Consider the following 72,089-nt stretch of genomic DNA (forward strand, 5'->3'; position numbering starts at 1 on the left):
ATTAAGTCGTCTCGGTTGCTGGGGTATCTTCTAACGCGGTGTCCCTACTGAATGACGAGTATGGTAACCGAGAGTCTATCTCTGATCCCGAATCCAGACGGTTAAGAAATTTCAACAAAGATTTATTAAACCGTTATATAAGAAGTGTCACCCCCGAGAAATGGAACTCCGCTGAACCCTACCCACAGTCACGCCCACAAACCACCCTGCTATTACGCAACTATATTAACACAGATCTTTATCAGAATCGCCACCGAATAAAATACACTTAAACCTTTCAAATCCGTTCCCTGGAATAGCGCAATCCTTGATATAATCTACAACCATTGCTTAAAACATTTGTTTTCATTTGTGCCAATATTTATTCAATCATCCACGCCATTACGAAAATCCGCAGTAATAAAGGTTTACAAAACAAGGAGATTTAAAAAACTTTCAATCGACGTCACAACGCAGGTTTCGCAATACAGTTTTGACGCACGCGGGCTACTAATGGTAGTGGGTTACAGCACAGCTCCACAACCTCCTCACGTGGTTCACGTGGTGCTGTACTGTGTCTGTTTGCAACACACAACATTACTGTTTAAACATGTGGTCGGCTAAATGATAGCAGTACGTAGTACGAGCGAAGGTTACTTAGCGCAATGGCGCGCTTTCGCTTGTCACTTGTATTTATCGATCGGTTATTAATCAATATTTATATGTATGGCTTTCGGAGCAGTGACAATGCCCGGAGACAAGATAGCAGCAAATAGGAAATAAAAAGGACTACTGACATGAAAACATTGTCTTATCACTTGGAACAATCAAAGGAGGCATAATGCCAACATATCAGTGTCATTTATCATCCAAACCTAGCTTCCACGGGAGATATTGCTTTGGTATCACTGCATCACAATGCTTTGCAGACCATTATGATGTCATCGAATACCACGACGTCACAATAAAAGGACATCTCTACCACAAGGGCTAGTTAGCGGTACTTATTTACACTCAAGACACTGATTGGTACTGTTTACAAACTGAAAAAGTTGGGAGAGTGATTTTGTATGACAAATATATATTTTCACCCTCGCGACTTTCAAATATAATTAACACTATTCGATAAACGCAAGCCTCGGAGTTTTAAACTTACAATCAACCCGTGTAGATATATTTGATATCAAAAGAAACTTTGGTGAGATTCTCTCCATATTATCCGTGTATTTTAATTTTAATTACTGAAGGGACAGTGGGTAGATTCCCCACATGGGTGCAATGCGCGAAGCCTATTTCTGGTGTCCCTCGAACCGCCCGGAGAGCGGAAGGTCCGGGGTTCGATCCGCGGCCGCGTCATACCAAAAGACGTTAAAAGATGGTACTTGTTGTTACCATGTCTGGCGTTCGGCATTAAGGTGCTAAAACAAGGACTGGTCGGCTCGGAGTCAGTATACTGTGTCTGAGTGGGGTTATGTTAAACTGAGGCATGGTATCTCAGTGGGCTAGCACTATAAATCGGCATCAGTCCGGACTAGCACAAGCAGCCACACACACACGTGCATGCACGTCGCTATATAAGTGCAAAAATCTTGGACGCGACATTAAACCCAATTTCACCTGACCTCTGGTGTCCCCCGCAGTGATATTGCTGGAATATGGCCAAAATGGGCGTAAAACCATTCTCACTCACTCCCCCACGTTGATTGGTGAAACAAACACACTTTGGTGTTATGGTTCAGTTTAACGTTCGTAACAAGATCCCATTTTCGTGAGAAACATCAAAGACAGGTCTATGACGCTATCCATCATTGTCCGCAGGGTTGATTCATCCGCTAGCAAGTTGTAGATTTCACGATGAAATGTATAAGCGTGTATAAACACGCCTGCCTGGCGGCCATCTGGGCGCGTTATGTCTTGTATATTGCACAAGGTTAAAGGGTTCACTGGGACTACTTTACTTACGTTTTGTTGATATAACCCTGAGATGATCTTCACATCATTTATTTCGTGTGTCGTGTTGTTGTTTTTGTTTGTAGGTACAAAACTTGCGTACTCTGCGCAAGCCGCTCTCGTGAGTATGGTTTTATGCCGCTTTTAGCAATATTCCACCAATATGACGGCCTCGGACACCAGAAATGGGCTTCACACATTGTACCCATGTCGGGAATCTAACCCGGGTCTTCGGCGTTACGGGCTAACGCTTTAACCACCAGGCTACCCGACCGCCCCTTCTTGTGAAACGAAACAACATTGAACAGTGATTATCAGGGATTGAATGGCATACGGTTTATCTGATGTCTTTGACCACCTCAGATAAAAGATTGCATTATAATTCTTATTATCTTAAGTATACTTTCTGATGTAAAGGTTTTATGAAAGCCGCATAAGGTTAGATGTGGGTTTTATTTGTGTTGTGGTTGAGTGAATGAGTATGTATCTACGCCGGTTTCAACGGGGGAGACAAGGTATGGCTTCAAATGAGGCTCATGTTTGGGATAGAACCCGGGACGTCGGTGTCACAAGCGAACGCTTTAACTACTAGGCCCACCACACAATCGCTGCTTTGAGTGAGTGAGTGAGTGAGTGAGTGAGTTGGGTTTAACGCCGTTTTAACAGTATTCCAGTTATACCACGCCGTGTCAGCCTAATGTGGGAGGAAAGCCCGAAGTGATGCAGGTTCCAGACGTTTACCACTTTGGTGAAACCCACGAGAACGGGTATGGATGCTGACAAACTTAGAAATATAAACGGGGCGAACCGGGATTCGAACCCACAATCATAGGTTTCTGGCGTGCCCAAGGGACGCAATTCTGCATAGCGAATCGCGGCGCCTTAGACGGCTGGGCCACCCATGCCCCCGTCAGTGTGCTGAAGGGCTTCCACATTCGGGAAAGCACGCACATGGTGCTGTTTAACCTAGAAACATCATCACTACAAATCAAAGAGGTAAAAGCATATTTTCATCCGACAAAATCAACTCTTCAGAGATATGCAGACAGCTCTTATCGTCACAGTTTTATTCTGAGAGGCATCTCCGTCACAGATCAAGTTGTTTGTTTCTTTGTTTGTTGTTTATAACGCCGCGCTCAGCAATATTTCAGCGGTCTATAAATAATCGAGTCTGGACCAGACAATCCAGTGATTGATTGTATTATTTAACGATTACCGTTATTTACAATGACCTTGTTACCTTTTTAAAATGAAGACAGAACCACACCTATCCTCGGCTACAAAGTAGTTTTGATTTATTGCTGCAAAGTTGTTTTGATTTATTGCGAAGCATACTAACCTCATTTACTTCCAAGCGCCACCAAGCGTGACGTCACAGGTTTATGCATGATTACCCACACGTCCGTAAAATGGTTTCTGCAAAGACGTTCTTCACATATATATTAGTTCACAGATGAACATACGCTGCGTACCCTTTAAACTGTATTGAGATATAAGTCTTGTAGCAAACTCTTCTAAAAAAATCTGTTTATTGTTTAACCTCCATGTCCTTACAAGTGCATGGGTGGCCCAATTGTCTGAAGTCGCAATTTGCTGTGCAGAGTCCGTAAGGCGTTCCTGAAACGTGTGATCGTGGATTCGAATCCCACATGACTACTCATTCATTAATTTATGCCACAACTCTAGTCTCACCTGTGATGTTTTAATGCAGTTGGGGGTCTACCATTGATGATCTGTTCACGAAAATGATGCAAAAGTTCATTTGCTTCACCGTACACAAAAATATCGAGGTCTAGTGGTAGGGGTCCTTTCTTATCCCTTCCGGAGAGCGGAAGGTCCGTGGGTCGATCCCGGCCGCGTCATACCAAAAGACGTTAAAAGATGGTACTTGTTGTTACCATGTCTGGCGCTCGGCAATAAGGGGCTAAAACAAGGACTGGTCGACTCGGAGACAGTATACTGTGTCTGAGTGGGGTATTCATGTTAAACTGAGGCATGGTATCTCAGTGGGCCAGCACTATAAATCGGCATCAGTCCGGACTAGTACAAGTAGCCACACACACACACACACACACACACGTGGATGCACGTCGCTATATAAGTGCAATAATCTTGGACGAGACGTTAAACCCAATTTCACCTCACCTCACAAAAATATCGGCCACTGGATATACTTGACGTTCTGAAAATATTGTGCTGTGTGTCCTCAATCCTTTCTCACCCTTTCTCAAAATATGTCTTGAAGAAAATATTACGTTGCGGGCCTCAATCTTTTATTATCTCCGTCATATAGCTTGTACATTGCTGAGTGCGGCTATTAACATCAAACAACAATTTTATTGTCTTCTCCTTTCAGAGGAAACACTGCCTGAATCATATCCCAAACAAACTAAGGTCCCCACAAACACTCCTCAATCTCAGAATGAAATGGTCGACCACTTAGCTTCTTGATCCACGAGATGAATCAAATCCCTACGTATAGTGTAGTTTTAAACTTAGCAATAAATATAAACGCCAATTTATCACTCTATTTTGTGTATTTAAGTTGCAGATATGACCGAGGCATTCCAAGGTGTAAAGTACATGTATACCCCATATCCTGCCATGTCTGACCGTAGACTGACCTGTCACCTGTTTAACCAAATGACCCCTGCCCTGCCTTGTCTGAGAACAGGGTTTCTCACAAAGAACATCAGATAGACATCGGACCTTAACAGGTGGAAATACACACAATTAACGCTGTAACGCATATGTAATTAGGATCCATAAAAGGTCCCGATGCAATCACAGGGTCATGACCCGAGGTGTTTAGAAGACACGTGACCTGTTCACACAGTTGCGAGGTCAGTCTGATATGACAACCAAAGTGTTTACATAATTGAATTCGTGATTTGGGGAATTGGTGTTAATTTATCGGACAGATCCTGATAAAATCAAACTAGTATTCACGACACCTGTAATGACCACTATTACAACGTGTCAAGATTACAACCATAACAACGGTATATTACATCATTACATCAGCATTTCGTTTGAGGAGAAGTCCCTGAAAAAAGGACAATTACACCCAAAACACACTCTAGGTAATATAAAGGTTATTCATAACAAAAGATCAAGGAAGAAAAAAAAGAAGTAATTAGCACTGCTTTCTAAAAGTATATTCCCGTCAAGAAGAAATTAAACTGTTTCAATATTTTCAGCAACGTAGAATTGGTCCCGTTGAGTCATTCAATCCAATTGTTTTGAAACTCGATGCTTCATTAATGTAGGTTAGCAAAAGGCGATATATAGAGATGCTTATATATGCATGCTTACATACACTTTCTTACATATGCATGCTTACTTGTCCATGCTTATATATGCATGCTTACATACACTTGCTTACATATGCATGCTAACATATACCCGCTTACATATGCATGCTTGCATGTACCTGCTTACATATGCATGCTTACATGTCTGTGCTTATATATGCATGCTTACATATACGTGCTTACATACGCATGCTTACATATACTTGCTTACATGTGCATACTTACATGTCCCTGCTTATATATGCATGCTTACATATACCTGCTTACATATGCATGTGTACATGTCCTTGCTTAGATATGCATGCTTACATGTAGCTACTTATATATGCATGCTTACATATACTTGCTTACATATGCATGATTGCATGTACCTACTTATATATGCATGCTTACATATTCCCGCTTACGTACGATGCTCTATATGAAGGCATGACAGCTTCTTCAGCAAAGTCAGAAGTGACTGATGTTGTTTTCTTGTTTGTTGTTTAACGCCGCACTCATCTATATTCCAGTATTAAGACGGCAATCTGTAAATAATCGTGTCTGGACAAGAAAATCCAGTGATTGATGGCATGAGCATCGATCCACGCTATTGGAATAGCATGACATGAATCAACCAAGTCAGCAAGCTTGACCACCCGATCCCGTTACGACAAGCATAGTCACCTCTGACAACAGACCAATTCTCAACCGGATCTTCACGGGTCGCAAATCATTCAAAAAGACCCCAGGAGACCCTCCTCCATACTCCATACATATTAAACGTCGCTAAACGATATGCATCAGAAAATATTATCCATAAATTTGCATGTTTTCTTACTTACTAACTTCTAGAATACTAATCAAGCAGGTATTCATGATTGGGACTTAATGAAATAATATTTCAAGCTTAGTGGCTGAACATTGGTAAAATCTTATAGATTGTCTGAAGTCGCAATTATAAGTATCGATTAATTTGGACATTTAAACAAATTATAATTTCAAGAAATGCTTTAGGATAATAAAACATATTTCAATAAGCAAGTATGAACAAAAAACTGATGGCTTGTTTCCTTAAATACAAAATATTAATAAAACAAACAAGCAAATGGAATAAAACCACTGGCAGGGAAGTAAATTGTTGCAAATTCAATACGTATATTATTTTGTGATTTCTTTATTATTTCACGATCTGTGGTGCAGTGGATAGAGCGTCTGCCTGGAGAGCGGAAGATCGGTGGTTCGATTCCTGGCGGCGGGAACCAAAATACGTTAAAAAATGGCATTTGCTATACTCTGCCCGGCGCTCGGATTTAAGGGGATAAAACAAGGACTGGTCGGCTAAACAGTTTATAAACTAGGACAGTTTATGAATTACTTTCAAATAGTGATGATACCAGGTGTTCGCGAAAAGGTGAGCGTATCCTGACACACCGGTGGCACCCATCACAAACACATGCAAAGGCAAGTCAATTGTCCACCTGAAAAAAAGCCCAAAAACTATGAAACGTATGGTACAAATCAAAATAAGGAATTGCATCGGACATCATTTTTGTCACTGATGCGTCAAATTTGGAAATATTCTCCACATGTCTACCATAAAACTTTACGGAGGCTTTACTGAGGCTTTACTGAGGCTTTCAATGTTATAACCTTGATCAAACAAATTCTGAGCAAGAGTCGTACGCACATCAAGTCTTGGTAGAAAGAGCATGCTCGATTGCATCTCAAAAGTTGCCAAATGTAGACACCAAAGGCTGGAGCTGCTGGAATATTGCTCGACATGAAGGGAAAGTTGACTATCGGAGAGTTGAAGTCATCCCTCTTGCCACACAGTCTTGTGGAGAGTGTTTTGTCACACTGAATCTTTATGCACACATCGAAATATGAAACAGACCAGGCGGTCTCTCTGGTCTCCTTTATTTCTGATTCAGGTGTACTCAATGGACAAGCGACCCGTGAAGATCCGGGGTAGAATAGGTCTTCAGCAACCCATACTTGCCGTAAAAGGCGACTATGCTTGTCGTCAAAGGCGACTAACGGGATCGGGTGGTCAGGCTCGCTGACTTGGTTGATACATGTCATCGATCATCGAATCATGACAACGGTATATTACATCATTACATCAGCATTTCGTTTGAGGAGAAGTCCCTGAAAAAGGGTGCACCATAGGACAATTACACCCAAAACACACTCTAGGTAATATAAAGATTATTCATAATAAAAGATCAAGGAAGAAAAAAAGTAATTACCACTGCTTTCTAAAAGTATATTCCCGTCAAGAAGGAATTAAACTGTTTCAATATTTTCAGCAACGTAGAATTGGTCCCGTTGAGTCATTCGAATCCAATTGTTTTAAAACTCGATGCTTCATTAATGTAGGTTAACAAAAGGCGATATATAGAGATGCTTATATATATATGCATGCTTACATTTACCTGCTTACATATGCATGCTTACTTGTCCCTGCTTATGTATGCATGCTAACATACACTTGCTTACATATGCATGCTAACATATACCCGCTTACATATGCATGCTTACATATACCTGCTTACATATGCATGCTTACATACACCCGCTTACATATGCATGCTTACATGTCCCTGCTTATATATGCATGCTTACATATACGTGCTTACATATGCATGCTTACATATACTTGCTTACATATGCATAAAAGGCGACTAACGGGATCGGGTGGTCAGGCTCGCTGACTTGTTGATACATGTCATCGATCCCAATTCCGCGGATCGATGCTCATGATGTCAATCACTGGATTTTCTGGTCCAGCCTCGATTATATACAGACCGCCGTCATATAGCTGGAATATTGCTGAGCGCAGCGTTAAACAAAAAACAAACAAACAAACAATGGACAAGCATGATATAGTCACATGGTTGATATATTTTCATTGTGTCTGCTTTGTCATCATAAATTCTGATAAATGGCTGTAAAACAGTTTTCTGATATGATTTATTAAAGCACGAATCACCATTAATGTATATATCAAGCCTCCTTGTTTGAATTCATTTAATCGTGTTACATATTTCGACATGTATGACATTTCAAAATAACAGATAACCAATGCACAATAGAAAAACGTATACATTCACAAACACCCCCGTTTGGAGATAGAAGGATAAAACGTGAAATGTGGTGAAATCACTCCTTTTGATCAGCTGACGAAGCGCACGTCAGCACGTGCCCCGAGGGACAGCAGAATGCCCCGAGAAACACGTGACATGTCAACATGTTTATTAATACTCCCTCGAGTGGCGGAGTGCTATTCGCTAACGACAATGGCTCAACAAAAGTCAATTATTTTGAAAGTCAAAGCTCGAATGTAATCATGCTATATTTAGCACGTGGCCACAGACGCATGACCTGTTCAACTCGAGACCTGTAGTTTCAGGTCAAGTGACCTTTACGTAACTGGAATGACTCAGAATATCTAGATGTATATTTTAGTCCCCGAATAGCTTGTGAAATAGGTTGACAGCGACACGTATCGTTGGGGACGTCAAAGTGTTGTTCATTTGAGCACCAGGAAGAGATGTTTCAAGTAGATAACACATTCTAATCTCTAATCCATTAAATACATATCCCTGACAGCAGGGGCGAAACTACCATTGTAGCAGAAAAACAATTGCTTACATCAAAGAAAAAAAGCACACTTTTTTACACTAAAAAACCCCACAGTTTTGTTTTATAAGTAAACCTCAATTTACCAACTATACAGTAATTTAATAATTCAAACTCTACACGGTTGAACGTGATATTTATTGTGTGACATGAAAATCGGAATCTTTACGCTCTTTTGGATTTTAGTGGTAGGTGGTTTGTGACGTATGCAAACCGCGCTCTCACAATTATTTTCATTATAATGATAGGTCGGCTAGCGTTAAAATATGAAAATATTGATAAACATCACACACTACGAATGAAACTGTAAAAACACATAAAAGTAATTTTAAAGATTCGTTTTAATGTTTAAATGTCATAGACGTTACTTGAATATATATATATTACCAATATTTGGTACAAATAAACGGTCCCACTTTGCTTACACTTGAAATTAGCCTAGTAACGCCCCTGTACAGTACTGTGAAACAGTTTTAATTCGGACTCATTCATCTCCGAATATCGAGTAATACGGTGTAAACGAAAAACCAAGACAGAATCAATATAATTTTGTTTTTTTGTTTGTTTGTTTTTAACGCCGCATTCAGCAATAATGCAGCTTTATAGTCGCTATATTATCCAGTCTGGACCACACAATCCAGCAATAGATACCATGAGCACCGATCTTCGCAGTGAATGGGTACCCGGTAGGATGAGATGAGAAACATTGTCCCATCGATCCCAAATATGGTGGCTAAACTTGAGTTGCTGGCGATCTATAGCCCGTTTTTATGTTGACAATTATTTCTTCTTCCATGTTTGATTGTTTGCTTTTTCACGCCGCGCTCAGCAATATTCCAACTATTCGATCTTTTAATAATCGAGTATGGACCAGACAATCTAGTGATTGACATCATTAGCATTGATTTACGCAATTGGGATAAAATGATCCGTTAATCGCTTCTTACGACAAGCAGAGTGGCCTTTTACGGCAACCATGGGTTGCTGAAGACCTATTAAATCGCGGATCTTCACGCGTCATTAGTTGCAATGGTTGAAGTGTAAAGTCATGGTGATAGTGGTAGTGGTAGCAGTTGTAGAAGTAGTCGTAGAGGCAGTGTGGATCACAAACAATAATTTCATACGAGGTGTACAGGAATCGCGAAAGGTCACAAGAATGTGTGCTGCACGTGCTACACTGCTTCGGGCATTCGCCTCCACCACCGAGACACGTGATCAAGCTCTGGAGCACATTCACTGATATTGCTGTCGGGATTCCAGGTCAGAATAGGTCCCAAAGTCCCCGTTCTTGTCACATGAGCAGACAGGTGTCAACATGACCAGACTGTCATCTTCAAGTTATTATGGAAGAGCTGGAGTAGATGACAACAGTCACGTGCACATCAGCAGAGACACGTGGTCGATAGTATACTATGTCCTTATATGGTATTGTTAGATATTGAAGTTCCGGTGTAAACCCCAGGATGCATATCTTCGTCGAAACAAGCGTTGTCATTCGCCTGTTTCCGCTTTTCAACGAATGACAGCCATCGCGTTCCAGCAGCTTGATATAATCTCATCGTTAATCCACCAGTTCCGTTGGAATGTTATCAACGTGAAGTGAATAGATATATATATATATATATATATATATATATATATATATGTGTGTGTGTGTGTGTGTGTGTGTGTGTGTGTGTGTGTATATATATATATACTACTCAAAAGAAGCTAAGGATCACCTGATTCTTTCATATTACTATATTTAATCGCTCATGTCATGACCGATTAACTTTACCATTATGAAAGAATCGGGTGATCCTTAACTTCTTTTGAGTAGTATATATATATATTTTTAGGGGTAGCCTAGTGGTTTGAGATAACAGAGTGGTTTGATGCACAAACGACCATCCTGGTATGTTTTGGGAACCGACGCTCATGAACGCATCACATGTGACGCAGTAGATCCATGACTCGAGATGCACCTTTTGTTTTGCGCAGGATAAGCGTTGAAAAGTCTAGAAATTACGTGCACCTTATCGTGATAAGAATACTAGTAAATCACCGTGATTACACTTGACTGATTATTAGTTTTGTCATTAAGTGGTACACATTGGAAACATCTCTTCTTAACGTACATACTTCTCTATATGTTTCTATGGTTCGCGTTTCTATTGGCGGTAAGTATATGTTATATAAACACATGTATACAATGTATGTCTTATTAAAATTATGACATAACACAAGAACATAAACAGAATATATCCCCAGAAATGTGTGGGGGCACGGGTGGCTCAGTCGTCTAAGGCACCGCGGTTCGCTGTGCAGTGTTGCGTCCTTTGGGCACGCCAGAAACCTATGATTGTGGGTTCGAATCCCGGCTCGCCCCGATCATGTTTCTAGGTTTGTCAGCACCATACCTGTGCTCGTGGGTTTCACCGAAGTGGTAAACGTCTGAGACCTGCATCACTTCGGGCTTTCCTCCCACATTAAGCTGACACGCCCTGATATGACTGTAATACTGTTATAAGCGGCGTTAAACCCAACTCACTCACTCACCCCAGTTGTGACCTTCGACTAAAACGGAGTCGGGTGGTTGGGAGGAGTGACTTCTAGTTTCCGAGTGTGCGCATGCCAGCGCGTGAGAATATCACAGTTTATTTGCGTGACTCTCCTTTCAACTTAAGATGCCATAAAATATTGAATCGCGTAAAGAAGCACAAATACCTCTCCAGGACGCTCTTGTTGGAGGAATGTATATCATCCATATTAACCTCGTTCCTTCTAATTATTTGTAAAGAACGCCGACATACCGCGCATTGTTTAAATTTACGTTGATACATGGTTGTCAGTGTTAAACCTCTTTAAGTGTATGTAAATAAGCATGTTAACAGTAATTTAACATCATGACATTCGATTATTAAATTAACCGAATTAATTATCAACTGTCTGCCGGGTATCCCAGCCGACTCATCTCCACGTATACGACATGAATGTCTTCAATGTTTGCGATTATAAACAAGAATACAATATCAACAAACCGTGGGAAATATGCAAATCTTGTTTTGAACAATAACAGAAACCATTGCCATATTGCCTTGACCTTAGAACTATGGCCGCGTTGACCTTTGATATGAATCTCCTCAAACTGCGCATCTTCGAAATCGTCTCGACTCGCGGTTGTCAAGGCTGCAAGATTTTGTCACTTTGCCAAAAGCACGAACTGCACGTGGAAACCATCTGCGCGATGTACACACGGCGTGGAAAATGAGATTTTATACAATGATAAACAACACCTTAGACGTTGGGTCTGTTTCACATCAATGTGAGATACGTATTACTATAATTTTTAAGTTGGCTTAAATGTGATCAGATTCGCTCGAGGCGTTGTTTAAGGTTTGTTTGTTTCTTGTTTAACGCCGGACTCAGCGATATTCCAGCCACATGAAGGCGGTCCGTAAACAATCGAGTCTGGACCAGACAATCCAGTGATCGATATCATGAGCATCAATCCATGCAATTGGGATCGATGACATGCATCAACAAAGTCAGCGAGTCTGACCACCCGATCCCGTTAGTCGCCTCTTACGACAAGTATAGTCGCCTTTTACGGCAAGTATGGGTTGCTGAAGACCTATTCTACCCCGGATCTTCGCGGGTCACAATATCTTTGTATTACGTATATAACTCTGCACATACTTGTTTTTAAAAAAATATTATCTTGTTCCGGTTAATCCCCATTTCCATTAAATATCAGGTTAAGATCAGTTGGTGTATTTTCGAGAATACTACTCATTTTTCTATGAATAACGTCTACTTCTTTTAGGGGCGGTCGGGTAGCCTGGTGGTTAAAGCGTTCGCTCGTCAAGCCGAAGACCCAGGTTCGATTCCCGACATGGGTACAATGTGTGAAGCCCATTTCTGGTGTCCCCCGCCGTGACATTGCTGGAATATTGCTAAAAGCGGCGTAAAACCATACTCACTCACTCACTCTACTTCTTTTAACAAGTTACAATCAAAGAAAAATAATTATATGCATTTTCACATTTACTGCCACGCGAAAATTCTGCTCTGTCTTTATTTCCTATCCTACGTAAATCATAATTTAACTGATTAACCTAAGTCTTAGATTAGTCTCCTAACGATCGATGTCATAGCTTAATTACCGTTCAGTTAACAACACTGCAGGACAACAAGGTGGAGCCTTGCATTTCACCCCACACGCCAATTAACCCATAATCATCAAAGCTGCAGAACCATCCTCACCGGATACATACACATTGCTTTTATTGACCCAGTTTTGTTTGAGAAATGGTCTTGTCTTTCTAACTATAGTTATATCAGCATGAGGTATGTTACTTTTCTTGGGAAACGGCCTTAACACGAACGAAAACGACTCGCTTTTTACGTCGGACCTAATCGGACACGTGGCCGCACATTCTGCATGGAACGTGGATTCTGTTTTAGACGACGATTGAGATTGAAGAAGACAGCAGCACTTTGTCGGCCACAGAATATGGCAAAAGAACGACACACATTCCAAAATTAACATCGTACCGTTTTGTTATGGTAATTGCATTTTCGATTCGATTGACTAAGATCATATATTCGTTTTCAGGAAATTTCGTAAATCTAAACTGTTCAGGTGGGTCATGTTTCAGATTGAGAGTATACCAGAAAAATACCAGGTACGCTATGTGAAAACAAGAGTTTACTGTAACTAAATGTTGTTTGCCCACCTGTCAGGAATGACGTAACGGTACATATTGCACGAGTACCTGTTGGTAAGGGGTTAGATCAGATCAATGGTTGACAGCATGAGCAACATTCAATGCTGTAACCAGCCCATCCCCATTTTAATCCGCATCACGACAAAGATGTCGTCCCGGGGACCTACATCACCCTGTTGTGTTTTATGCAAGTTCTTAATTCAGTGATGCATATACAACATATTGTTTACGTTTCACTGTACAAAACAACACGCTGTGATATAAGAGTCAGAAGCAACAAAGACAACATACTGTCGTTACTGCGTTTTGGGGTTAACAGGACCCTACTACCGTTACCTAACATATTGTTCCACGCCGTCATTGTCAAGGTAAGCCATGACTCAACGACTCGCCTGGTCAGCCAAGGGTCAAGGAAGTCACGGCATGATTGGTCTGTCGGCCCTCACGTCGAGCTGTCTCCATCAGCAATCATTTACTGTTCCCTTCTCTCATTGATCAACACGACACAAGGGTTATAGACACATCTATCATTTTAAGGGGCACGGGTGGCCCAGTCGTCAAAGACGCCGCGATTCGCTGTGCAGAGTTGCGTCCCTTGGACACACCAGAAACCTATCACTGTGGGTTCGATTCCCGGTTCGCCCCGATTATGTTTCTAGGTTTGTCAGCACCATACCCGTGCTTGTGGGTTTCACCGAAGTGGTAAACGCATCTCTTTCCTCCCACATTAAGCTGACACACCGCGATATAACTGTATTACTGTTAAAAGCGGCGTTAAACCAAACTCACTCACTATCTTTTTAATAACGCTTATAAGCAATACAACTTCTAAACAAGACGACCCGTGACGATCTGGGTAGAATAGGTCCTCAGCAATCCATTCTTGCCGTAAAAGGCGACTAACGGGATCGGGTGTTCAGGCTCGGTGACTTGGTTGAAGCATGTCATCGATCCCAAATGCGTAGATCGATGCTCATGATATCAATCACTGGATTGTCTGGTCCAGGCTCGATTATTTACAGACCGCCGTCGTTAAGCAAGAATATTGCTGAGTGCGGCGTAAAACAACGAACAGATTACACCAATCTGAACAAGACAGGTTAGACTCGCCACATAGTGTGAAAACGGGGTAGTATCGATTTTCTTCAGTTGCTGATAAAGCCCGCTTCTCTCAATTACATCTTCCCGAGGAAAGGGCGTTAACTGACTGTAAAAAGACAGTTCCCACCCTTGCCGAACTACGCTGGAATGTCCAGGCTCGATCGTAGGGCAACCATTGGATATTATGAGTTATGTCCCCTCTATGTCCCTCGTATTCAACAATCAGATTCCATCACTCATATCACTTGCATTTGCTTCAAACAAAATGGCAGCGCCCTGTCAAGACGATCTGATCTATAATCAAGATCTATATTGTAAAACAACTGGTCTTACTCCACGAAGTGCATCAAATCACTTGAGCACCTTGATTAAAAACCTGAAAAGATTTGCAAAATATCTGACGACGCCAAGTTGGCGGTACACATGCTTTGCAAATCCTGCAGTCGACCGAAATCTGCATGTTGAAATCCATGTTGTTTACGAACCTCATGTCTAGTTCGTTACGCGATTTTGATTGGACCATGCATAGACTCGTTAGTTCAGCCAAAATATAACTCCGGAATTCCAGCCTAGTTCGGCGAGGCTGGAAACTGAACTTTCATAGTCAGTTAACTCCCTTGCCTCGGGAAAATGCTCAGTTAGTGCTAAACGTATTTTAAAGGTAATCGAACCTTGACCTTTCTTTGTCACATGCAATAATACCTCAATGTGATTCGTTAATTCTGACCATGAAATCGTGTGTCGTAATCTGAATAAATACCGGAGCTTACGTGACCATTTGAGCATCTCTCTATTGATTTTCTTACTCACTCAGGATTCGACAAATGAAAACGTGTTATACCTCTCTGCTGACTCATGAACCAATCGACGACAATGTGGAAACATTACGATGATAAATATGAAAGTTCCGATTCCCTTCTAACCCAAAGTTTCTTGTCACGAACTTTATGTACAATACAACTACATCCTTGAAGCTATCCAAGGTGTAATTTGTCACAATTATCTTAAGTCTTTGAGCAGTGTTAACGCTGGCTTTTGAAACTGCCAGTCCTTGTGGACTGGCAACTCTTAAAATAGCCAGTGCCCCCTATTTTTTGCCAGTTCCAACTTTCAACAAATGAAAAAAAGTATCAAAATTATTTGGTTTTAATTCTTAAAATAGCAACTCTTAAAATAGCCAGTGCCCCCTAATTTTTGCCAGTCCCAACTTTCAACAAATGAAAAAACGTATCAAAATTATTTGGTTTTAATTCTATAATTCTATACGTCATTCATACAAACTTCAGTCACAACTGTCTCTTCTTTTTTTTAATATTTCGAGACGAAGTCGCAACAAATGGATATTTAACCTAGAAATAGCCTAGTAATAGACAAGGGGAATCCCTGATGGTAAGTCAGATAAAATGACTTTGTTCGAAAAATGTACTTATATGAATATCACCGATGTTTTGTTCGACAACAAAAATGTATAAGGTACTGGGACTGGCAGTCACCTGAATTACCGGTCCAAGCCTAATTTTACCAGTAAAAAACTGGTAAACGGGAACGTTTGAGATGCATTTTTACCTTATAACAAACTCCGTGAATAGTCCTGTTCTTGTACATTCGCATCTGACCGCCTCTGTGGTCTAGTGGACAAGCGTCTGTCTGAAGAACGGAAAGTCGGTGTTTCGATCCCCTAGCCGCGTCATACCAAATGACTTTAAAAGAAGGTACTTGTTGTTACGCTGCTGCCGCTTGGCATTAAAGGGATAAATCAAGGATTTGTCGGCTCGGAGTCAGTATGGGGTATCCATGTTAATCTGTGGCATGGTATCCCTGTTTGCTAGCACTATTCGACCGGCACCAGGCCCAGTCGTCAAAGGTCTGGAGGCGCTGCGATTCACTGTGCAGAGTTGCAGAGTGCCTTGGGCGCGCCAGAAACCTATGATCGTGGGTTCGAATCCCGGTTTGCCCCGATCATGTTTCTAGGTTTGACAGCACCATACCCGTACTCGTGGGTTTCACCAAAGTGGTAAACATCTGAGACCTGCATCACTTTCCTCCCACATTAAGCTGACACGCCGTGATATAACTGGAATAAGGTTAAAAGCGCCGTTAAACCCAACTCACTCACTCTAACCAGTAGGCTACTTCACATCCCTGCATGAATCACGTGTACATATTACGTGTACGTACTGAATATGTACGGACCATATATGGATGATTCGTGGATATTTCTTGCTTTCTGTTTAAAAATCGAAATTCCAGTCAGCAAGACCTGCGGTTTAACAGTTGACACAAATGGCGTAACCCGGATGTGGCAAACATGATGTCACATTATGCCCGGTGCAAACCCTGTCAGTAACGGTAAAATTAAACCGGAATGGGCCTGAGGAGCAATATGTTCCTTGTAAATGTAAGTGAGCCCTTTGGGTCTTTGGATCACTTGCACGTGCCAGACATGTGCTTGATATTTCCGCGTATAGATTTCAGATATATCAGGCATGTATACGTTTCATAGAGTGCTATTTCATAATGGCAAGCGAAACAGAGAAAAGAGAGGCAGGGATTATCTGGGGTTACACGCTAACACCCTCTCTTTCGTCCGGATGCGGGGGCGGTCGGGTAGCCTAGTGGTTAAAGCGTTCGCTCGTCAAGCCGAAGACCCGGGTTCGATTTCCGACATGGGTAAAATGTGAGAAGCCCATTTCTGGTGTCCCCCGCCGTGATATTGCTGGAATATTGCTAAAAGTGGCGTAAAACCATACTCACTCACTCATCGGGAAGTGCCAAAAATACGTCTGTTCTAACAATAATCTTTCAGCTCTGACTTACTAATGTAAATTTTATATATAAATTGCATTTTCCTGAATAAGAAGGTGAACGTGCGTTGTTTTGCACTGGGCTCAGTAATATTCTATGGTCCTATCATCGCGGAGAATAGCAAAGTGGGAAAACAAACCAGTGTCTTCAAAATAAAGCGAAGTCGGGTAATCTAATGATAGATAACAAAGTGGTCCCGTATCTTTTTAATGATAATGCGAATCCGGAAGTAAGGTGAAAAAGGGTTAAACTTTGCGTTAAAAAATTATTGCACTTATATAGCCACGTGCATGCTCGTCTGTGTGTCCGGGCTGAAGCCGATGTTTCAGTGCCAGATTCCATGCCGCAGTTTAACACGAATACCCCACTCAGACACAGTATACCGACTCCGAGCCGACCAGTCCTGGTTTTAGCCCCTTAATGCCGATCGCCAGGTAGCTAACAATAAGTAACAATTTTTAACGTCTTTTGGTATGACGCGGCCGGGAATCGAACCTCGAACCTTGCGCTCTTCGGGGGACGCTCCACCATTTGGCCACGGAGGCGGTCTACGAATCCGGATGTATCAAACCGCCTGACCACCCGATCCCGTTAGTCGCCTCTAACGACAAGCATTGTTGCTTCTTACTGCAAGCATGGGTTGCTGAAGACCTATTCTACTCCGGATCTTCAAGGGTCTCGTTTTAATGAGTGGTCATATCTACTGTCATTTGTCTTGAAGTTGACGAAGACTACACCTGGCAAACAGTCAATAGTTTCGTGGTACAAAGTGAATGTACACGTTGAATATGCTCAATTTAAATACTTTCACAAAGAACCTGCTTGTGTATTGCAAAATTCGTTTCAAAGTATGTTAGCTGTCACCTTTTCTAAAACAATAATTTAACTACTGTTTTTTTTAATCAAATTGAGCACCTGTTTAAGTTGGAAAAAATAACTGTCTGTGTGTGTACTCTTAAACATTAAATAAAGATCCTCAAACAAAAAATCCACATAGTCTGGGAAGAATGATGGTTGTGCGAAGCTTTGTATAAATCTGAAAATAAACAATTACGTGGGGTCACTTGAAAGAGAATGGCTTTGTTTACCAGAAATGGCTTCAAACATTGTACTCATTTAGGAAATCGAACCTGGGCCTTTGAGTGACGAGAGAACGCTTCAAACGCTTGGCCCTCTCGAATTTTAAGAAACTGTAAGAAATCATGACACAGACTAGAAACCTCTTCATCTCTATCTCGGGGGGCACGGGGGGCCTAGTCGTCTGAGGCGCCGTGATTCGCTGTGCAGAGTTACGTCCTTTGGGCCACGCCAGAAACCTATGATTGTGGGTTCGAATTCCGGTTCGCCCCAATTATGTTTCTAGGTTTGTCAGCACCATACCCGTGCTCGTGGGTTTCACCGAAGTGGTAAACGTCTAAGACCTGCATCACTTCGGGCTGTCCTACCACATTAAGCTGCCACGCTGTGATATAACTGGAATAATGTTAAAAGCGGCGTTAAACCCAACCCACTCATCTCAACCTCGACTACTCCATCAATGCTAAATATACTCCAGCATGTCTATACATGTACACGGCATAGCCGGTACATTCGCTACATACACATATACAACTCATGAGGCAGGTAATGAATCAACGAGCCTCCCTAATGAGCTTCAGGTATATCTATCTGCCACACGCAGCGTATGGGTAATACCACACATTTCTTCATATGTTCCTGTCACTTCATCCAGGTACATTTCAAATCCTAACACACATTGATATAATGTGCTCGTGAGATTAATTATGTGATTGGTCCAATTCCGTTTCAGTAAAAGTACAAGTCTGTTATTACCATTAGTTATTTTGCAAGATGGAATTAACATTTTGATTTTAATGGGCCCAATTTGGATATTATCGAGATGGAGAAACATGCCATTTCGGAAACAGGTATCAAGCCGCTTCCTCCTCCCCCTTCCGAGAAAAAAGGCTACATATTTGTACTTGTGGGGAAGTTAGGTTATTATACCGGTTTTATAATATTCCACGTAGACACAGTATACTGACGCCATACCGATCAGGGTGCCGTTTGTACAAAGCGATCTTAGCGGTAAGGTGATCGTAACTCCCATAGCTTAACAGACTTAGCGCTAAAGTTGTTTCGTAAAACGGCACCCAGCACCCCAGGATTTAGCATCTTCTACGTAGGACTTACTATCTCTTACGAAGGACTTACTATCACCGACGTAGGACTTACTATCTCCTACGTAGGACTTACTATCTCCTACGTAGGACTTACTATCAACTACGTAGGACTTACTATCTCCTACGTAGGACCTACTATTTCCTACGTAGGACTTAATATCTCCTACGTAGGACTTAGGAGATAGGAAGTTCTACGTAGGAGATATTAAGTCCTACGTAGAAGATACTAAGTCCTATGTGGAAGATACTAAGTCCTACGTAGGAGATAATAAGTCCTACGTAGGAGATACTTGGACAAAAAGTGGCCCTACTACGCTTCCTTAGTATGAGAGACCAACAGAAAGGTACAAAATAACCTAACATCTTACCATACATAATTAAACATCACACATTATCGAATTCCCAACAATCATTGTTGCTTTGGTATATATAATATATGTAGCAATATCTTTAAAGTTGAAAATTGATTTTACGCTTGCGAAATTATACGCATTAAAAACTGTAAATTTCACATGTATTAGTTATCACGATATCTAGAATATAGTTTTAGCAGTTTTAAATCTCGCATTTTCAATCAATATTGTTCACGTAATATAATAAACCAGCACACGTTGCGATTTAAGTCACATCATCGTGAAAAACAACCCAATATATATTTTGTAGACCAAACTTTTTCGGTTTCTTTCCAAATATATTCGAACCTTATAAACGTTATGTTCTGTCAATAAACCCAAACCCAAATACATTAGCCTTTATTCATTCCTACTCTGCGCAGTCGGTTTATTTTAAAATTACGTTTTGTTTTCAGGTTCTTAATCCTGCGGACCCTTGTTAAATGTGAGCGTATTTCCTTTAGAATAATTGCACCGGTATCATCCTTTGATATTTCCCTCAGCATTTGCTCAAACGCCTTTCACTTTCCCCCCAAACATAACAAATTAATCCAATATCTCAATAATTCGGAATCAAAAGCATGTCTGGCCTCACTTCCTGCGGCGCCATATTGGATATGTAAACAGCACTTCCGTGTTTCCAGCCGCTTGCGAGTTTGAGAAATATGTCGGTTTTTCCAGCTATTCAATAAGGCGCGAAAATCCAACAGCGAAACAGAAGAAACTCCCCTTTCGAAAGAGGACTTGTCAATTTATTGCCGAAATACAACATTTTCATATGAGGTTGAAATTCTGGTGGAAGAAGGTACAATCACGAGGAATGGCGTTTTTTGTCACGTCTGTGTTGAGTCCTGGTCACTTGCACTTAACGATCACATGATACTGTCTGGGTCACGATAAAAGAGGAATTTTGATGTTTATTTTCAAAATAAAATATTTTGTTGTTCAGGTTTTATAATTTAAAAACAATTCTTTTCCGAATTTCTTACCGATCTGGCTGATATTTGTTTAGATAGGTCTTTTATAAAAACAACTATCTTTTGAAAAGAGAATATGGTCACTTTATCTTTTAAGTTTAAACAGCGCTAATGGGACACAAGAGATAGATGAGGTGATTTAACTAAAATGTAAGAGACATACAGGATGTGGAACAGCATGGAAGTTTAATCACTTTTCTGAAATATTATACTGGCAATATTTCAACCAAAGTTATAAAAAGACATCTCTTTGTTAACATTTATTTATACTCAAACGATCATAAATCCATCCAAACATTCCCCGAGACCAGGGCATTTAACGTTACCCGGAAATGTCATGTTTCCAGTCAATCTGAAACTGACACGGCCTTGTACATATCTAAAGGAAATACATGCCGCTAGCTGGTCGGGCTAGGCTAGGCTCCATAGTGCAACAAACATGGGAAATACCTTTAAATGTCCGTGCTTCAGAGGCCTGTTAGTAACTGATAGTAATATATGAACCGTAATCTCTCAAATAATGGTCTTTTACGATATATTTCTCTTGGCATTACACAGTTTTACATTCAATATTTAATTACTGAAAAAATAGCGGAGTTAACCATGTGTGTATAAATTGAACCAACAGAATTTAAGATAAGATTTTATTGAAAAATAATTTTGACAGGTTTTTTAAACAAAAGTCAATTTATCGCTTCATATGCTGGATTTCTATGGAGGAAAATAGATTCTTCGGCTCCCCGTTTCAGTGAGTGAGTGAGTGAGTGAGTTTGGTTTAACGCCGCTTTTAACAGTGTTCCAGTTATATCACGGCGTGTCAGCTTAATGTGGGAGGAAAGCCCGAAGTGATGCAGGTCTTAGACGTTTACCACTTCGGTGAAACCCACGAGCACGGGTATGGTGCTGACAAACCTAGAAACATAATCGGGGCGAACCGGGATTCGAACCCACAATCATAGGTTTCTGGCGTGCCCAAGGGACGCAGTTCTGCGTAGCGAATTGTGACGCAATTCTACACAGCGAATTGCGGCGCCTTAGACGACTGGGCCACCCGTGCCCCCTCCCCGTTTCAGAGAATAATGTGTAAAGTCTTTGAGCAGTGAACAACTGCCTGTGAATCATCCTCCTAACAATAAGGCCAGTTGAATATAGTCCTGCTTTATTAATAACGTGGTCTGGACGTCCTTTTACATGTCAATCTTAGGGCTACGACGACTAGGTCGACGATAAAGTAGGGTGACTTCAGTCGTGGAACGCTTTCTGGAACGTGGCCCTGTTCTGACAAAATTCCCACTCTGATTATATCGAGTTGACTCTCAGAAAAAGTGTGTTCAACCCTTGTTTGTTCACACATTGACACAGAGGCATTTATTAAATTTGAATTTATTTGATAATTTACGGTAGATATACAAATGCAAGACTCAACTGTTAGTCACAGTGTAAACATTAGGTCATGGCGTCATCGCAAGGAAATAAGAGTGCGAGTCATTCACAGACATTGTCTGTAATCACGAGCAGGGGGAGTTTTTATATGGGTGAACTATTTACCTACACACGAAAAAAGACATTAACGATATCTTTTTAATTTTGTTTTTAAATAGTGTAAATAAGGGTTATTTAACTAATAACAACAAAAGGATAATCTTGTAATAACATTATGGACAGAGAACACACGATGGGGAAGCTAATTAAACAGGAAGCCAATTAAACCGGATTATATTATCAGGTGAAATGATTGGAGAAACTATGGGTGGGGATGAAGTAGCCTTGATCTCTGTTGATAGAGGGCTTGTGCGGCGAATTTGGACTGCTTCTGCTAATTTTCATTTAGGGAAGTCGTGGTGGTTGTTGGGGAGGATGTAATGTTGTGATTAGGGCAGTTCCTGGTATGGTCCACAGGGTAGGAATAGGTCTTCAGCATCCCAAACTTGCCACAAAAAGCAACTATGCTTGTCGTAAGAGACGACTAATGGGATCGGGTGGTCAGGCTCGCTGACGTGGTTGATGAATGATATCGTATCCTAATTGCGTGGATCGATGCTCATGATGTCAATCACTGGATTGTCTAGTCCAGACTTGATTTTTTACAGACCGCTACCTCTAGCTAGAATATTGCTGAGTGCGGCGTTAAACAACAAACAAACAAACAGACATGGTCCGAGATGACTGATTTACTATCTGATGTGATGGCTGAAGTTTTGTTCCCTTTGATTCTGGTGTTGATGAGGCAGAGTGTTTCATCTACATGGGATTGTGCGCAGTTACAATACGTCTCTTTTACAGTAGAATAGAATTACAGTAGAATAAAGAAGTTGTTATCCATATTGTTTAGTCTACTTTCGCATACATCAACGTCTATGAAATTCCCATCAAACAATACAGTTGTACTTGATAATGATAATGATGATGATGATGATGGTTGATGATGATGATGATGATAGTGATGGCCCTCTTGCACATGCTCTACTTGATGACTGTATCTGTCACCATCACGTAGTCACGTGCAGCATCGATCCACTCAAATATCGGAGTGGCACGGTTCTAAAATTCCACTGCGCCATCATTACATTCACGCCGACACAAATTGTTGACCAAGAGTCTGTTATCCTTGTGACCTGGGGTCAGGAGCAGGACATAGTATCTGCCACGTCACACGTCCTAATTAGTCAGTCTGTGTTACAACACAAGATGGCCTGTTGTCACACACGACCTAACAGCTGGCAGTCAACTGGTCAGAGAGCGCAAGGACCACTGACCTGACCCGTACATTAGGGCAAAGAAACACAACGAGAGGTCAGCAGGCTGAGGGATCTAACTTAACATGGCATAACCTTATTTGCTTTTCTGGCCACACAAATACAAATATTCATCATACATATACATCCTAAAGTTACATGGGAGCTGTGCGGATACTATACAATACAGTGCATATATTATATATCAGAAGGACTTATATTTTTGCATTGGTGCTGAACAAAACTTTGATACAGCTTCAACACACTTAGTTTAATATTAAACATGCTGTGGAATATTAACACATGTGGCTGATTGTGATAACCTCTGTTAGTATGATTAATGGATGCATTTCCAATTGGGGGCACAGTTTCAATACCAATCGGAGAGGGGCAGTGCAAAGTTTGATTTCGATAAGTGGATTTTCAGATAAAAAATTGCCCTTTTCATGCTTTGAGCTGGAGTTGAAGTCGGGGTTATTTGTGAGTCCTGTCTACTTTTTGCCTTGTTTTTTTGTCGTTTAACGACACACTCAGCAATCTTCCAGCTACATGACGGCTGTCAGTGGAAAATTTAATCTGGACCAGACAAACCAGTGATTGACATTTCGAGAACGATCCGTGCCGTTGGTTGGTTGGTTGGTTGGTTTTACGCCGCACACAACAATATTCCAGCTATATGTCGGCGTTCTGTAAATTATCGAGTCTGGACCAGACAATCCAGTGATTGATTTCATGATCATCGATTCACGCAAATGGGATCGATGACATGCTTCAACCAAGTCAGCGAGCCTGACTATCCGATCACGTTAGTCGACTTTTACGACAAGCATGGGTTGTTGAAGACCTATTCTACTCAGGATCTTCACGGGTCTCCATGCCGTCAGGGTAAGATGACACGATATCAACGAAGTCACCGAGATTGACCACCAGATCCACCACGTTGCCTTGACGACAAGCACAGGAATCCACACAAGACCTGAGAATTATCAATATTAAAGCCTGTGTGGTTTCAACGTACATTTTCTGTTCAGGTTGTCCGATAATTGTTTGACGAAAAGTAAATACTGTTCATATTTAGAAATACATGGAAGCTATTTAATTTAGATTTCGCCCTGATATTAATGGTGACGTCACCCTGACAGGGATGTAAGTGAAACTGTTAACATCCTCATTCCAGGGGGATTGCTCAATTGAATGTTCTCTGGGAAACTCCTTAATACGATGCCGATGAAAACAAAACTACAAGTCAAATTCCCAATTAATGCAAAATATGATTGTTCCCCTTTCATATGTGTATCCGGAATGTGTTTAAACATACGCCCATGATGGTATTCCCCCAGCAGTGTTTTATTGTACGATAAACAACTCCAAGTCTTTATTTCTTAAATAAAATATGTAACAATATTTCATTCATTAATATGACTAAGTTGTACTTATTATATATATATACCATCTTATTTTGTATGTTTTTACCATGTCTCATAATTCTTATGGTGGTTGGGCGTTAGTATTATATGTGATAAACCTATCGTTTTATTAACCATGACAACTGTAACGCGTGAAAACGTGATATCTCTCTCTCTCTCTCTCTCTCTCTCTCTCTCTCTCTCTCTCTCTCTCTCTCTCTCTCTCTCTTGTGTTTTGTTTCACATCAGTAAAACATTTAGCAGCTCAAAACAGAATGAGTACACAGATTTGGGAATAAACACACGCAGCCATTGCAATGAAAATTAATGCAACCAAAACAAGCAAACCATTAACAAAAGCTGAATAGATATTTTAAATGCAAATATTATTTCTATTTTCATCTTCAAAATGTTACTTAATGGATTTCAATTGTTTTTTAACCAAGGGTTTTCCTTTTTTTTTGTAAGTACGCAACTGTGCATTTTAAAGTCACTCACTTCCGTGGTTATGTCTCGTTGTAAAAAAACCCACAATGAAACGAACACCACAAGGAAGTCTGCTATTTACGATAGGAGTTTTATCTTCAAGTGGCGACAACATTTTAAGGGACAAAGACATTTTCCTTTTCAGAGTACGAGTCTCGTATTTTTGTATTTATGTGCAGACAATGTACAACCGCCGCCCTGTCGGTAGTAAACAGGGGAAACTGTCATACGTTGTTTCTTTGTACCATGTTGTGACTTCAATTGATTGGCGTGAGTTGTTAATGTTGACAAGCTGTTTAAGAGGGGATCGAGTAGCGACAGGCGCCAGACACGTATGTCGAAGTCACAGAATAGAACGCTGTATTTGCATTTGCTTATCAAGCTTGACATGTTTCCAGATTTAACCTGAAACATTTTCTGAATTTATCAATCCCTTTAAGCGATGGTTTCATCAAATGGTTTGACACGTCAAAGGCAACAGACCCGCTGCACTGTTATAAAAGGATGGGAGTTGCCCAATGTTTTCGGCGACATGTTCCACTCAACTCCCATAAAATAAAGATATTTTACTTGAAAAGAAGAAAATAGCAAAGATAATCTTTGAAAAAAGTTTTTAACACGTTTTCTCGGCGTTGTGAGTAAATATTGAATTTAAGAATATTTTTGTTGTATTTTCTTCAAAAGAGCTCCGCTCTTGGGCAGCAATTTATGCGTACACGCTATACATGAAACAAATATTTAAAAAAAACAACTTTGAGAAATAAACTTTTACCATAACTCAAAAGAAAGATACACACCGAAGTGCGTAATGGGGTTTGTTTGTGATTATTATCTTATGGATTCAGATAATTTAAAAAAAAGAAATACACTGATTTCAGTATAATGCTATGCATCAATATATCAATAATGATTATAAATTATTGAAAGATAAACACCATAACGCGTGCAGCACCAATCTGTAGACATTTATCATAAAGGCTTCTGCTGCAATGTGGACATTTATTAGAAATAGTATTTAAGCTGGATATCCAATGGTACCAGTTATAGTACACGTATTTGACACTGTGTTGACTGTCATCTGTGATTTTTCAGTTATTTATACTAATCAAAGGTTAAAAAAGACTGTTAGAAATGTTTATGAAGGGTTTCTGCTCTTTATATTTGATGCTTATCCGCAATATATCGAAGTGTGTAAGATGCGCTTTATTATTATTATTTTTTATTATAATTATTATTATTATTATTGGCTCATCATCAGCTCAGGGTCCTTGTCCCCTCTACACGGAGCCCAGACAGTAGATGGGACTTCTCCCAGGAAGCGCTGCCTAGTCGAACCCACCCAGAACTTTTCGACTCCCCTAACACCACAGACGTCTGCATTACTAACTATCGATGTATATCTGACAGCAAAACCGGGTGCTACCCCAATGCCAGTCAGCAGATTGGGAGGTACCAAACCTAAGGCACCGAGAACAATGGGCTGCCTAACGACTTCGTCCTCTGGACGCATCATAACATTCCGTAAGTAAGTACAATGTGTGAAGCCCATTTCTGCTGTCCCCCGCCGTGATAGTGCTTAAATATTGCTAAAAGCGGCGTAAAACCATACTCAGTCAAAAGATTAGGAGGTACCAGGCACCGAGAACAATGGGGAGTCGGACAACTTGGTACTTGGGTTGCAAGCTTACATTTTGTAAGCGAGGTCCGCATATTTACTTTGTTTTTCCCGAATCTTGTCGAGCACATTTGTGTCAAAATGGACAGAAAATTCGATGATATACATCATTCATCGGAGCTATCAAAAAGGACAAGATCAGGTTTGTTGGCCTGGATACGTCTGAAGCTGTATACACGCCTAGTACAAAGAATTTTATATGTATCATTTTCCATGACGCCCTCCACATATTCTGGTTCGTTGCATGGATGGACCTCTGTGTCAATACCACAAGCATGGCGAAGACGGTAATAAAATGATCGAGCCACTCCATCATGTCGCTTAAGATACTGTTTTTTTTGTGCCGACGCTGGACATCCACTGACACTGTGTTCGACATTCTAATTCAATTCATTGCATAATCTACATCTTATATTTATACTTCCTAACCAGCAAACACAAAGCCTTCTGAAGCACTCTGCTTGGTTGCTGATCCTCTCAACACACTGCGCATAAACTCGATGCAGTGGTCGTTCAGATAGCCTCTCCTTGGGTGTGGGCCGATTTGATATGGCACTTCGATTGGTTGACACTCATTTCTGTACTGTCCAGCAGTACAGAACCATAAAAAAATCAATATTGACATTGAGATTATGTCCCATATCCTTGGCTCGTTTAAGAAAACTGAGGAATGCCTTGTTTTTATCATGAGACTTAACATGCTTCACGAAAGGATCATCAGACAAATAGATGTGTGCAAAACTGCACAAAACAATTGTATCACGAAAAGCCTCCACGTTAATCAAACCACGCCCTTCTATTATTATTATTTTTATTATTATTATTATAAAATTGCATACTGACTTCTTGAATTATCAACAGTGCTAATCTAATTTCTCAGCTGCATCAATTTTCGTTAACAAAGCGAACTGATACCACATGCAGCTAATAATTAACCTTTATAAAATTACATTTGTAGGAACTTTGGAAGTTCACAAATATATATATATAACTGATACAACGATGGACTTGTGATTAATAATTTACGATGACGCATACTTATGACTCAGTACCTAAAAAAGTGAACAATATAAACAAGGCCTCCCAAAATAAAATTATATAAAAACACATGAACTGCACAGCAAGGAAAGTATACACTTGGAAATTGGATTTGGCCCTATAAATTACAAAGTTATCAAAACGTTACTAGGCTGAAAACAGTCGCCGAAACACTAAAACCTTAAGGCCCAAGACATAACTATGATACCAGTGTCAAATACATCACCATCGAAGAACTATTTCTTGTTTGTTTCATTTTTAGCCACCATCAAACATGGGTGTATACTTTCTTTTGCCCGGCAGTTTATAACTCATTCCTCGTGACGACGTGACAACACCGTCACGACGTGACAAGATAGCCTCTTTGTACCACGCCTATGTACTCCAACCCAGGGACCAGGCCATATGAGTGGCACTGACTTGTCAATGACTTGTCAATCAAACATAACACACATACATGGCAACTTCCTACACACATCAGCAAACTTGCCTCACTGCTTGGAGATAAGCTGTGTGGATTAACAGGGAGGTGGAGAGGGGGATTTGCAGAAGGGGATCGACGGCTCTGCTGCTCGGGTGTGACGGTGTTGTCGAACGTAAACATCGTAGTGAAGATGAGGGCGCATCTCTTGACGATAAGTGCATTCACGGAGAAGCTACGTCAGAACTACGTGTGAACCAGATCTATTTTTACCTTCCTTCGTTTACACTGAAGTTAAAAATATATTTCGTGTTTAGGAATACCCATTTTAAGGAACTGATGATTAGCAATTAAGATGGCAGGAGAATCGAGTGCATATTAGAAATCTTTGTAAGTAATGTATAAGATTTTTTTCCTATATTAAAGCACACGTGTGCACGTACAGTGCGATCTCATTTATGCGAACGTACCGTTATTTAAATGTTAGGCTAAATGTCACTAATCGCCAACACCTGTAGGGACTATGTCAATCCTGCTGGGGTCCATAGTGGTAGCAAAGGTACTGTTCTTCCCCATGATCCCTAGGTGATCTACCTTCAGTTGCTGGCGATCTATTGGCCGTTATATTTAATACATTGTTATGTTTAATTATATCTTTTTATGGTTACAAGTTTCAAGGAAATTCTATGATACTTTTGTTATTTTATTTTACTGTCCTTGGTTGACAGGATTTTATGAAGTTTATATGTATTTATTATTTTTCCATAACTTTAAATAATCACGACATGGCTGGAATACTGCAAACGTTTACAATTAACTCACTCACCCACTCACTTACTCTGTTTGCCTACAATATTTAATTTTTAAATGAACATTAGGACACCTAGTATACAGAGCGTCATTATTGTAGGGTCGCCTTGGTGTTAAGGGGGTCTAGCTTGAACAGATGCCAACAATATGTCACACTGACTTGATTTATTTTGAACCTGGAAAAATGAACAACGTCTTTTTAAAGCAATGAAAATTACAAGATTGAGAGTGAGGGAAAAAACAACTCAAAACACCCGCCTGGACAGAATGGTTGGTTTAGCCCATGCACGTACAATACATGGCAAGCAACAGTCAATGTGGGTAGAAAATGGTTCATTCCAGATGCAAACTGAACCGCACTCTTGGATGTTGAAAATATTATCATCTGCCTGGCACCTCATTTGTCAGATTCAGACCCGAACAGAACTTATAAACAGCTCCACGTGAGGGCAAATGTAGTAAAGTTGTCTCCGACATTTGGTATTTCACCTGTCTAAAACTGTTTTGCTGAATCTATTCAGCTGAAATTCAGTTCTAGTATTCTGATCCCATGAAATCTGACAAATTTAATAACATGACTCATATATGATGGATACAGTATTTTATGTCGGTGTATGGGATCAGACTGTTTCGTCTTTTTGTCGATCGATACTTCAGGTATGAATGGTCGCCAGGTGGTAGTGATATTTATGGAGCGATGTTTTGAAATACATCTATAGATAATAGTTCAAATTGCTTCACTGTAACATCTTGTGTTGTTTGGTAGCTAATATATCTGATTGATATTATCAGATATATAGGTGTATGGAGGATGTGGAAGATTCCCTCTCTATGTATATTCAAATATAAAAGTTATTAAATACTGGCTGAGACTTATTGACATGCCCTCATAAAGATTGCCAAAAAAGTGTTATAATATGATGTTAGTTTATGATAATAATGGGAAAAGAAACTGGGTTACAGGTGTCAGGGAATTACTTTTCAGTTGTGGCTTTGGTGATATTTGGCAAAACCATAATGTGTATTCCAAATCAATGTTTATACTTTCATTAACCCAGTGATTAAAGGATATTTATATACAATCTTGGACTGCATCATTGACTCTAACAAACAAGTGCTTTTATTACAAAATGTTTAAATCAGAAATAATTATGGAAGATTATTTATCAAAAGTTAATGTTAAAAACTTTCGAACGGCTCTTTCACGTTTTAGATGTTCTTCTCACGACCTTTTAATAGAAACAGGGCGCTATGTAAACATTCCTCGTGAAGAAAGAATCTGTAATCTATGTAGTTTAAACTCAGTAGAAGATGAATTTCATTTCTTACTTGTATGTCCAGTGTATTTACACCTTAGAGAAAAATACCTGCAAGCTTATAACAGGTACCCTAATATTATTAAATTTGTTACACTGCTGTCAAACACAAAAAGAAGTATCTTACAAAATGTTTCCATGTACATATATTATGCCTCTTTATACCGACAGAACCTTATGAAAGAATAATCTTAGCTGCTTGGTATTAGGAAACTATTGTGTATATACATTAAGTACATATTTATAGATATTTGCCATCTGAATAAACTACAAACAAAAGAGTAAGAAATGGTATTAAACTACTAGGCTGTCATATGATATTGTGGGACGTGATATTACAAATGGTTTAGTATAGTTATATGTATATGAAATGATATGATGTGACATGACATGATGTGATATGATATGATAAGTGTTGTGGTGTGATATGATACATGAGGGGATATGATGGAATATGTTATGTGTATTATAGAAATTGTGTAAATACTGTTTTTTAGTGTACATATTATATGGCTTGCGGTCTTCCAGTGTTGAATAAATATTGATTGATTGATATGAAATAAATTGGCATGGAATGACATGGCATTATATGGTATGATATGATAAGATATGATGGGACAAGCTATGAAATTGAATTGCTAATGTGTTATGTGATATGACATGTTGAAATGTGATATAATATAGGTGTGATATATGGTACGATGGTATGTATGGTATGTTATGATATGATAATGGTATATGAAATAATACTATATAGTATGATCTTATAATAATGAGACAATATGATATGATGTTATAGAATATGTTGTATGATATAACAAGATGTGATATGGTAAAATAGAAATTATGAAATTACAGGGCATGGTATTGTACTGAATGTGTGAAATTATGTGACTGCGTTGAAATGCGAGGTGGAATGACGTGAGGTGATCTGGTGAGATATGTACATAAATGGTATAAAATTGTATATTCTTCAAATTGTACTATAGGCCTGTGGCCTCTTCAGTATGTGAAATAAAGATTGATTGATATTATCAGATGAGAAATGTCTGTTAAGAATATTCTCACTATCATCACTAGCTTTGTGACAGTGACAGTGAGTCGTGATACATTTATCTCAAGGGAGTGACATCAAGGTGACCTACGATGCCAGCATGTCGGGGACGTTTTCCACAAATGTCAATGAACCTGTGGCGATAATAAGTGTTGGTCATCATTGATCAAATGGCCGATGATTCAAAAGTGATTGTAAGATATGTCGAAGTAAATGAGATTGCTGTATAATGATGTTCATTGTCTATGACAGTCTATGATCGGATGGAGTTGATAGATTGGGTGTGTGCATTTCTACGTTTACTCGAGTGGGTTGTAGAGGGGATATTCGATCACGGGCCTATGTCAAACACTCTGAATGTTTCCAACGTATGCAACAACGGTGAGTCGAAATGGTCAGAAACATTTCCGTATTTGTAAATTAGAATTAGAAACTATACTACATGTGTTTTGGGAACGCAGAAAAATTCGTGTAATTTCATGTAATTGTGAAAATTTTAACCATAGGCTCTGATCTTCCCAGTGTTTTATGTGTAATGCTAACCATTGGCTCTGATCTTCCCAGTGTTATATGTGTAATGCTAACCATGGGCTCTGATCTTCCCAGTGTTATATGTGTAATGTTAACCATTGGCTCTCATCTTCCCAGTGTTATATGTGTAATGCTAACCATTGGCTCTCATCTTCCCAGTGTTATATGTGTAATGTTAACCATTGGCTCTCATCTTCCCAGTGTTATATGTGTAATGTTAACCATTGGCTCTCATCTTCCCAGTGTTATATGTGTAATGCTAACCATGGGCTCTCATCTTCCCAGTGTTATATGTGTAATGTTAACCATTGGCTCTGATCTTCCCAGTGTTATATGTGTAATGCTAACCATGGGCTCTCATCTTCCCAGTGTTATATGTGTAATGTTAACCATGGGCTCTCATCTTCCCAGGGTTATATGTGTAATGCTAACCATGGGCTCTCATCTTCCCAGTGTTATATGTGTAATGTTAACCATGGGCTCTCATCTTCCCAGTGTTATATGTGTAATGTTAACCATGGGCTCTCATCTTCCCAGTGTTATATGTGTAATGTTAACCATTGGCTCTCGTCTTTCCAGTGTTATATGTGTAATGCTAACCATAGGCTCTCATCTTCCCAGTGTTATATGTGTAATGTTAACCATGGGCTCTCATCTTCCCAGTGTTATATGTGTAATGTTATCCATTGGCTCTCATCTTCCCAGTGTTATATGTGTAATGCTGAAAAGTTGAATAAGTCTGAAATGATATAACTGGGTAAACGAACCTCAAAGTTGTGTTCTTTATATTTCTCTTTGTTACCTCCGACACAATGTTTTAACACACACTCCGAGTTTTTATTTCCCCACTCTCCACTTCAGCAGAGATTCCGTGTGGCTATGGAAACGGTTTTGTCCCTCATAGATTATCTCCATCTCACACACAAGATTCTCAGTCCCCTAGTGTCTCTCTGTCTACACCCTCCCACGTCTACACTCGAACTGATACTCTCATCCCACCCCACACACTTCCTGGTGTGTGAAGTAGGACAGGGGTTACAGGAAGCACGATCTTCACCGCACACCCATGATCCATGTGTCCCATTAATGTTCACCTGTAGGACTGACTTACGAACATGGAGAATTAATTATGATTACATTTGTGATTACCTGCCTATTCCCTGACCTGTGCCTACTCCGCGTGAGTCCAGCAACGTCAGCGCCTACGCAACTTCGATGGAGCACTTATCGTGGACCGGCCGTCAATCAACTGACAGCTGAATGTCATCTCCAACCGCCAGAGGTCGCTTGTGTTGGTGGGTCTTTTGTCGCGTGTGAAAAAGTATTGTATTGAGAAACCGGCAGGTATTTTGTTTGAAGGTTCGACATTTTTCTTCCAGCTGCAACTGCAAAAAAAAAATTCTAAGTAAAACTATGAGCCGAAATATTTTTGCATCTTCAATTGTCACAAGGCAATTTGGATAGCAGACAATTGTTTTCAACAGTATGCAGCATATTTTAACCCAGAAATATTGCGTCTGTCCATACTTCTCCTTAATTTTGGGGCGGTAAAGAGCATACTTTTTCGAAAAATTTCAAAAGATATTAAAAGTACGATTGGTCGGAATGTGTCAGAGAGGAAAGGTAAAACCCCAACACATATTGCCAACAGAATCTTAACGATGTATAAAAAATATGGAGTTATCATTATATTTAACGGTTCGAGAAAAGCGCCGTAGGCCCTGACAGGTAGAGCAGGTGGCAGTACGTCAAATGTGTATGGGCCCTTATAGCCCGCAGTAAATTTACTTGTCAATTTATTTGTCACAATAAGCTGCAGGGTTTTAAATTAGGGCCCGCTGCTTCGTCGGTGGTCCTGGCAATTATGTTTTTCAAAAACTCAGTTACATGTTGTATTAAAACATCAAACAGGAATGATAAACAATGACATTTCGATCATATTCTCAATCGGTACGTATGATGTGTTACCAATATACATTTAGCGTCAACTTTCATGGTTTTGGATGTACACATTCACATGAATTGTGTCATGAACTGAGTGAGTGAGTTGTTTTTTTACGTCGCTTTTAGTCCAGTAACATCAAGGCGGTGGTCATCAGGAATCGGCTTCGCACATTTCACACATGTATGTGGGGAATCAAACTCGGGTCGTCGGCGTGACGAGAGAACGCTTTAACCGCCAGGCTACCCCACCGCCCGTGTTTCATGAAGAGATAAATACTCTAATCTCTCATCTCCTTGTCATGGAGAACCGCACAGGTGTAAGAAATCGCTATAATCTGGAGGTTTTGTATTCGCACAGCCTGACGTGGGGAGACCTATGTCAATGTTTTGATTCCAAGGTTGGAGATAGAAATCTTCTCGTTCACAACATACCTGTAGCACGCAGGCAGAGTCAAGAGGGTTTATTTGCACAACCTTTTATTGTCGGTTGTTGTGCGAGGAGAACTCTGGCGTTTCCGACTAACAAAGCTATAAACTGCTAGCCCTAATCGTGACGTCATGAATACAGATGTCATGGCATAAAGCGATACCATGTGCACAAAATGCATCCGTGCTTATCATGATACAGGTGTTACTTTATTGCTTTTGTTAGAGAAATTTAAAGGAAAACAACAAAGGCATCTTTATTCGTCTCGGTGTTTATTTATTTGTTGCTGTTTACCCCAACACTCAGCAGTATTCCAGTCCTACGACGACGGCCTGTAAATAATCCAATCTGGACCAGTGATTGATATTGTGAGCAACAACCCCTCCATCGGAAGAACGATGACACGCAATATAATCACCAAATCTGACCACACGATGCCTCAATTAAGTGACCTTTTATGACAAACATAGGTTTCTGGTAAAAACGTTCTTACCCGAAATCCCCATAGCGCTGTGTTCGACTTGACAAAATACTGTCTGATCAGTAGAACTGGCAGTACGTTAAGGTTATAGCAAGCAAAGGGTTGGTCATCACATCATAATGCTTGGCAGTGCGTGATTGATTAAGCCATAATCACACAGTTTAAATGGGAACATTTTAATTTGGCCATATTTAGTTTGATAGTTCACGAAATTCAAGCTATAGAATATCGTTAATACACCGGGATGGAATAGGTCTTCAGCAAACCATGATTGCCGTAAAAGGCGACTATGTGGGATCGCGTGGTCAGGCTCGCTGACTTGGTTGAAGCATGTCATCGTATCCCAATTGCGTTGATTGATGCTCATGATGTCAGTCACTGCATTGTCTGGTCAAGACTCGATTATTTACAGACCGCCGTTATATAGCTGAAATATTGCGGCGTTAAAAACAATCAAACAAACGAAACGGAACACCAATAAAATGCAGTTGAGCGAACTTTACTGTATTTGTACATATAAGGAAAATGTAGTTTCAAAATATCTTTCAGTAGTATGATACAGATACACAACATTAACTCATTTTAATAGATATATATGTCATTGTCGAAGCTACAAATAACCTATAATCACAGGAGTGGTGTCGGGTGCAATTCCCATGGTAACGTGACAGCAGCTGAATGAAATCACATTTAGACGCTGTTTATTATAAATAGATTAATAAGCTTCCTGGCATACACGTTCCACTGCATTTGCTTCCCAATGTGAACTGATAAATTTTGCACGTTGTCTTAACCCATGTGGATATGAATGATGAAAATAGATATCAAGTCAGAGCATTGGAAACAACGTGTTCCATCCACATCGCCAATCAGGACATTGGCCACACGCAGCAACCACGTGGTAATATACCAACGGGTGATGCACGGTTAATCTTGTCCGATCAATTACATTTGTGAACACAAACACATGAATTTGTCTCAGTTGGTACATTAATTCTACTTGACATTCACCCCATGAACAAGGAATCGATCAACTCGAAACATTTTATCCTTACTACCGATATCTATAATGATCGTACAGCAGGGGATCCTCCTCGCGTACATCAATGTTTAAGTCTGCGTGGCTGCCAACGTGCTCGATACCACAGCCTTACTTCTATCAGCATGTATATAAGGCCGGCACGTTGCACAGCCACGTACACGTTGTCTGATGTACACAGTCTACTGTAGGTGCACGTCATAAGTCTCGTTTAGACCACGAGGCACACTCTTTCCCGCGTTGTTCCATAAGGAAATTGCTTTGTTTTCATCATTTCGATTTAAGTTGGTTATAAATAGTATGACCTGCCTCATTTTACAGTAACTTCAACCATGTATAATGAGAAGAGATAGAAAAAGGAGTGAGTGAGTGAATGAGTGAGTGAGTATTGTTTTTTGTCGCTTTTAGCAATATTCCAGCAATATCATGGCGGGGGACACCAGAAATGGGCTTCACACATTGTACCCATTAGGGGGAATCGAACCTGGGTCTTCAGCGTGACGACCGAACGCTTTAACCACTAGGCTACCCCACCGCCCCAGATATAAAAGGAACAGAAGGTCAAAAAAATTGATAACATGAAAGTTGAAATTGGAGCAAACGTATTTGACTAAGCTTTCACTGATTTAAACCAAATATGAATTTAAAAAATGAGTTTCGTGTTACCCGTTGTTCGCCTTTATGTACGGTGGCCTATAAGGGACATTGAGTCTGTTTTTCAATATTTTGATATTTCACTTACTTTTATCGTAACCTTTTGCAAATTAACACAATTTGTCATTAAAATATGTGATAAATCATGTAAAAAACAACCGAAAACATGGAATATGTACTTTCAAGTAGCTATTGAATCGTCAAAAACTAAAATGGAAATGTCTAAACCAAAAACGAAAAGGTCAAAAACTAAAATGAAAATGTTAAAAACAAAAGCGAAAATGTCAAAACACCGCGGTGATAATATTTCCAATTGACATTTTCATTTTATATTTTAACATTTTCGCTTCTCTTTTCAGCGATTCAAAATCTACTTTATACATGATTTATCACATATTTGTATGACAAATCGTGTTAATTTGCAAAAGGTTACGATAACAGTAAGTTTAATGTCAAAATAATGAAAAAAAGACTCCATGTCCCTTATGGGCCACCGTATTTATGAAATGGTTGTGTAAAATTGTTTATTCCCACAGACAACATGTCAGATTGAATATCTCTCAGATAGTCAATAAACAGGGTAAAAACGTATAACCTAATTCAGTCAATCGTCATTCGTGACGTATTAGCTTCTGACAGGTGGGTCTTCTTACGAGACACAAGTGAGTGAGTTAATAGTTTACGTTGCATCTGCAATCTGTCATCTATATAGATCCACATAGTTATGACAACATGCTAATCAGTACATAAAACCTGTCAATATTTTGTTTTGTGTTTAACGTTGCACTCGGCCCAGACAAACCCGTGATTGATATTTTGAGTATCCTGACTATATAGGTTGCTGGGGACAATTTCAAACCCGGAACGACGCGAAATCTACCATCGGCCACGTTATTTCTTCACCTCCATCACACCCAGCCCATAACCTACCATCACTCCATCACCTACCATCATTCCATAACCTACCATCACTCCATCACCTAACATCAATCCATCACCTACCATCACTTCATAATCTACCATCACTTCATCACCTACCATCACTTCATCACCTACCATCACTCCATCACCTAACATCACTCCATCACCTAACATCACTTCATCACCTTCCATCAATCCATAAACTACCATCACTCCATCACCTACCATCACTTCATCACCTACCATCCCTCCATAAACTAACCATCACTCCATAACCTACAATCACTCCATAACCTAACATCACTTCATCATCTACCATCACTCCATCACCTACCATCACTCCATAAACTAACCATCACTCCATCACCTACCATCACTTCATCACCTACCATCCCTCCATAAACTAACCATCACTCCATAACCTACAATCACTCCATAACCTAACATCACTTCATCATCTACCATCACTTCATCACCTACCATCACTCCATAAACTAACCATCACTCCATCACTTACCATCACTTCATCACCTACCATCACTCCATCACCTACCATCACTCCATCACCTACAATCACTCCATAACCTAACATCACTTCATCATCTACCATCACTCCATCACCTACCATCCCTCTATAAACTAACCATCACTCCATCACCGACTATCACTTCATCACCTACCATCCCTCCAAAAACTAACCATCACTCCATCACCTAACATCACTTCATCACTTTCCATCACTCCATAACCTACCATCACCTACAATCACTCCATAACCTAACATCCCTCCATAAACTAACCATCACTCCATCACCTACCATCCCTCCATAACCTACCATCACTTCATCACCTACCATCACCCGATAACCCACAATCTCTCCATCACCTACCATCACTCCATCACCTACCATAACTCCATCACCTAACATCACTTCATCACCTTCCATCACTCCATAACCTACCATCACCCGATAACCTACCATCACTCCAAATCCTACCATCACTCCATCACCTACCATCACTCCATAACCTACCATCACTCCATAACCTACCATCTCTCTATAACCTACCATCACTCCATCACCTACCATCACTCCATAACCTACCATCACTCCATCACCTACAACCACTCCATAACCTACCATCTCTCTATAACCTACCATCACTCCATCACCTACCATCACTCCATCACCTACCATCACTCCATCACCTACCATCACTCCATCATCTTACATCACTTCATCACCTACCATCACTCCATAACTGACCATCACTCCATAACTGACCATCACTCCACAACCTAACATCACTTCATCACCTACCATCACTCCATCACCTAACATCACTCCATAACCTACCATCACTCCATCACCTACCACCACTCCATAACCTACCATCTCTCTATAACCTACCATCACTTCATCACCTACCATCACTCCATCACCTAACATCACTCCATCACCTACCACCACTCCATCACCTAACATCACTCCATAACCTACCATCATTCCATCACCTACCACCACTCCATAACCTACCATCTCTCTATAACCTACCACCACTCCATCACCTACCATCACTCCATCACCTACCATCACTCCATCACCTACCACCACTCCATAACCTACCATCAGTCCATCACCTACCATCACTCCATCACCTACCATCACTCCATCACCTACAATCAGTCCATCACCTACCATCACTCCATCACCTAACATCACTTCATCATCTACCATCACTCCATCACCTAAAATCACTCTATAAACTAACCATCACTCCATCACCTACCATCACTTCATCACCTACCATCCCTCCATAAACTAACCATCACTCCATCACCTACCATTACTCCATAACCTAACATCCCTCCATAAACTAACCGTCACTCCATCACCTACCATCACTCCATAACTGACCATCACTCCATCACCTACCATCACTCAATCACCTAACATCACTTCATCACCTTCCATCACTCCATCACCTACCATCACCCGATAACCCACCATCACTTCATCACCTACCATCACTCCATAACCTACCACCTCTCCATAACCTACCATCACTCCATCACCTACCATCACTCAATCACCTAACATCACTTCATCACCTTCCATCACTCCATAACCTACCATCACCCGATAACCCACCATCACTCCAAATCCTACCATCACTCCATCACCTGCCATCACTCCATAACCTACCATCACTCCATAACCAACCATCACTCCATCACCTACCATCACTCCATAACCTAACATCACTTCATCACCTACCATCACTCCATCACCTACCATCACTCCATCACCTAACATCCCTTCATCACTTTCCATCACTCCATAACCTACCATCACCTACAATCACTCCATAACCTAACATCCCTCCATAAACTAACCATCACTCCATCACCTACCATCACTCCATAACCTACCATCACTTCATCACCTACCATCACCCGATAACCCACCATTACTCCATCACCTACCATTACTCTATCACCTAACATCACTTCATCACCTTCCATCACTCCATAACCTACCATCACCCGATAACCCACCATCACTCCAAATCCTACCATCACTCCATCACCTGCCATCACTCCATAACCTACCATCACTCCATAACCAACCATCACTCCATCACCTACCATCACTCCATAACCTACAATCACTCCATAACCTAACATCACTTCATCATCTACCATCACTCCATCACCTACCATCCCTCTATAAACTAACCATCACTCCATCACCGACTATCACTTCATCACCTACCATCCCTCCAAAAACTAACCATCACTCCATCACCTAACATCACTTCATCACTTTCCATCACTCCATAACCTACCATCACCTACAATCACTCCATAACCTAACATCCCTCCATAAACTAACCATCACTCCATCACCTACCATCCCTCCATAACCTACCATCACTTCATCACCTACCATCACCCGATAACCCACAATCTCTCCATCACCTACCATCACTCCATCACCTACCATAACTCCATCACCTAACATCACTTCATCACCTTCCATCACTCCATAACCTACCATCACCCGATAACCTACCATCACTCCAAATCCTACCATCACTCCATCACCTACCATCACTCCATAACCTACCATCACTCCATAACCTACCATCTCTCTATAACCTACCATCACTCCATCACCTACCATCACTCCATAACCTACCATCACTCCATCACCTACAACCACTCCATAACCTACCATCTCTCTATAACCTACCATCACTCCATCACCTACCATCACTCCATCACCTACCATCACTCCATCACCTACCATCACTCCATCATCTTACATCACTTCATCACCTACCATCACTCCATAACTGACCATCACTCCATAACTGACCATCACTCCACAACCTAACATCACTTCATCACCTACCATCACTCCATCACCTAACATCACTCCATAACCTACCATCACTCCATCACCTACCACCACTCCATAACCTACCATCTCTCTATAACCTACCATCACTTCATCACCTACCATCACTCCATCACCTAACATCACTCCATCACCTACCACCACTCCATCACCTAACATCACTCCATAACCTACCATCATTCCATCACCTACCACCACTCCATAACCTACCATCTCTCTATAACCTACCACCACTCCATCACCTACCATCACTCCATCACCTACCATCACTCCATCACCTACCACCACTCCATAACCTACCATCAGTCCATCACCTACCATCACTCCATCACCTACCATCACTCCATCACCTACAATCAGTCCATCACCTACCATCACTCCATCACCTAACATCACTTCATCATCTACCATCACTCCATCACCTAAAATCACTCTATAAACTAACCATCACTCCATCACCTACCATCACTTCATCACCTACCATCCCTCCATAAACTAACCATCACTCCATCACCTACCATTACTCCATAACCTAACATCCCTCCATAAACTAACCGTCACTCCATCACCTACCATCACTCCATAACTGACCATCACTCCATCACCTACCATCACTCAATCACCTAACATCACTTCATCACCTTCCATCACTCCATCACCTACCATCACCCGATAACCCACCATCACTTCATCACCTACCATCACTCCATAACCTACCACCTCTCCATAACCTACCATCACTCCATCACCTACCATCACTCAATCACCTAACATCACTTCATCACCTTCCATCACTCCATAACCTACCATCACCCGATAACCCACCATCACTCCAAATCCTACCATCACTCCATCACCTGCCATCACTCCATAACCTACCATCACTCCATAACCAACCATCACTCCATCACCTACCATCACTCCATAACCTAACATCACTTCATCACCTACCATCACTCCATCACCTACCATCACTCCATCACCTAACATCCCTTCATCACTTTCCATCACTCCATAACCTACCATCACCTACAATCACTCCATAACCTAACATCCCTCCATAAACTAACCATCACTCCATCACCTACCATCACTCCATAACCTACCATCACTTCATCACCTACCATCACCCGATAACCCACCATTACTCCATCACCTACCATTACTCTATCACCTAACATCACTTCATCACCTTCCATCACTCCATAACCTACCATCACCCGAAAACCCACCATCACTCCAAATCCTACCATCACTCCATCACCTACCATCACTCCATAACCTACCATCACTCCATAACCTACCATCTCTCTATAACCTACCATCACTCCATCACCTACCATCACTCCATAACCTACCATCACTCCATCACCTACCACCACTCCATAACCTACCATCTCTCTATAACCTACCATCACTCCATCACCTACCATCACTCCATCACCTACCATCACTCCATCATCTTACATCACTTCATCACCTACCATCAGTCCATCACCTACCATCACCCCATCACCTACGGTGCGGTGAGTGGGTGCGATTATATACTAGTTCTCGTTCTCGTAGGTTTCACAAAAATGGCAAACGGCTGAGACCTACATCACTTCGAGCTTTCCTCCGACAATAATCTGACACGCCATGATATAACGCCATGGTTTAACCCAATGAATAACCTCTGGATCGGCCTCTAATGCTGCCTCCCAGCTGATGTCGTGGTATCCATGTACATGTACAAAGTTTTGAAACTTTATATGTAGCCTACATTTGCCATTGTCCTGAAAACAAATTCCCTAAGGACCCATGTTTCACCCAGGAAAAAATGCATTAGATGCATTTAAATTAGAATCGCAAATACGACTTTTTACTTTGGTGATAAGATGGAGAATGCTGCTTGAGATGCAGTGATTGATCAATCCTTCTACGAAGTTCAACAATACCATTATTTGTATAGATTGTCTAATTGTCTTCTACTTCGGTTGACTGTTGACAACAAGTATCCCATTAGCTTGATATATCTCCACTGAAATAACTTGCTAAAAGCACAACAAGGAGAGTAATGTCTTGAACCGATGTGACACTGTGAGAAATCTCTTTGACACACCAGGTTTAACTACGGTTTTATTTGTACTAAGACGCTCGCCATTAAATATTCTTGAGATTCTTGTGTCGAGTAGTGGTCGTTGGGAAGGGTTGGTGGTGGAAACGGTGATGGTGGGCAGGGGATGGTGGTGGGGAGGGTTGGTGGTGGGGAAGTGTTGGCGGCGGAAGGTTGGTGGTGTGGAGGGGTGGTGGTGTGGAAGGTTGGTGGTAGGAAGGGTTGGTAGTGGGGAAGGGTTGGTGGTGGGGAGGGCTGGTGGTGGCGAGGTTTGGTGGTGGGGATTGTTGGTGGTGGGGAGGGTTGGTGGTGGGGATTGTTGGTGGTGGGGAGGGTTGGTGGTGGGGAAGGTTGGTGGTGTGGAAGGGTTGATGGTGGGGAGGGTTGGTGGTGGGGAGGGTTGATGGTGGGGAATGTTGTTGGTGGGGAGGGTTGGTGGTGGAGAAGGTTGATGGTGATGAGGGTTGGTGGTGGGGAGGGTTGGTGGTGGGGAGGGTTGATGGTGGGTAAAGTTGGTGGTGGGGAGGGTTGGTGTGGGGAAGGTTGGTGTGGGGAAGGTAGGTGTGGGGAAGGTAGGTGTGGGGAAGGTTGGTGGTGGGGAGGGTTGGTGTGGGGAAGGTTGGTGTGGGGAAGGTTGGTGTGGGGAAGGTAGGTGTGGGGAAGGTTGGTATGGGGAAGGTTGGTGTGGGGAAGGTAGGTGTGGGGAAGGTTGGTGTGGGGAAGGTAGGTGTGGGGAAGGTTGGTGTGGGGAAGGTTGGTAGTGGGGAAGGTAGGTGTGGGGAAGGTTGGTGTGGGGAAGGTTGGTATGGGGAAGGTTGGTGTGGGGAAGGTAGGTGTGGGGAAGGTTGGTGTGGGGAAGGTAGGTGTGGGGAAGGTTGGTGTGGAGAAGGTTGGTGTGGGGAAGGTAGGTGTGGGGAAGGTTGGTGTGGGGAAGGTAGGTGTGGGGAAGGTAGGTGTGGGGAAGGTTGGTGTGGGGAAGGTTGGTGTGGGGAAGGTTGGTAGTGGGGAAGGAAGGTGTGGGGAAGGTTGGTAGTTGGGAAGGTAGGTGTGGGGAAGGTTGGTAGTGGGGAAGGTTGGTGTGGGGAAGGTAGGTGTGGGGAAGGTTGGTGTGGGGAAGGTTGGTGTGGGGAAGGTTGGTGTGGGGAAGGTTGGTGCGGGGAAGGTAGGTGTGGGGAAGGTTGGTGTGGGGAAGGTAGGTGTGGGGAAGGTAGGTGTGGGGAAGGTTGGTGTGGGGAAGGTTGGTGTGGGGAAGGTTGGTGTGGGGAAGGTTGGTGTGGGGAAGGTAGGTGTGGGGAAGGTTGGTGTGGGGAAGGTTGGTGTGGGGAAGGTTGGTAGTGGGGAAGGTTGGTGTGGGGAAGGTAGGTGTGGGGAAGGTTGGTGTGGGGAAGGTTGGTGTGGGGAAGGTTGGTGTGGGGAAGGTAGGTGTGGGGAAGGTAGGTGTGGGGAAGGTTGGTGTGGGGAAGGTTGGTGTGGGGAAGGTTGGTGTGGGGAAGGTAGGTGTGGGGAAGGTTGGTAGTGGGGAAGGTTGGTGTGGGGAAGGTTGGTGTGGGGAAGGTTGGTGTGGGGAAGGTTGGTGTGGGGAAGATTGGTATGGGGAAGGGTTGGTGGTGTGGAAGGGTTGGTGGTGGTGAAGTTTGGTGGTGGAGAGGGTTGGTGGTGGGCAAGTTCGGTGTGGGGAAGGTTGGTGTGGGCAAGGTTGTTGGTGTGGAAGGGTTAGTGGTGGGGAGGGTTCATGATGGGCAAGGTCGGTGTGGGGAAGGTAGGTGGTGTGGAAGGGTTAGTGGTGGGGAAGGGTTGTGGATGGGGAAGGATTGGTGCCATTTTTATCAAAAGTCAAACAGCTTCATTGCCAACGTTTCTGTGATAATGGAAGGTACTCTCTCCTGGGAAATGCCTACTGAGCTAGCAATAGGACACTCAGTCATTCACCAGTCGGTCATATCCATATTCATGGATTCTTTGGATCATTTCTGACGTTGCCGATGGCACAGGCCTTCCAGGACGGGGTCGTCTTCAAGGTTCTCCCCGTCACGATTAGACTCATTCCTGTTTACAGTGGTATAGGAAGAGGCATCCTTCCCTTGTGTTGTGCTGATATTATCATGGATGGCGTTCAATGTTGAGCACTTTTCGCCCTTGTTGTCGATTGTCCAAAGGTCACAGACCCCTGCTTATTTTACTGACTTCTTGCCTTGACTGTTGCTCAATTAACTCAAGCTTTTGTGGATATAGCTCTGTGGCGGGGTTTAGATTGAGGGACCACCCTCTTTTATTTTTATGGCTCTTGTATGTTAAAGGTTTAATTTCCTTGGGTTTTTAGTTACCTTTTAGGCGGTAACTAAATAACCACTTGGCCCTTTATTGTGGAAAAGTATGTTCTTTAAGTGCAATGCTGTTCACAGTACGTTGAAAAAGCATCAGTAGAATTACATGACAAAAAATATAACGCCACGTGTTTTGTTTCTTTTGAGTTTTCCGTAGAGTGGCGGAAACTGTCGAAAGCTGATCAAAAGCGTTGCCATGACTGTATCAGACATGGCGACATCGGATCACGTGTCTGGCTGTAACGCCATCACTAGATTATGTGTGTTACTGCATGTGTACCGATGAGATAAACATTGAAAACAGGAAATAACACTTATTAACACATCTAAATGTGAACACCAGATTCTAGACTGCATTTCAGGAAACACTCCTTGAGCGAGCATGGTCGTGCTGCCCTCGTGATAAACTCAGTCAAGATGGACATTTGAAGACTCTGCAGAACCCCGCTTTCCTATAACATGACTAGGTCCCCATGTGTCCCCAATATCCCATGGATGTCGCAGTGAGTGAGTGGGGTTTAATCACTTTCAAACAATAATTATTCCAGTTATATCACGACGTGTTAGTTAATTGTGGGAGGAAAGCCCGAAATGATGCAGATCTCAGACATATACCACCTTGGTGAAGCCCACGATATAGAAACATAATTGGGTCGAAACGGCATTCGAACCCACAAACATAGGTTCCTGGCGTGTCCAAGGGACGCACCTCTGCACAAAGCCTAGGCCTACCGTGCTACAAAAACATTAAAACATGTAAAATTAAAACTATGAGCCAAAATATGTTGGCACATTGTAACAATGTCATGTTTGTGCCAGATAATTTCTTTAACCCCCCAACAATATAAAGCATCATTATTTTTTTCAAGAATTTTCGGGGACAATATATTTGAGAAATATAAATCCCAACCCCCCACTTCAGATTATCAAATGATCGCCATCTTATTGCTTGTCGTTAAAAAAGACTAAAAAGACTTTAAGGCTGATTGCGTGATATCGTGCCTGATGGCGGGAGTTGCTCATGTTTTAATTGACATTGACATTGTTTTTTCATAAAAAAAACACTCCCAGTGGTACATGGACATAAACGCAAGAGGGTCATTTGAACAGCAGAGACATTCGCATGCATTTGAGAGTTTACATTAGAACTTTTTTAAGTATACGGGAGACAAATCTGCTGAGGTTTCTTTCGGAGTAAAAATAGTTGATGTAGTTTATGGTAATCAAGCTTGACACAATAAGTTTTTTAAGAAAGCGCTGACGATCAGTTTCCTGTGGTGTGTACACTCAAACAAGTCGTGAAACCGTCACCGACAGAAGTATTACAAAGTGGACAGATCCCATCAACATGGGGTAAATCTAGCCATTCCTAGTTTTAAACTTAGTTAATGGCGATAAGTTAATGTTTTTTTTTTTTTTTTTTATAAATATAGGGTTTAAATATATACTATTAAAACGTTACCTTCATGCGTGCGACGTGCAAAGCTGTGTCACTTCATTTCAGAAACCTACCCATGAAGATCCGGGATCGGGTGGTCAGACTTGGTTAATGCATGTCATCGTATCCCATTTGCGTAGATCGAACCTCATAGTGTCAGTCACTGGATTGTCTGGTCCAAACATGAGTATTTACAGACCGCCGTCATATAGCTGGAATATTGCTGAGTGCGACGTTAAACAGCAAACAAACAAACATTCCAGAAACCTATAGTCGTATGTTCGAATCCCCGTTTCTTGGTTTGTCAGTACCAAACCTGTGCTCGTGGATTCACCAAACTGGTAAACGTCTAAAATGTGTGCTACTTTGGGTTTTCCTCCCACACCAAGCTGACACGCCGTGATATAAGTGATATACTTTTCAAAGTTGCGATGAACCACACTCACTCACTCAAGTGTGTTCGCATATAGTGTCCTCGGAATATCGTGGTTCATTATGCTTCCCAATTTAGTAACGGTCATGAATTTGAATATGTGGGAATCCAGTCTTAAGTGTACAGGGTCAAGTTGAAGAGTCACGCAAGATACAGAACCATAGCCACAGGGAACAAAGCCCAGGAGAAAGAGCATAGCCACAGGGAACAGAATCCCTGAGAAAGAGCATAGCCTAGGGGAACAGAACCCCTGAGAAAGAGCATAGCCACAGGGAACAGAATCCGGGAGAAAGAGCAAAGCCACAGGGAACAGAACCCCGAAGAAAGAGCAAAGCCACAGGGAACAGAACCCCGAAGAAAGAGCAAAGCCACAGGGAACAGAACCCCGAAGAAAGAGCATAGCCAGAGGGAACAGAACCCCGAAGAAAGAGCATAGCCACAGGGAAAAGAACCCCGAAGCAAGAGCATAGCCACAGGGAACAGAACCCCGAAGAAAGAGCAAAGCCACAGGGAACAGAACCCCGAAGCAAGAGCAAAGCCACAGGGAAAAGAACCCCGAAGAAAGAGCAAAGCCACAGGGAAAAGAACCCCGAAGCAAGAGCATAGCCACAGGGAAAAGAACCACGAAGAAAGAGCATAGCCACAGGGAACAGAACCCCGAAGCAAGAGCATAACCAGAGGAAACAGAACCCCGAAGCAAGAGCATAGCCACAGGGAACAGAACCCCGAAACAAGAACATAGCCTAGGGGAACAGAACCCTGAAGCAAGAGCATAGCTACAGGGAACAGAGCCCAGAAGCAAGAGCATAGCCACAGGCAACAGAATCCGGGAGAAAGAGCATAGCCACAGGGAACAGAATCCCGGAGAAAGGGTATAGGCACAGGGAACAGAACCCCGAAGAAAGAGCAAAGCCACAGGGAACAGAACCCCGAAGAAAGAGCATAGCCAGAGGGAACAGAACCCCGAAGAAAGAGCATAGCCACAGGGAAAAGAACCCCGAAGCAAGAGCATAGCCACAGGGAACAGAACCCCGAAGAAAGAGCATAGCCACAGGGAACAGAATCCGGGAGAAAGAGCATAGCCACAGGGAACAGAATCCCTGAGAAAGAGCATAGCCACAGGGAACATAATCCCAGTGAAAGAGCATAGCCACAGGGAACAGAATCCCGGAGAAAGGGCATAGCCACAGGGAACAGAACCCCGAATCAAGAGCATAGCCAGAGGGAACAGAACCCCGAAGCAAGAGCCTAGCCACAGGGAACAGAGCCCCGAAGCAAGAGCGTAGCCACAGGGAACAGAGCCCCGAAGCAAGAGCATAGCCACAGGGAACAAAACCCCGAAGCAATAAGGGGGAGAGCCCAGAGGCAAAGGTCACCACTGAATTCCTTGCAAACACGGCCAAATCGATTTCAAATTAAAACACCTGTCTTTCCCACATTCTTTTCCATAATGAGTGATAGGGAACACGAGTGTCCACTTAACCGACCTACAGTGTACGGAGGTCCAGTCTCTATTGCTGTTAAACAGTCTTCATCTTCACATTGTTGCAATCAGTTTTAATGTTCTAGTACACTTTTCCACCATGTTCGCTTTACGGGTAAAGGGAGATAACCACGTAAAATAATTGGGAATAAACCATGTTTCTGGCTGGCCTGTCTGTTCAGGTTACAAACACTTACATCAAAACAACCAGATTTACCAATGTCACTTAAATTCGGGCACGATATACATTTTTCATGTTTAAATCTAATTATTTACTCTAACATAATTAGGTTTCCCGGGCAAGGGCAGATTGTGTTTGTACAGATATTCAGTTGAACAGGTGTCTCGTGTCAAACTCTAAATGAAAATATATTTTGATAAGCATTATCTCACTTTAATTAGCCCACTCTAACATTATGAATGGCATTTGCGTAAACAGCTTGGAGAGGAATTCGGTCGCTAAAACACATGAAGGGCGAAAATGCCTGAACCAATGCTAGGTCGTTTTAATGGGAAATCCGTTCTACTTCCACTCCTGAAACTTACAGCCTGCTTTGCCTTTGCTGTGGCTTCGCTGATTATAGATCACTGTCAGTAATTCCGCTACGGCTGGCATCTCAACTGGGCCTTACATCACATTAGTTAGAGTGAGTGAGTGAGTTGGGTTTAACGGCGTGTTTAACAGTATTCCAGTTATATCACGGCGTGTCAGCTTAATGTGGGAGGAAAGCCCGAAGTGATGCAGGTCTCAGACGTTTACCACTTCGGTGAAAGCCACGAGCACGGGTATGGTGCTGACAAACCTAGAAACATAATCGGGGTGAACCGGGATTTGAACCTACAATCATAGATTTCTGGCGTGCCGAAGGGACGCAACTCTGCACAGCGAATCGCGGCGCTTTAAACGACTGGGCCACCCGCGTCCCCTTTCTGATCAGTAGAACTGGCAGTACATTATAAGGTTATAGCAAGCAAAGGGTTGGTCATCACATAATAATGCTTGGCAGTGCGTGATTGATTAAGCCACAATCACAGGTTTCTGGCGTGCCCAGCGAATTGCGGCGCCTGAGACGGCTGGGCCACCCATGCCCCCCCCCCCCCCCCCCCCCCATCACACACACGCACACGCAGTGTTAGAGTGAATGTGTTGTTTCACGCAGAAGCCAACAATATTCCAGCTACATCAAGGTGACCGGTTAATACTGAGCAACAGAAAACCTGTGGGTGATAGAATGAACATCGATTAACGTCGGCAGCATTGTTTTGACGGCGGTCTCACGATGTGATAGTCATCTGCAATTCGTGAGAGTCAAAAGTGCTTGTTCAGTGTTAGAGTTAATCTCCAGCAATATATGCCGGTTGTAAGAGCGATCTAATGGATCGGGTGGTCAGGCTCGCCGACGGTGAGAGACGTTGCTCATAATATCAATCATTGGTTTGTCTGACCCAGATTAGAATATGACAGGTCGTCGTCAACTAGAAGTGAAATGGGTGAATACACCAGAGTCAGCACTGTCCCAGCGTCACCACAGACCTGTAAAAATCTAATCTAGTGGTTGATAGCATGAGCAACGACCCACGCCGATGGTCATGATAACAATATCAATAACAACTCGATCCTCAGTAAGTCTGTCCTCGGCTTTTTCAACATAATCACTGGTTACAGGAGATAAGAAATGTTTGAACATTTGCGAATGTAGTGTGTGGGTAGATGGCGATTAGAGTGAGTGAGTGCGTATGGTTTTACGCCGCTTTTAGCAATATTCCAGCAATATCATGACGGGGGTCACCAGAAATGGGCTTCACATATTGTACCCATGTCGGGCGATTAGAGATATCAGGAAAAAAACAAACACCTTATATTTATGCTTTATCGGCAGCTAAGATTCTTGCTATGCATAGACAAACAATGACAAACCTATTCCAACCAAACTACAATCATAAGGCCTCAGGGGGGATTCTGGGATAGAACTGGGCACTTTAAAGGTAGACTGGTTGTAGGAGGCGACCAAATGAATCGGTGGTCGTAGATATCAATCATGATATCACTGGTTTATCTGTTCCAGACTCGATTATTTACATGACTTCGTCATAGAGCTGGAATATTGCCGACTGCGTCGTTAAACATCAAAGAAACAAATCAGGATCATAGCATCAGTACTTGAAACTAGACAAAGGATTTTATATACGCTTCGTTACCTTTGCAATGTTATTGGCGCCTCGTGGACAAAGGGAGGCTACTCCAAGACCCAATAAGCTCAGGAGTGAAAACCAAGAAAAATCACTCATTCGCATTCATGATCCTCTGAATTGACGTGAACAGCAGACGAGGTTCTCTCGAGGACCTTCAGATCGAATCTGGGTCATCAGGAAGAATAAACTGGGTCCATTATTAGTTCGCGCAACAAGCTTAACGCTTTCAGTCAGGAGCGCAGTCGTTCGCACTGCAACGATTACGTCACTTTGTAAACAAACCCTCCAACTCAGGCCGAGTTTGATCGATCTGTTTTCGATTAAGGGGTCAGTACGGGAGCTCGGTGAAGAGAAATGCTGTGATTCCGCCACGTCTTCTACATGTAACTTCAAGCACGGTTAAGGATGGGACCACTGCCACACTCTGGAAGTGCAGCAACGCTGCTCTCTGCCGCGATAATGTTGCTGCTATTTTGTCAAATGCAGGTGAGTTGATTCATCTTGCGTTATATTTGTTGATTGTTTATATCTGGTCGACAGTCAAAGACATTTCAATTTACATGCATTCTGTATTTTTCATTTGGGTTTCAATGTTTTATTTTTAAAAATAAAAAACAACACCGTTTTTGTCCATTTTCTTAAATAATGCAATCTATGAAATAATATATGCTCATCTTTCTCGTAGACGTGATTTATATTATCGAATTCAAATACTCTTTTATTCTCAGGTATTTTGGAATGTTGTGTAAAAAAATACCTAAAAGCATTAGTTATAGTGCAATGATTTGTTTGTTTTGTTCTTTTGCTGTTTAACGCCGTATCCATAATGTATCAGCTATGTGTGGTTTTTCCGGAGAGCTAATTTTAGATTGAGTATACCTGTTGCACGTTCATTGGATGACCTCTGAAATTGAAATACGTGTCACATACATTGCATAAACATCTCGGTGTGTTGTGCAATTCCAAAGGGACATAACTCTAATCATGTTTGTGCTGTATTCAATAGGCTTTAAAGCTCTCATAATATATATGTGTCAATTGAATTAAATTTCATAACAGTACACACCCTTTAAACACAGTTGCCCGCTGGTATTCAAACACCATCTAAGGCTATCTATATGTATATATCTGTCTGTCTATCTATCCAACAAGTTGACGCCAATCTATCCTTACTGTATATCCAACAAGTTGGTGCCCTATCAAGTCATTCGTTTTTTTTATTCCTTACACTTGTCACTGCAATGATACTAACAGAGTATCCAGATCATTTGAATGACCTCTTCACATATTTTACTTATGTCTAAGGGTTATGTATAATTAGGAACGATAAAGTGCGATGGAAAATCCTCTCATATGCCTCTCATATATGTGTACATCTTGATAGGATTTAGACTATGAAAAGAAAAGTAAAAAATCTGATACTGAATTATGATTCAAATTTTTATAATGATGATTTTATTTATATTAGATTATCTTTGAAATGACTGTATTTACTATATACTTTGTAACTACAAATTACTGTAAATAATTTCATATGATTTTTTTCTTTGAAATTGATGGCTTGAATTTTCTAAACTCTCTTTTTGTTCCAGATACCGACAGTAACTGCCATTTCTGAACAAAACCAAACAAAAATACCGACTGATCTTCAGCCAGCAGATGCACACCGCTCTGACAACTCTTTAAGTTCAACGTCCTCTGCAGACAAACCTTCACGAGACTGCCCCTATGAAGAGTTTTTACGAGACGGAAGTACGTGCAGCCCGTGCGCTAGGAAATGCCCACCCTCTATGTACATTTCAACACCGTGCTCGGCCGAAATGGACACCCAGTGTGCCTTCTGTCCGTCTTCAAATGTCACACGCTGGAGTCTTTATCCTGGTTGTCAAGAACGTCATGGAGCAGGTTATAATAATAATAATAATAATAATAATAATAATAATAATAATAATAATAATACAACACCCGATTTGTATAATGAAAAAAATGGCACAAGGTTGAAACAATAGATTGTAAAATAACAATGTGATTAATGCCTGCCTCAGTTCGTGCTTTCCTTCAAAATAAAACTGACAAATGTGTTTCGAATAAACAATGTATTTTGTTGAGGGAAATAAACATGAACACACGGTGTTCGACAAGAATAGACTACAAAGTACATTTTCAATCGATGGCACGTGTTGCCGTCCTACACGTTCCAAATGCCACATTTGCCATGCCTAAGTGACTGAGTGAGTTGGGTTTAACGCCGCTTTTAACAGTATTACAGTTATATCGTGGCGCGTCAGCTTAATTCGGGAGGAACGCCCAAAGTGATGCAGGTCTCAGACGTTTACCACTTCAGGTGAAACCCACGAGCACGGGTATGGTGCTGACAAACCTAGAAACATAATCGGGGCGAACCGGGATTCGAACCCACAATCATAGGTTTCTGGCAAGCCCAAGGGACGCAACTCTGCACAAGGATTCGATGCGCCTTAGACGACTGGGCCACCCGTGCCACTGCAATGCCTGGAGATCATATGATTGTTGATTGGAATACCAAATTCGGTCTGATTATAAATATTTCTTTTGTGCTAGTGGGTTTAACCAAAGTGTAAAAGTCAAAGGACCGCACCACGCTGTAACGGAAACAGTGTTTAAAGCGGCGATAAACTGGAAACATGTAGGAGTGTACATTGTGTCACCAATATAATTTCTTTTTGTTTTCAGATAACACTTCGCCTGGTTTGATAAACGGACTGAAGGAAATGCTGACTTCATACAAGGACAACTTCTATATTCTTGCTTCTTGTTTTGTCTTGTTCACTGTTATCATTTTATTTTGCTTTTTGCGGGTGAAGTGCCGCACGTGCACTTACCTCTGCCAGTCATGTAAAACTAACGCGACAGTTCCACCAGAAGCTCATATCATGGCTGAGTATATAAACCCCGCTTTGTCATCGCTAAGAGAATGGCTAGGAGACAGCTTGGGTGAACGGAGTTTGACAAACGCTGCTCCAGACAGGATCCTCTCTGTAGAAGGCACTATCCCTGAAGCCATTAAAGTAAAAGCTGATGAAAATGCATGTGGTCAGACAATACAACCTGATACAGTTATGGCAGATGTCACCAAACGTCAGCTGCCGTCTGTATCTGACCAGTATGTACAGAAAGTCGGTGAATCGGAGTTGTCGTTTGTGAACGCATGTCACCCACCAACTTCCTCTGCTCCAGGACAGTCGGAAACCTCCAATGGTCAGTCGACCAACTGTCAGTCTGCACACGTGGCTTTCAACGATCGGCCACAAGCCACCTCTGGTGACACGTACCAAAATATGACGTCTTACACCACTCCGAAGTCAAGGTCATCAGGTCAGAGGTCATGGAATAGAGGTCAGTCAAGGTCAAGGTCTCACGTCATATTCAATGACATTTCATGTTCCAATAGCGAAAGCGAGGGTGGTACGAGACTCACGGCTAAAACTTCAGGATTGACACATGATGACGGGATCGCAGGAAAAGGGCTTTATCCCGATCTGCCTCGTCACTGTGAAGCGTCAGAAGAATTGTCTCCACAACAGAGAGTTTTACCGATTTTACATAACTTCGACACTGGCGATGTGTATCACTATTACTTGTCAGATTCATCCGCTGCTAGTTCAACAAGAAGCAGCATTATCGGTGACCCCAGACTGAACATAAAAAAGGATGTCAACCAGAGGTTGGTTCATTGTATCGATGATTTCGTAGAGGGGACCGTCATCCGATAGTGAAGCTATGTACATATGTTGTTGGTGCCGAGTAGGTACAGATCATCTGACAAAAGAAGCTATATTCAAGAAAATGAAGGTGTGTGGACGGTGCCGAGTAGGTACAGATCATCTGACCAAAGAAGCTATATTCAAGCAATGTAGGTGTGTGGACGGTGCCGAGTAGGTACAGATCATCTGACCAAAGAAGCTATATTCAAGCAATGTAGGTGTGTGGACGGTGCCGAGTAGGTACAGATCATCTGACAAAAGAAGCTATATTCAAACAATGTAGGTGTGTGGACGGTGCCGAGTAGGTACAGATCATCTGACCAAAGAAGCTATATTCAAACAATGTAGGTGTGTGGACGGTGCCTAGTAGGTACAGATCATCTGATATTCTGGTTCAAAACAAATCTGTGAAAAGAATAGCCTTATTGTTTTAAGAAACTAATTTAATCGCTGCAAATCTGAACAAAATGTAATCGTATCCACTTTTCAGAGACAAATTAAAGGATGCCTTGAAGAAGAAAAGACAAAGCACTTGTGCCACAACAGAGCAAAATTTTTATACTGACCCCGAAAGTGCAAAATATAAACTGGTTATGCATTTTGAAAATTGATCAAAGGTGAATGTGCTTAAAAACAAACTCGAGGTCGTGATTGAGCTTTATTCATAGCACAGCGGTGTCGACAGCTAAAAAGGCGGTAAACGAAGCAACGAGCATCCAGGTACGCTGGATCACCGGTGAAAACCGAGGTAAATGACTACAAAATGACGGCTCCACACAGTGATTCCAAGATGGCGGACTCGATAGAAAAGAAAAATGAATCTGGGTACCCGGATGAGCAACAGGCAGTGTTACTCCCATTTATGATGAAACGGTTCAAAGACACGGTGGCAGTTAATAGGAATAGTTAGGAATATACAAAGGACTTTAAAAGAGTGTACATCTGGGGTATCCATGTTAAACTGCGGCATGGTATCTCAGTGGGCTAGCACTATTTAATCGGCATTAGTCCGGTCTAGTACAAGCAGCCACACGCACACACACACACACACACACACACACACACGCACACATACACACGTACATGCACGTCGCAATATAAGTGCAATAATCTTGAAAGCGACGTCAAACCCCATTTCACGTCACCCACCCCTCCCCATCTAATTGCACTCCCATCGTTTATAAAACGAGCCTACAGCAGTTGTGAGTTGTTTTTTTATTACCTTGGGGCGGTCGGGTAGCTTAGTGGTTAAAGCGTTTGCTCCTCACGCCGAAGACCCGGGCTCGATTCCCGACATGGGTACAATGTGTGAAGCCCATTTCTGGTGTCTACCGCCGTGATACTGCTGGATAATTGCTAAAAGCGGCGTAAAACCATAGTCACTCAATCACTCTTATTACCTTTTCTGTGTTATTGTTTTTTTCCTGTTGTGTTTTAGAATAAATAAAAACAAATCACTAAAATATGTCGATTTTTTCAGTTATAAATCTTCATGAAATCACTGCGGTATAGTGAAAACTTCAGCTTTTGAGGAAGTGATCTATATTACGTCAAATGTACATGCACATATTACCTAGCCTCAATTACCGGACCAGACAATCCAGTGATTGACATCACGAGCATCGATATACACACTGACGAGCCTGAGCCTGACCACGCGACGTGTCCGGAGGTGTCCGCAAAGGATCCGTAAAACGGAAAGTGCATTTTTTCGACTGTGAAGCATGAGTTGCTGAAGATAAATTCTAATCCGCATCTTCATGGGTAGCTCCGCTTCCAGCAGCATTTCAGTTATGTATCAGCTTGATGAGGGAGTAAAGCCCGACGTGATGTGGGTCTTCTAGTCGTCATCACCATGATGAAACCCACACACATGGAAATGGTGCTGACAAACCTGATGACATAACCAGAGCGAATCTGGGACTCGAACCAACGGCCGTAGATTCCTTGCATATCCAGGGGAAGGAATTCTGCACAGAGAATCGCGGGGCCTAGGACGACTGGACCATCCCTTGTAAGTTATGTGTGAGTAATACCCAGTATGCACGGCACTCCCAGCATGCCCAGTGAACAATTTCTTGTGTGTAAAACACGAGAACAGTTTTTCACAGTTTTTGATCTGGAACAAATTATTTGTCCAAGTAGACCCGCCATCTCATTTCTACGGAAGCCTTTAGGGCCGTTTTTCTCTCTCTCGAAATTTCAAGATACTAAGTTGAAGTTTTATATCTTGAAATTTCAACATAGTATTTTGAACTTTCAACATAACATCTTGAAATTTCAAGAAAAAAAAGGCCCTTAAAGGCATCCGTTCATATGCATCTGTTAGCAAATCATTTTTGTTTGGAGCCCGAGTAAAATGTTCCATAGGCCCAAACATAGTGTAACACCAAACTTTCCACACAATCTTCATTCTGTCGAAAGACACGGGTAAATTAAATGTACGACTGTATATAAGATGTGACCGAAAGGGGTTGCACATATCGACTGGCGATACATTGTCAATACAAGTAGGTACTTCTGGAACCGGAGCACAGGTACGGATGGCCAAGGCGTCTTTGGTGTCGGAATCCGCTATGCGGAGCTGCGTACCTTAGGGATGCGGGCAACCCATGATCGTAGGTTCGAATCCAATATTGGTCTGATCTTAATTCTTGGTGTGTAAAGAGAAACCAAGAAGCACGGGTATGGTGCTATGTGGTAGAGATATAAGAACTGCATCACATCCTGCTGAAACCTCATGATGCCACTGAATAAACTTACCAAAGCTTACATAACTTATATGTTAAATGTCAGTTAACAAAGTACTTATATATTCATGGTGTATTGTGAATACGTTTGTTTTATTTTGTTTAAAACAAATATGTATATTTTTTAAATGTGTCGGTCACATGGCAGCGAAATTGATGTTCAGAAGTACTGTATATGAACGACACGTTGTGATGTGCATAAGTACTGTACAGTAAACTACGGTTATAACGAACACGGTTATAACGAACTAACGGGTATAACGAACTAACTTTTTAGTCCCGAATATATGCTGTAGTTATGCTGTATATGCTTATAACGAAATACGGTTATAACGAACTAAAGTCCCTTTGAGTTCGTTATAACCGTAGTTTACTGTATATGAACGACACAATAAACGGTTGGAAAAAGCAGACTGTTGTAACAGTTGTTTTAGAGATACAGAGCATATGTTCTTTACCATACGAATAAAATTTACCACACACGTTTCAGGTATAAACCAGCAGATTGAAACACTTCATTGAATACCTTGAATATAGAGTCTAATATGCACATCGTGTATCGTTCAACAACGAGTTGTGCAAAGTTGTTTAAACGTTGACTCCATGTATCAAGTTTCTGTGACTCAAAAGCATCACAAATATGGGAACAGAAGCGAACACAATATCCAGCGCCATAAACAAAATACAAAGCGCCATTGATGTGATCCATATGTGAAAGTGAAGAAGTAGCAAATTGAAACTTTAAGTCCCTCCCAAACAAGCTTGTTTCTGGTCTCCCCCTGCGTTTTTCTCAACGGCATTTTCCAGACTTAAACCAAGGGCAGGTAACTCTAACTGGCCTGCGCGGAAGCTTTTATTATAATAGTATTGATTTGCAATACAATCTACACGAAGTCTTGTATTGCGTTCTGATGAGCCTTTAAGCTATTTAAGTCACCATTGACAAAACTCGAACGGCCGCATCAGTTTAGGGCAAACCAAAATACCAGAAACGTAGACTTTTGTGGGGTCTTACGACAAATGCGCCATGACAATGGTGCAATTATAGGCTACCAGTATCGTCAGAGCTTCACGGGTCATGTCAAACGTGAATCCAATGGCCGGTATTCGGCCTAATAGTGACGCGTGTCTGTTTTTCAGCCAGTTAAGGCAATGAGTCTCTAACTCACGAACGTCAAATGAAACCTGAACCGGGCTTGACGTTTGTACCAATACTTCACATGTAGAAATGCTGCGGCACGTGTTGCACGAGACATACGTCCCATGTCATGTGAGCACTCGTCTTTCATAGTATATGTGAATACAGTGGGCGATATGGGGTGTAATCGTGGCGGGTGTCTGTTTTTTTTTACAGATAATGAACCTGTGTATAATAAGCCAGTGTATAACTCACGGAAGTCAAATGAGCCGTGCGTGAAGTTTGTGCGAGTTCGACCCTTGTCTGAAACTGAACAATGGCTGACCCGTAATGGGATGTAATGGGTGCTGCGGCACATGCTTCACGAGAAGTACTGCCCATGTCATCAGAACCTGCAGGTTTCCCCATCGCTGGAATCGTTTCATAAGAATAGCAAAGCAACCGCACGTATTCAAACACGGGGATTACTGACGATGGATGATGACCAGGTGAGCTTTCATAGCTGGTATCTACACATTAGGTATAGCCATCTTGTTATACAAGTCTTCCTCAGGCCTGTCCCGTCGTTCCGCCAACACCCGCCTCGTCGTGTCATACTGGTCTGGGTCCGGGCACTCATTCATCCCGCTTGTCATCACCAGATGACTGTACACGCCTTGGGTCTCCGCCACCTTATACCGCTTTGGATTCCACTTCCACAACACGTCATAATCACCTTCATTAACTTCATGACCGTGCTGGGGTTGTTTGACATTCGTTTGACGATCTCTATTTACAAATTCGACGTCAGCAGCTGAATAATCGTTCTGGGTGCCCTCAGGCTTCGGGTACACTGGGCGATATCTGGCAACCCTTTCTTTTGGTGAAGCTCTCTTTGCTTTCTTCTTTTTGTAACTGAAAATAAACACAATTTTAACAATTGCTTGTATTGAAATCAAAGTGTGTTTTTAAAAATTTAAAGATGATCAACAATAAGAAAATATATAATTATGTATCGATTGTCATTTAAGATATTTTCTTGAAGGTTCTGCATAACGGAGACACAGGACTATGAAGAAGACTTTTCGATCCTTTGTTTTAAACTGGAAAAGGGAACACTGCTCGATTCTGACCTAAATTAGATGAATTTCCGTCTCAGAGTAGCGGCAGTAATCGTTGAATCCAGTTGAATGAATCGACGTCATCTGAGTCGTTGGGTTGAATGAAATTGACCTTCATATCTCTGTACTCATTAACACAGTCTGACAAACTGTTACTAAAACGGATATGGATAAGCTTAGATGGCTATTCTTCCAGATATATCTCAACTTAATGCCGAATAGGAATCATTTGTTTGTTTGTTTGTTTTTTAACGCCGCACTCAGCACTATTCCAGCTATATGACGCCTTCAGTGAATAATCGAGTCTGGACCAGACAATCCAGTGATTGACATCATGATTATCGATCTGCACAATTGGGATACGATGACATGCGTCAACCAAGTCAGCGAACCTGACCACCCGATCCCTTTAGTCGCCTCTTACGGCCAGCATGGGTTGCTGAAGACCTATTCTACCGCGGATCTTCACGGGTCTTCAGAGGTATTAAAATAGATAGATTGTTGCTGATCACTAAAGGTGGACCTGTGGTCTTTGGAAAGATACTGGTCAAATGAATGGAAATAAACTTAAAAGATAAGATTGTTTAGAACTTACATTTGTTTGGATGTTTCAGCATATGTACGGTACCATCGCAGTATTCTAGCAAAACTGAGATATGGCACATTTCCGCTTGAAATTGAACTTTTCACGTCCGAAACCCCGCTTATATTATCCCACTACATGAACAATAATCAAAGCCGTCGGGCCTCAATGACGCACAATAAGCAAGTTGTGGCACAATGGCGCACAATAAGCAAGGTGGGGCACAATGGCGAACAATAAGCGAGATGGGGCACAATGACGAACAATAAGCGAGATGGGGCACAATGGCGAACAATAAGCGAGTTGGGGCACAATTGAGCACATAAAGCAAGGTGTGGCACAATGATGCACGATAAGCGAGGTGGGGCACAATGATGCACAGTAACCGAGTTGGGGCACACTGATGCACAATAAGCGAGGTGGGGCACAATGATGCACAATAAGCGAGGTAGGGCACAATAAAGCACAATAAGCGAGGTGGGGCACAATGGAGCACATAAAGCAAGGTTTGAAACAATGAGGCACAATAAGCGAGGTGGGGCACAATGGAGCACATAAACAAGGTTTGGAACAATGAGGCACAATAAGCGAGTTGGGGCACAATGGAGCACATAAAGCAAGGTTTGGAACAATGATGCACAATAAGCGAGGTGGGGCACAATGATGCACAATAAGCGAGGTGGGGCAAAATGATGCACAATAGGCGAGGTGGGGCACAATGGCGAACAATAAGCGAGGTGGGGCACAATGGCGAACAATGAGAGAGTTGGGGCACATTTGCGCACAATAAGCGAGGTGGGGCACAGCGACGCACAATTAGCGAGGTAAGGGCACAATGATGCACAATAAGCGAGGTAAGGCACAATGACGCACAATAAGCGAGGTAGGGCACAATGACGCACAATAAGCGAGGTAGGGCACAATGATGCACAATAAGCGAGGTAGGGCACAATGACGCACAATAAGCGAGGTATGGCACAATGACGCACAATAAGCGAGGCATGGCACAATGACGCACAATAAGCGAGGTAGGGCACAATGATGCACAATAAGCGAGGTAGGGCACAATGACGCACAAAAAGCGAGGTATGGCACAATGAGGCACAATATTGCGTTATTTCTACAACCGGCTGATGTACATAAGAGCGGGCAAATGGATGAATAAAGAAACTTATTTTTGTAGCATGACTGCAATTTAGGTAGACAGGACGGGACAAACAAATAAAACAGACAGCTTTGGGTATCAGTGTTGAGGAAATAAATTTCTCACCCCTGGACTACAAAATAGATGACGACGATGACAACAAGGATTCCTGCTTCGCCGACAAGGGCAGCACATACTGAAAAACAACAACTTATGTGTATAATTATATTTAGCTAAACAACTAAATGCCGTTATTGACACGCAAACATAAAATCTGCAACTTATGATAATTATATATTTTTCTGCCATTTTTAATTTTACGTTCTAACTCCAAAACAAACCAAGAGCTCGTGACGTCACCAGTTCCTCACAATCCCCACTTCGTCAAATCTCTTCACTTCTCACTTTATCTCGTCTTCCGCTGTCTGTCACGGAGCTGTGCTCCTGAGACCAGGGTGTCATTTAATCAGAATAAAGTAATGATAGAAAAAAAACGAGGTAAAAGTTAACATTTTTATTTTTATAAGCAACATGTTACTAAAGAGAGGGAATCTAAAGGATCAAGACCCCAATTGACATAAACAATGATCACTGACAACAAAGATACAAGTGAGTTAGAGAGTGAGTTTGGTTTTACGACGCTTTTAGCAATATCCCAGCAATATCACGGCGGGGGACACCAGTAATGGGCTTCACACATTGTACCCATGTCGGAAATCGAACCCGGGTCTTCGGCGTGACGAGCAAACGCTTTAACCACTAGGCTACCCGACCGCCCCAACAAGAAATATACAAGCTGATTAGTTAATCAGCTGTTTTACTGATTAGTTAATCAGCTGTTTTACTGATTAGTTAATCAGCTGTTTTACTGATAAGTTGATCGACTGTTTTACTGATTAGTTAACCAGCTGTTTTACTGATTAGTTAATCAGCTGGTTTACTGATTAGTTAATCAACTGTTTCAGTGATTAGTTAATCAACTATTTCACTGATTAGTTAATCAGCTGGTTTACTGATTAGTTAATCAACTGTTTCAGTGATTAGTTAATCAACTGTTTCACTGATTAGTTAATCAGCTGTTTTACTGATTAGTTAAGCAACATTTTTACTGATTAGTTAATCAACTGGTTTACTGATTAGTTAATCAACTGTTTCAGTGATTAGTTAATCAACTATTTAACTGATTAGTTAATTAGCTGTTTTACTGATAAGTTAATCAACAGTTTTATTGAATAGTTAATCAGCTGTTTTACTGATTAGTTTATCAGCTGTTTACTGATTACTTAATCAACTGTTTTACTTATTTGTTAATGAACTGGTTTACTGATTAGTTAATCAGCTGTTTTACTGATTATTTAATCAACTGTTTTACTGATAAATTAATCAACTGTTTTACTGATTAGTTAATCTGCTGTTTTACTGATCAGTTGATCAACTGTTTTACTGATGAGTTAATCAGCTGCTTTACTGATTAGTTATTCAACTGTTTCAGTGATTAGTTAATCAACTATTTCACTGATTAGTTATTCAGCTGTTTTACTGATTAGTTAATCAACAGTTTTACTGATTAGTTAATCAACAGTTTTACTGATTAGTTAATCAGCTGTTTTACTTTTTAGATAATCAACTGTTTTACTTATTAGTTAATCAACTCTTTTACTGATTAGTTAATCAACTCTTTTACTGATTAGTTATTCAGCTGTTTTACTGATTATTTAATCAACAGTTTTACTGATTAGTTAATCAACAGTTTTACTGATTAGTTAATCAGCTGTTTTACTTTTTAGATAATCAACTGTTTTACTTATTAGTTAATCAACTCTTTTATTGATTAGTTAATCAACTCTTTTACTGATTAGTTAATCAGCTGTTTTACTGATTATTTAATCAACTGTATAACAGATGAGAAATATTTATATATGAATATATAATTCCGCTCGTTAGGGGTTTTGGAACTGATTCAGATGATGACTGTTCCTGAGATGATTCAGATGATTGTGGGGGAACTTGAGCTAGTATCGGTGCGGTAGGAAGCAGTGCTGCAGTCTGAGTGGACTGTACAGGTGAGAAAACTTGGGGAGAATCTTTGATAACCCATGTCAAGTCTGTTTGGCAGGTAATTGATAAAGTGGTTATAGGTAAAGTACTTTCGTTCGGGGTTGTTTCGGATGGAGACAACAGTAGTTTTATCGAATTAAAAAGGAAAGCATCAATATTGTTCAGTGTACGTCCCATTATCAAAAGGAGGAATTCAACACGACGCCCAAACAATGTTGTAAACGTAGGTCGTAAAGATGATTCATTATGAATGGAATCAGATTCGACAATACATTTATCATTGAATGAATTATCATTTTACAAGTATAAAAACATATTACGATCTCTAAATAATAACTTGTAACGTTTGAAAGCATTTCCACGTGTCCTTTAATACTGAGTACCCGAATTGGTAGCGAGATCAGAGTCCGAAACGAAATGCCTTTCGGTGTACAAATGGGTAAACGAAATGGGTAAAAACAGCAGTAGAAATGTGATTTAGAAACTTGATAAATAAGAATTACAATCTTCATCCGAATTAATCAACAACACACTTTAAAGCTTCTACAAAAGGATAACTTCTTGACAATCACAATATTCTACTAAAGGGGCAGTCGGGTAGCCTGGTGGTAAAGCGTTCGCTCGTCACGCTGAAGACCCGGGTCCGATTCCCGACATGGGTACAATGTGTGAAGCCCATTTCTGGTGTCCCCCGCCGTGATATTGCTGGAATATTGCTAAAAGCGGCGTAGAACCATAGTCACTCGCTCAATATTCTAAAACAAGACCATGATCAGTATATTTCCTTTGTCATTTGACTGTATCATATCTTACAATTGTGTTTGAAAAAAACCCAGAATGGATCTAACAGTGTTCATTCTTTTTGTATACGTGAAATGAGAACTTGAAACACAAGATATGCACACTTAAATTAGACATATATGGTGTCTATAGATATATATAACAGAGACAAAATAATAATAACAAAGCACAATGTGTTACACAGCATGGTGATGATGGGTGGGTTTGGGCGTGGGGTTCGGGGGTAGGGATAGGGGTAGGGATGAGGCCGGGGTGGGGGTGGGGGTAGGGGTAGGGTAGGGATTGGGTATGATTTGTGGGGGTAAGGGTTGGGTTGTTCAGGGAAGAGTCTGACATTTCATCGATGTATACAGATGCATTGATTTCTGACGTTATTTACTCGGTCTGATATTCGCTATTCCTGTGGCAGAACTGGTAGCGGGCTCAAAATAAATAACGAAATGCCTTTCAGAAAGCAAGGTATTACAGATTACCATGTATGAAGTTGTGTTGTGCAAATACTTAAAAGAAAAGAAACACGTTATTACAATGTTTGTAAAGCCCCATATGAGCGGGTGTCATGATCAGGTTATTATAACATGTTTCAACACCTGCTTCATCAGATTCGGAGGTACAGTTCATTTCAATGTTTTTGAAAAAACCCATAAGAGGCGACAAGCAATACGGATGATCAGCGGTCACCAAACGAATATATGAGCCTCCGAAAACAATAGATGAGTGAGTGAACTCGGTTTAACGCCTCTTTGTGCAGTATTTCTCTTATGCCGTTTACAACTTTGGTGAAACCCACGAGCTTGGGTTTTGAGCTGAAAAACCTAAAAACATACTGAAGGCTAATCTGGGATTCAAACCCGCGGTCATAGGTTTCTGGCACGCCTAAGGGACGCAACTCAGCACAGCCTTAAACGACCATGACGGTTTCAGGAGCAGAACAAAAAATACTTTTACCGGAACTCACGAAAAACATTTTAAAAAACATTACATGTGTTTTATGAAAATATGATTACCGACATTTTGCGTGTAGAAGAGGTTAATCTTTAGAGGTAGCACTTTAGCAATGGCATGCAGCTGGTCTTAGTTGGCATAATCAGGTCATTGCATATTAATTATTTCGGTTACAACGTCGAAACCCGAATTAATTACTTTTTGTACATATTATGTAAGCAAATAAGACTATTTCAACAGGGAACCATGATTCTAATTTTCTCAGTGTCACAAATAATACCGGGAACCACCTTATTCAGATAGGACAAAGAATGTTTGTTTGTTGTTCAACGTCGTAGCCAGCAATATTTTAGCTATATGGCGGCTGCATGTAAATAACGAACCTATATACATAGATAACTTTAATATATCGCAAAAAAAGCGAGCCAACCGAAGAACCGGTTATGACGAAACTAAATTCTCCACATGACACCACCCAAATATAAACCCCTACACACAGAGTTCAATTACCAAACATTCTTTGGCATTTCGTTAACAGTAAATAACATACTTACAGCAGTCACACATCTTGGCCAAGCCAATTGTATAAATGGGTAGTAATATTCACTCATGCGTCATTCTGAAATGCACAGCAGCTCACAACAGAACATGTAGAAACTAATGCTGCTTGATTTGATGTGGAAATGAATAAATTATCCATACAACTCAATGTGGACAGGTTAATTTCCTTGATAGCATTACCGTGTGAATCGCTCAAACACAAGTCATCAGGGTGACACGCTGAGTTTTGTGAAATTCAATGCATTCAACTGCTATTGCTTCCGGAGCACACGGAACTATTTCTAACAACCCGACTATGTGCTGCCATTGTGGTGCTAATTTCACACCCGGAAATATTTCATCGAGATCATAACTTGAATATTATCATACCTTCAGTCCTGTGTCAGGCTTGATGGTTTAATGATACCGAGGGCCGGGCAATACTCCCTCTGTCTGTATAGGTAACCTCCCAATTGTCAGACATCCCATTTGTCAGACAGCTTCTACCAGGATTAGTCAAGGTTGTTTAGTCAAGCAATAGTTACCTGTTTACCTTTCATTTAAGTGGAACAGACCAGAAAACAAAAATTTGAGGAATTTACAGGATAGATGTACATGTATTATGCACTCTGAGATGAGGACAGCAGGAAAACGTACCATCCATGTAGACTGATAAACTTCTGAAAGACAAGATAGAGACAATTTTTTTGGATAACAACTTCTTTAATACTGTGAAAAGCGACGTTTCGGTATAGATCCTTATACCGTTGTCGAGCAAGACTGAATGAGGGACATAGTGCAGAATATATATAGTAGGTGGAGGATTAACAGTAACAACAATAGTATACATGAGTCGGATAACATTGGTAGGTGTGACAACAAAGGGATGGTGCTGTCACAACACGATGGACAGAAAACACATAGCTGGAAGCCAATAGGGTCATGAAGCCAATAAACAGGATAAGTGATTATTGTTTGATGAGTTCATAGTAGGCGGGTGGGACGAAATAGCCTTGATCTCTGTTGATCGATGGCTTGTGGCGGCGAATGTATACTGCTTCTGTTAGTTTTCTTTCAGTGAAATCATGGAGGTTGTTGGCGAGGATTTGGACGTTGTCCCAGTTGATGATGTGATTGGGACAGTTGCTTATATGGTCCGAGATGGCTGATTTGCTGTCGGATTTGATGGTGGAGGTTTTATGCTCTTTGATTCTGGTGTTGATTGGGCGGGATGTTTCACGTAAGACTGTCCACAGTTACAGTCAATTTTATAGACTACACCTTTAGGCTCTGGGGGTTTAGATGTTTTCCTGCCGTTGGCTCTTAGCAGGGTGTTGAGGGAGTTGGAGCTGGTGAAGTGGGTGTCGATGTTGGCTTGCTGTTTGAGGAGGCGGCTGATGATGTGGGAGGCTTTTCCTATGAATGGGAGGGCGATGCGGAAGGGCGCTGATTCGGGTTTAAGGGCGGCGGTTCTGGGTGTCGACGAGATTGGCTGGATAATTGCAAGACACCTCAGCTGCTCATCAGTGGAAAAGATCAGGATCTTGTCTTCGTCACCGTCTGCGCAGAGGGGGGATATTCTTCCATCCCTGTTAGTGGTCCACAAGCCCCTCAAGGTGAACATCAGCTCTGGTCTGTAGCAGGACAGGTATTGTTGTTCGGCGATGTCGACAGAGGGAACTCTTCAAGCTGGGGAACGAAGGAAGATGTGGACACACCACTGATTGGTATATTGAGCAACATTGCACGCCGATGACTTAATACACCAAGACTGACAACCCAATCCATTGAGTCAGCCGCCTCTTACAATAACCATAGTGTTTTTGTGGACCGACTTAAACCCGACATCGTCACGGGGGAATATGTAGAGTTGGTCAACATGAACTACGTATACTTGAATTTGTACTTGTCTGTAGTAATTTGGCCAACTATATCATGTCATTCTCATCTCTCTGCTCAAATCATGGATGAGCGCGTAAAAGAAACGATCTTAAGAATTGAAGATTGAACTCAAACTCAAAGTCTGTAGTTATTATATCCAGCCCAAAATAATCCAAATACCTTAATTATGATTCATCTGAAACAGTTATGTGTTTAGAATCATGTAATCATTGTGGTTAAATCGGAAAAACCATATAGATTCACTCAGCTTAGAATCATGTTTGGATCTTCACCAAATATCTGCCTCACTCAAATAAGGAGAACCTCCTTATGTGTCAGCTTGATGTGAGAAAGGAGAAAAGCTTGATGTGGGAAAGAGAAAAGCTTGATGTGGGAAAGAGAAAAGTTTGAGGTGAGAAAGAGAAAAGCTTGATGTGAGAAAGAGAAAAGCTTGAGGTGAGAAAGAGAAAAGCTTGATGTGAGAAAGAGAAAAGCTTGAGGTGAGAAAGAGAAAAGCTTGAGGTGAGAAAGAGAAAAGCTTGAGGTGAGGAAGAGAAAAGCTTGAGGTGAGAAAGAGAAAAGTTTGATGTGGGAAAGAGAAAAGCTTGAGGTGAGAAAGAGAAAAGCTTGATGTGGGAAAGAGAAAAGCTTGAGGTGAGAAAGAGAAAAACTTGAGGGTGAGAAAGAGAAAAGCTTGATGTGAGAAAGAGAAAAGCTTGAGGTGAGAAAGAGAAAAGGTTGATGTGAGAAAGAGAAAAGCTTGAGGTGAGAAAGAGAAAAGCTTGATGTGAGAAAGAGAAAAGCTTGATGTGAGAAAGAGAAAAGCTTGAGGTGAGAAAGAGAAAAGGTTGATGTGAGAAAGAGACAAGCTTGATGTGAGAAAGAGAAAAGGTTGATGTGAGAAAGAGACAAGCTTGAGGTGAGAAAGAGAAAAGCTTGATGTGAGAAGGAGAAAAGCTTGAGGTGAGAAAGAGAAAAGGTTGATGTGCTTGGTGGGTAGATATTTTGCTTCCAGATAGAAACTTTTCTTCTTGTCCTTGACGCCTCTGCCGAACACCTATATTGGAGAATGTCCCTTACAGTATTCCATAATATTGGCCTATTCCAAACAACACTAACTGGCAACTATATCATGATACTGTTTGTTTATAGCATGGTGCACGAGTTCAATCGAAAGAGAAAGTAACCGAAAACTTTCCGACCAAATGTGTTACTTACATTTACAAAATATATTTAGTTACAAGACTGTAATACCACATGCAGTCTTAAAATTATATATATATATTCTCACTCTCCCACTTCATTTTCTTACTATCCCTGTCCATCTCTCTCACGATCCCACGTAATCTTCTTACTATACCTGTCATCCTTCTCACCGTCCCTGTTCACCCTTCTCAATATCCCACTTCATCTTACTATCCCTGTCCATCCTTCTCACCGTCCCTGTTCACCCTTCTCACTATCCCACTTCATCTTACTATCCCTGTCCATCCTTCTCACCGTCCCTGTTCATCCTTCTCACTATCCCACTTCATCTTATCATCCCTGTCCATCCTTCTCACTATCCCTGTTCATCCTTCTCACTATCCCACTTCATCTTACTATCCCTGTCCATCCTTCTCACTATCCCTGTTCATCCTTCTCACTATCCCACTACATCATCTTACTATCCCTGTTCATCCTTCTCACCGTCCCAATCCATCCTTCTCACCGTCCCTGTTCATCCTTCTCACTACCCCACTTCATCTCACTATCCCTGTCCATCCTTCTCATGGTCCCTGTTCATCCTTCTCACTATGCCACGCCTACTTACTATCCCTGTCCATCCTTCTCACAGTCCATGTTCATCATTCTCACTATCCCACTTCATCTTACTATCCCTGTCCATCCTTCTCACTATCTCTGGAAATCATTCTCACTATCCCACAACATCATCTTACTATTCCTGTCCATCTTTCTCACCTTCCCTGTTCATCCTTCTCACTATCCCACTTAATCTTACTATCCCTGTTCATCCTTCTCACTATCTCACTTCATCCTTCTCACTAACTCTGTCCACCCTTCTCACCGTCCCTGTTCATCCTTCTCACTATCCAACTTCATCTTACTATCCCTGTTCATCCTTTTCACAGTCCCTGTCCACCCTTCTCACTATCCCACTTCATCATCTTATTATCCCTGTCCATTCTTCTCACCTTCCCTGTTCATCCTTCTCACTATCCCACATCATCTTACTATCCCTGTCCATCATTCTCACCGTCCCTGTTCATCCTTCTCATTATCCCACATTTTACTATCCCTGTTCATCCTTCTCACTATCTCACTTCATCTTACTATCCCTGTTCATCCTTCTCCTTATCCCACTTCATCTTACTATCCCTGTCCATCCTTCTCACTATCCCTGGTCATCCTTCTCACTATCCCACTACATCATCTTACTATCCCTGTCCATCCTTCTCACTGTCCCTGTTCATCCTTCTCACTATCCCACATTTTACTATCCCTGTTCATCCTCCTCACTATCTCACTTCATCTTACTATCCCTGTTCATCCTTCTCCTTATCCCACTTCATCTTACTATCCCTGTCCATCCTTCTCACCGTCCCTGTTCATCCTTCTCACTATCCCACTTCATCTTACTATCCCTGTCCATCCTTCTCACTATCCCTGTTCATCCTTCTCAATATACCCTTTCATTCTTCTCACTATCCCTGTTCATCCTTCTCAATATCCCTGTTCATCCTGTGTGAGTGTGTGTGTACGTGATATATATATGTACACACACACACACACACGCACGCACACACACACACACTACATAATTAATAACCTGCAAACCATGTCGAATGGTATTGTTTCAGGATTTGAATAGTTACGTCACAATAAGTGAAAGATTAACTCAGCATGAAGAGAGCTTGACCACTTGGCCACAGAAAAACAACCCACCCACGATCTCATATTACATCCCACGATTTACACTTGCCAGCTTCAATTTCCGTCCGATAATGCGACGCTGGTGTTTCTCATTAACGTATGGACGAAACCTTTCGTCATGGTCCCATTGAAACTTGTTTCCATGAGGAAATATTCATAGAGAATAATATTAACATATTCTAAACATTAAACATGTCATTTTCCTGATATCGAACTATTTCTACCGACGTTTGAACAGTCAGTGTGTTTGATGAGTAATAAAATAATGCTGCTCGTATCACGGTTGGTTGATATTGAACTGCTTGAAAATTGCAATTAAGGTCATGGTGACTGTGATGTCAAACAGTTAGTGATAGTGATTGAATGTTATTTTATGCTGTCGTTAGCACTTGGTCAGCCATATTAATTACTGCGGCCTGTGAAGCATATACGTGATTGATTGTTATCATGAGCAACGACCAGCGCCATCGCGGTACGATGACACATGATGAGCCAAGTCACAGATCACGAACACCCGGTAATCAAGTTGGTCGGTTGTTACGACATGGTGTTAAAGAAATTATTCAATAATAGGGACATTCAATGGAAGCTTTTTATGTTTTTATGTTGAGTATTTATGAAAATATTCGTCCTCGATAATAACTTTCGCATGGTATTTTGGAACCTTAATGTTGACAGAGTCAGATAATACCTGTCCCATCTCCTTAATAATCTCATTTTCGACCTGGATGTAAGAAAACTAACTTAGCAAGGTGAACTTTTATGCTGCGTTTAACAATTTTTTTATATATAATAACTCTAGTATATATATCATTGTAGTCTGGGAATTTTGGACAGTGGATTTGAAATGTACCCTTTATAATGAATACAGCCTATTGTGTCCATGGGGCCAGCCTAGGGCTGTCTAGGCCGATACACCAACATGTACAGTTTCATCGAGGGACCTTGGAGGACTGTCTAGACCGATACACCTACACTTTCATCGAGGTACCTGGGAGGACTGTCTAGGCCGATACACCTACATGTACACTTTCATCGAGGGACCTGGGAGGACTACACTTACACTTACACCTACAGTTTCATCGAGGGACCTCGGAGGACTGTCTAGG

General features: G+C 41.5%; 1 protein-coding gene across 1 annotated transcript; it reads left to right on the forward strand.

The window, feature by feature from the left end:
- Positions 1-51,641: 51,641 nt before the first annotated feature.
- On the forward strand, positions 51,642-56,509 carry LOC139450047 (uncharacterized). The gene is made up of 3 exons (XM_071231682.1): positions 51,642-51,849; positions 52,956-53,268; positions 54,076-56,509. Exons 1-3 carry the CDS (start codon positions 51,769-51,771, stop codon positions 55,113-55,115), a joined length of 1,434 nt encoding a protein of 477 aa, XP_071087783.1. The 5' UTR covers positions 51,642-51,768; the 3' UTR covers positions 55,116-56,509.
- The last annotated feature ends 15,580 nt before the right edge of the window (positions 56,510-72,089 follow it).

Source organism: Haliotis cracherodii, unplaced genomic scaffold (assembly GCF_022045235.1).
Source record: "Haliotis cracherodii isolate W230 unplaced genomic scaffold, xgHalCrac1.p SCAF_8, whole genome shotgun sequence".
In the NCBI taxonomy this organism is placed as follows: Eukaryota; Metazoa; Mollusca; class Gastropoda; order Lepetellida; family Haliotidae; genus Haliotis; species Haliotis cracherodii.

Bases quoted from the DNA above. Each gene is read 5' to 3' on its own strand.
- LOC139450047 (XM_071231682.1), top strand. From the start codon at position 51,769: ATGGGACCACTGCCACACTCTGGAAGTGCAGCAACGCTGCTCTCTGCC. The intron at 51,850-52,955 runs GTGAGTTGATTC...TTTTTGTTCCAG, and splicing joins TGCTATTTTGTCAAATGCAG to ATACCGACAGTAACTGCCAT. The intron at 53,269-54,075 runs GTTATAATAATA...TTTTGTTTTCAG, and splicing joins TCAAGAACGTCATGGAGCAG to ATAACACTTCGCCTGGTTTG.